Below are 72,089 nucleotides of genomic sequence, written 5' to 3'. Positions count from 1 at the left end.
GCAACCAAAGCTTAAGCCGATGCATTTCAAATTAATGAATCCAATTAGTAAAATCTCTTTCAAGATACGGATATTTCCGCAAGCAAGGTTCCGGACCATTCCCTGCATCTATGCAAATAATATCAAACCTTCTGCCGGGAGGAAATCGAATATATGATCTTGGACATAACGATGACTTTAGAATAAATTGACCACAATAAAAACCAAATAGATCTCTGTAACCTTTATTTACTTTTGCACTGTGGAAATTAATTAATCGTGGCGCCTTAGTCCAATGAGCGCGTAATTCAACATGGCGCCTCATAGATGAATCTCCTCTTAAACCTAAACCTTGAGAACCAATATGCCAAATACGGCCAAGTGTAGGTACAATAAAATAAGGCACCCAACCCAATCGTCTATTAACGATATCGCCTAAAGCTTCTGACCAATCTCTATTGCGATGCTTTAAGAATTTAGAGGACTTGATGATTTTCCAAGTTGACATATTAAACGCATATGCCATAGAAGGAAAATGGAATGAACGGCGCACGATAAATGTATCAGGATGTGCATTAATAACGTTCTCACCCGACCAACCTCCTAATGCAACAGCAATCACGCTATTATGCCGATTTTTCTGATAAATACCATATCTGAAGACTTTTAACGCATCCGGCGATAAGATAATGTCGTCTTCCAAAAAGATGATATCATCTTCATACGATGATGTACTAGTAGCAAACTCTAAAAGTTATAAAAAAATAACATTACTATAATTGTACTTGTGCGTCCTGTAAATAGCACTAGCTAGTGTTGTGACCTACAGTAAAGTTGTTCATAAAGGTATACTTTTTGCTAACGTTACAGGCAACGTCAACATTAAATCATAAAAATCGTAAAAATCATGGGTTAAAGTTACAAATTATGCAAAGATAAAAGCTAGGTGTTACATGTCGAAAAGATGTGCATGAATTACTGCTAAATTTATTATCAATCAATATCACTCATAGTTTACAGATTATACATTGTGGTTACGGGATGATTGGTTGGATACTACATTAAATACATATGCGGTTGTTTGTCTTCATTCACTATTATTAAAGTAAATTTTGAAGCAACATTACCATTATACAGTAATTGCAAATGATCGATTAGGACAGATTGCGAAATTAACTTCACAAAATGAAATGTTCTATCCGTTGTTATCATGTACAGGAATACATAATGGATCCAGTATCCCCTGATCTATAGTTACATCAGTAGTATGCGAACTTGTACTTCACGTAAGACCAACATCGCAAAAACGTTACCACATATCTATTACTAGTATGCATATGCCGGAAATTACATTTCAATGAATATCACGTCGTAATTTCACGCTTGTTCTCTATTTGCTGTAACGGCTCTAGGAATTTAGATTAATATTCATGTACTGCTAAATATGAGAAACTAGATAGATGATTAAATACTAGCAGTTCAACTGTTGCATAACTATGAAACTCATTATAAAATTTATCGATTTTATTCATTCATCTCTGATAAACGTATAGTCTTCGAAATTTGGAGGATCACAGAAAGTTACGAGTGAAAGAGGCTATATTGGTTGTTGTAACTAATTTTACGCATTATAGCAAAGCTATAGCAGTTCTTCATTGTCTGTTAAAATATTTACTGTATATCATGGCGATACTATAGAATTGTAATACATCATAATAAGGATACTATAAAGTAGAAAATTAACCTATTATTTTATCTATCAGGAAATAGTGTTCAATTAATCGCAAATTTTAACAGTGTCTGAATATAGCCGCTATTCCAATCCCGAGCAAATAGCGACATTATTTAACTACTGGAAACGAATCGGTACTAAAACTAGGCAAAAGAACATGAATATCGGTTGTAATATATTCAATCCAATAAAAGCAAATACAGTTGCATCTACCACTCAAATTTAAAATTCATAATTCATAGCAGTTGCTTAATACGTAATCTATGTTGAATACTTTAAAAATTCTTTCCAGCTATCTTGGTACAAAAGACAACATTCTGAATTATCAAGTAATATTTGGCCTAGCATAATATAACGTCTATTATGGGTACTAAGAGTATCAAAATTGTTGGAACAAATTATAATTGAATAAGCTATTAGTATTCTGAGTACTATTGCAATTGGCATCTCGATTGATATGAATTATTATAGTTTAATTAGTATATTCGAACTTGAGGCACTAAAATACCATACTAGTAATAAATTGTATATAGCAGATCAATTGATTGATAAATCACATTCAATTATGGAAAAATGTTGATAAATGAAAATTGACTCGTTCCAGTTAAAAGGCATCATTAGGTTGGATCAATAGCAAGAGGGTACCTTCCATACACAGTATCTTTGTTCTACTAGCAATCATTTATAGTTTATTATAGAGTTAACGCACATAAGGTATACGAGTTGATATAGTTGAGGATACCATTCAAGTCAGCTTCAAATCAGCTGAAGATGACATTACTGACATAGAAAGTCCTATCAGAGTGTAGAAAGTAAAGGTGATCAAAACGGCTGTATTCTACTGTCAGTAACTGAATATGCATGCATAAACGTAAACTAGATCATTCCAGTATCTATTTTGAGTACAATTAGTAGTACGTGAGTAATTAGTAGATTGTGTCCTCTCTAGCATGTCTGCTAATAATAATACTGTACGGTATACTAGAATGGTATTCTGTATTTTATGGTGATTATTAAGTTTGAAGAAATAGTCATTTACGAAATATCTAGAGTCCAAAGAGTACTACGATAGCTATTGATAGATTTCTATCATTTCCATGAAGTCTGCTAATAAGAGTACTGTATAGTAGATTAGTATTCTGCATTATGATGATTGATTGATTAAGTTTTGAAAAAAAAATCATTTACAAACACTTTATGTACACTATCAATAAGAAGACAGCACCGGTATAATAGTATACTATTCTGTATTACGGTGGTGAGTAAATTAGAAGAGTGATTTTCGTATCTTGAGTACCAATAGTAGTCAAGGTAAGCGATTAGTAGATTTTGTCAACTCCATTCAGTCTGTCCATAAGAATGCTGTAGAACAGACTTTATTCTAATGAAAAGTAAGTATAAAGAAATAGTCGAGTTGATGTTCTAGGATTGGCCATAACATACTGTATACAGTCCATTTGATAGGTTGTATACCGCAAACGTGTGTTCCATATCATTAATATTATTATAATAATCATGGACAATAGAACAGAAAATAAGTAACAAAACCAGACTAGTACTCATTTTGGTTAATTATCAAGAAAATATGATGGGCCTTGATCCATTCAATGCTAATTGATATGAATTACAACTTGATCTACTACTACCAGTTATTACGTTGTGAAGAAGAAATACGAGCTACGCGACTTGGTCATAGCGCAGGATTCATACTACAGTATTTTAATTTCGAACTTACTTTGGCTTTCAAAGGCTCTTTTAACAGCATCAAACCAGACAGCTTTAAAGGACGAAGCTGTCCTTTTGCCTTGATTAGGAGCATGCACTCTCCACTGGTACACCTTACAAAATTGAATGGTATTCAACAGTCGTTGCATATCACGGATATGCTGTTGTGAAACATCCTTATTCCGATGTAATACAAATAAGCAAGGGCTTGCGCCATCTAAATTAGCAGTCATAGCAGCCACTTTTAATGATTGTAATAATTGAGTGATATAATGGAGCCGAAATGATGAAAAAATCACCATTGGTATAAAATAAGACTTGACAGGAAAGATATCACGGTTACTACGTCTAGCACTTTCGATGGTGATTAAATTGACTGATTGACGACTATTATTACTTAATTTTCTGATCCTATGGTTCGCCTTTTCAACTTGGACTGACTGCTGTAGGGAATGCAGCTTGAACGCGCCATTACGGCGTTGGTATAAACGATCACTGGCATAATTGACATGATGGATTGTCCACTGTATCAAAATCAATACTAGACATAGTTGGAAAAGAATGTAAAATTGATGACAAGTATACCGAGCCATCTGCGCTGACTGTATCAATTTGGTACCAATGCCTACCACGGAATGATTGGAATTATTCCATGCTCAACAGTCCAATTTTTGCTTTCAAATTGGATTCAAGGTGGCGGCAACCTGGGTGCCCCCAAAATTGGAATCATTTCTTTGCGACACAAGACTGACGACAGTAGCGTTGATTTCAATGGACGCGTTGAAATCAACTTCCTTGACGCTTTAGAAGCGTCATTCACCTATGTTGGACGTCGTGGCGTTGGTTCGTTTCCCTGAGAATTGACACGACTGTCTGAGAAATGCAGACACTCAGCCAATCATCAATGGCAATGCGAAGGCGTCAATGGTAAGCCGCTGTGGTCACTCAAGGTCTAGGTCACTGTACAGTGTACAGTACTGTATAACGGAGAGTACTGTACTGTAACAAGGTATTGCGCAATCATTCAACTTCAGCTGACTACAGTAGGCTGTACGCCAGAAATAGGATTATAGCAGTCTAAATGGATCATCGTTTGTGCAGCATAAACAAATTGTCCAAGTTCTTCTGGAAGTTGCGTTGATTTCAATGGACGCGTTGCAATCAACTTCCTTGACGCTTTGGAAGCGTCATTCACCTATGTTGGACGTCGTGGCGTTGGTTCGTTTCCCTGAGAATTGACACGACTGTCTGAGAAATGCAGACACTCAGCCAATCATCAATGGCAATGCGATGGCTTCAATGGTGAGCCGCTGTGGTCACTGTACTGTACACAGTACCATACAGTACCATACAGTACAGTACTGTGCAGTGTACAGTACACTGTACACTACAGTACCGTATAACGGAAAGTACTGTGACTGTAATAAGGTATTGCGCAATCACTCAACTTCAGTTAGCTACAGTAGGCTGTACGCCAGAAATAGGATTATAGCAGTCTAAATGGATCATCGTTTGCGGCGGACGAGTACACGAGTGTATACAGTATACACTACTGTATACTGTACACTTGTACACTGTACAGCAGAACCAAATTGTCCAGTTCTTCTGGAAGTTGGATGTAAGCCTGACTCAAATCGGACTATACTTCAAGCATAACGAAGGCACAGAGATTGATTCATCTTATTACATTGAGTAATCCATCCACAAAATACTACTGGGCTGCACTGCATTGCAATTAGGATTTGCAACGCTGGCACGTCACTTGGCAGATCAAACGTGCTGTAGCTGACTGACTGCAGTCAAGGGTCAAGAGGCAGAGATGACGCCATTCCAAACGATACTTCGTGCATAACCATTGTCACTCCTGTCCAAAGGGGGGGCGGTACAATTTGGATCGAGTACTGTACACTACAGTATACTGTACTGTACGTACAGTACAGTACACTACAGTACTAGGCGTGTAGAGCGTACAGTACTGTACTGTACGCTGTACTGTACCTGAATTTCGCGACATGTCTATAGCAACTATACCGACTTACAGTAGAAGAGAATTTCTCTTCCAGCTGATCGGGTTGTGTACAAAATTTGCCTTGATATTGAGCACAGGAAATCTGCAGAAGAAGCGAATAACGCTATCGTCTGCAAATCCCTCCATTGCCAATGCTATCCTTAAATCACCGTCGGGGTGATGAAAATCGCTATTCCTATGCAGAATTCCAACTATTCAAGAAATTAACAGGCAAGCAATGGAATCATTTCAGAAAGAGAATAAGGGATAAGAGGAACAAGAAGATGCTTGCTAATGTTGAAAAGAGGGTCAAGGCTTGTCCACTGTATACCGATCCCTTAAAGTCCACACCAGTTCAGGTCAAATTGTCAGACAACAGTAAGCGATCGGAGATGGACAAGTTGCATGCAAATGGTGTAGGTCTATCTAATGTACAAGCAACCAGCAAAGACACCAAGGTTGGCTCAGGTCAATACCAAACACAAGGAAATAATAAGTTTGCTCAGAGACTACAAGCTGGAAGATTTCGCTGGGTCAATGAGAAACTCTATACTATCAAAGGATTGGAAGCGTTTCATATGTTTAAAAGTGATCCCAATCTCTTTGATATTTATCATTCTGGATTCCAAACTCAGGTTGATAAATGGCCTATCAATCCGTTGGATAACATCATCGATTTCATCAGAAATAGGTGAGATAGACATTACCATCCGAGATGATGACTGCCATACCCTTTGAGTAGAGCATGATGAAGACTGCATCTTTGACTGCTATACCCTTTTGACTAGAGCATGATGAAGACTGCATCTTTGACTGCTATACCCTTTTGAGTAGAGAATGATGAAGACTGCATCTTTGACTGCTATACCCTTTTGACTAGAGCATGATGAAGACTGCATCTCATCGAAATATGATACAGCACGGTACTATGCTCACCTTCTGTCCAAACATTTGCTTTTTGTAATTTCCCCTACTAAAAGATATTGATCCTTTAGTACCAGTCCTTGACATAAGATGAGCACACCGCTTTACTGTATCCTAGCATGCTCAGGATTGACATTGCAATAGATTAGCATCGTAGGCAATGCCATGAACTAAAAATAAACGTACCCTAGCTGGAACATCATGGGTAATTTGCTTAGGAGCAGGTGCATTTTATTACTGCATTAGTATAGTGCATGCAAAATCAGTAGCTACTTAACTTTCACTACTTGTACTAGCTTGAAATTACCGACAGTTAGAAAAGAAGATGCACTTTGGGGCCAGACCTCTGTAGACCAAGTCAAAAGTCCAGTCCAAACATTTGCAACACTTTGTAATTTCCCCTACTAAAAGATATTTATCCTTTAGTACCAGTCCTTGACATGAGATAAGCACACCACTATACTGTAGCCTAGCATGCTCAGGATTGACATTGCAATAGATTAGCATCGTAGGTAATGCCATGAACTGAATAAACGTACCCTAGCTGGAACATCATGGGTAATTTGCTTAGGAGTAGGTGCATTTGTTACTGCATTAGTATAGTGCATGCAAAATCAGTAGCTACATAACTTTCACTACTTGTACTAGCTTGAAATTACCGACAGTTAGAAAAGAAGATGCACTTTGGGCCAGACCTCTGCACACCAAGTCAAAAGACCAGCCCAAGTACACTTATAAGCTAATCTGTTGCTCTCGATATAGTGCTTTCGAATCAATGATACAACATTACAATATGAAATGTTTATTAGGTTAAAAAGCTTGAAGTGAATGCATGCCGTTTACTCTATAGTATGTACTTTACTGCATATCTACAATACACCATTTGTATTGGTATAATATTGAGCCATGTTCGATTTATCTTATATCGTCATAAAGTTGCTCTAAAATAAATAGGCCTGAAAAAAAGTGAATGAATAAATAAATCCTTTATAAGAGACGGGTATTTGTAGAGACAATCTAGATAAATCGAATACTTAATGCTTGAGGAAGTGCATTAGTAGCCTAATTTTTCTATAAAATCCAAGTAACTGTTTTCATGCATGGTGGTAGTTCTGCTCAAATTACTTTGTTTGAAGAAAGATCCAGTGAACGATTGTGGTAGCATCATGCATGTATTTAATACCAAAGTGCGTGCAAGTCTTACGTGCACTGAATCATTTCTACAATAATAAATTCTTTCGTTAAAATTCAGTGGTTGAAGTAGAAGCAACCATGACCAACTTGTGTAATCTATTTGCACGTGTGTAACTTTCAAAAGAAAATTCTTAAAATTAACAAAAATACTGTATACTCGTATACGTACTTCGATATTAGGAATTAAAAGTAAGATATTTAAAATGGAAAGTTGATACGATGCATATTGGGTAGCACGGCATATTTTATACGCCCGATTTAATTATTATATGGTATTAAAATGCTCACGTACAATTAACATCCCTAGGAGATTATACTCGTACTGTATATGCTTTAATATTACTTTACTTAGAATCTCTGAATATATTCGCCGGCCGAGAGCTTTTTTGGGTGGCTGGTTATACATAATCTTATATAGTATTTGCTGCTCATACATAAGGAAGTATTTAATTTAACCTGATACTTTTGAACTCCACCTCTTCTATTAGATCCAAAGACTTAATTATTGCCGATTTAGGTTGTGGCGAAGGTCGCTTGGCTCAGTCAGTTCCAAATAAAGTCTATTCTATTGACTTAGCTTCTCGCGCCGACCACATCATTGCTTGCGATATGGCAAACGTATGTAGACTACAGTTAAAATGATGCACACGGTATAGTAAATTAGTACTTCGATCTACAGTAATACGATATGCACAGTATAACTTCTAAAACTGTGCTATCTGGTTGATATTTACCTTTCATTGGCTTTAGAGTTACTAGTAGACGATAAAGCAGTGTAATCAGCAGCTAATATAACAGTATGGTGATACCGTCTTTAGATGCTATAAGAAATGCTAATTTTAAATTTTTGCCAACTTTTAAGACGCCGCTAGAGGATGCTCATGTGGATATGGTCGTCTTTTGTTTGGCTCTTATGGGCACCAATTTACTAGATTATGTTAAAGAAGCAAAGCGCATACTTAAACCAGGGTAGATGGATAATTAATCAAACACCATTTCTGTCAGCATAATTAACTGTTATATGCCTTACCGAAAATTACACTTTCGTATAGAGGAATCCTCCTAATTGCGGAAGTTCTAAGTAGGATTGAGCATGAAGCTAGATTCGTTCGTTCTTTATCGATGTTTGGATTTAAATTAAAGGAGAAGGTATATTCTGTTCGATATATTCTATCTTTATTAGGGTAGAACAGGTTATACGAATCAGTATTGTTTAATCTATGGCATTCAAAGAAGTGTATCAATTTATAAAAATTTATCATATTTTGTTTTATATCTATTCTAGCTTGTATTATCGAAAATGTTTATCCGCTTCCAGTTCGTTGAAGTATCAAAACAGCTAAAGAAAAGTAATACTGAAGTAGCTAATTTATCCTTATTGAAACCATGTGTATATAAGAAACGATAGCAAAGATACATCTTCAAGTAGATGCCAGATTGCCAAACTGTAAACACATCGTTTATTCCTTCGATAATGTCATGTTAGTTGGAAAGTGATAGCCGTAATCTAATTATAATGGAGGTTGGTGATTATATTACTTGAAGGTTTTATTCTTGTATATATTTCAATGTTAGTACAAAAAATTTTTCAAGAACTTCTGAAGCGGGAATAATATCAGTTCAGACTGGCGGTAAAAATTAAATATAAGCACGAAAATGTACATACAGTACATGTATATGCAGGTAATTTTATTTGCTGTCAATACCATCAATTGCCTCTACGAAATTTATGCTTTTATTGGCTTTCAAGATGTAAAATAATCACCATAATTAAATTAGTAATTCTGCTTTATAATCTATCGCCTTATGCTCGGAATACTACATCAACTTTACTTTGAAAATAATAAAGTGAATTTTAAAGCTTGCTGTAAAAATTTTATCGATCTTATTTTGCTGATGCGGTATTCTGTCGCTATGTGGCTTAGTACGACAAATGATAATAAAATGAATCTATGAACTTTGATTCCTAGCAACGATCAAGCCAGAAAATTGATAATAATATAGGCGGGAAACATTTATAAAATATCTCCCTCTGTTGTTTTGAAAATGTAGAATTTTCCTGTCTATGCTTTATGGTATGCGGACGTATTCTTAAATGAAATAAAAATTTATAACTTACTCATGCAACCATGAGGCATGTGGTCATCGTAGGCTTATTACTGTCGTCATCTAGCTTGAACTATCAATAATTTAACATAACCAAAATTACTCTTTGAATTAAATCGTGTTGTTGTAACCTTGATTTTATTACAACAAATTTAATAAATTACGTTTTTATTTAAAAATGCACAATTTTATTATTTATACGAGTAGACATATGGGAATTTTTCGCAAGATTTTTAATTTATGTTCATTCCAATGTACAAGAAACGTATGAAGATGCCATCTATTCGATATAATGCGCTAATTACTGAAACTATCCCGTATGCATGATTTCTGCCAATATAGTGATTCTACGGCCTAATACGAGTTTTCTTTTTTAATAAGGTATAACTGATGTTTTTCCCTATCTTTGTTTTTCATGCTGTGAACATTATCTACAGCAACTCTATTCCTATCCGTATTAAAATAAACGCGCTACTCTTACCAGTTTTTGCGCAATCAAGACCAATTATTAAATCCTTAATCAAATGATAGGAAGTTATCTTTCCTAAAACAGTTGGAGCAAAGTTCAATATCGAGATTTTTGAAATATTATTACGTGACACCTTATGAAAGAATAGATAAAATTTACCAACATTCCATAGCATAGACCGACCTCATGTGGCTAATATATGATTTCATGATTTATTCTCTGGTTTACCCTAAACTACGGTAGCATAATAACTCCTCAATTTTTTAGTCATGATCTTATACAAGTATGATTCATAGACTTAATTTTGATGGTGTAGTCGATATTACTTATAGTAATAACTATTAAGAATTAGTTTTAAATGAACAAGTCTAATTCGTTATTACTTTATAGTGTACGGTAACAACAATGTCCACCAAACACTAATAGAACATGTATACACGTATCTAGATCTTTCTAACCTACAATTGATCAGATAATTGTACTGTATATATATATATATATATATAGACTAGATAAATAAATATAGAAGACTGTCTGATTGCATCAGAAAGGTTTCAGCATGACGTCCACATGATTTGCAGTCACGTTTAAAGCTGTAGACCTATAGCTAAAGCTTAAGCGTATACAGCCATCGTTCGTTAAATTTTTTAAACCGAAAATTTGTTGATGCGAATCTTCATGCATTTAAGGGATCCAATATTATACAATATACCGAAAATAATTATGGTAATGAGTCTCGGAAACTGCGCTGCGAAATCTTGAAATAGAATAAACAAGCAGTCCGAGCATATATTTAAAGCTCTGCTAGTGATTGTCCTCATAGCAGAACAAACCTCGCTAGAGAAGTCTGGAAGCGATAGAATCTTCCTAATTTCTTTACAGTTTCTCTAGCTATTTATAAACTGATAAAAAAAAATAAATTAGTTTACTGAGTAACCTTTGCAAATTTTCTTATTAAGATAGTCTTAGATTGGCTTCACCTTAACGAAATTACATTAATTGGCTTCGGTAAGTGTCGACACACTCCAGTAATTGAATTCTCTAATAATGAGCATCAACCCTCCTTAATAGCATCACTTTCTTTCTATATGCAAACATTATCTTATAACTAAAATATAGTTCGAATTATAAGTAAGTGCTGATGAGTGCGGAGAATTTGTTCTTATAAAAATTAATGTTGCCATCACTCAAACTGTATCTTTATGCGTATAGAACTCTTTTTCAGATATTTTCCACCGCCTATAATGATCGTATATAATAAATTGATCAATATTATGATTAAAACAAAAATCTGCTTTGAACTTTAAATTTTTCAACTCTCATTTGAAATAATTGAATATTATTGCAGATTGGAGATATTTAAATATTTCAAACGACGCCGTAACTTTTGGTCAAGCGTGATTAAAGTAGTGCTATTACCATCCTATAGCTGGTAGCAAATAAAGATGTCAACTAAGACTATCCTATTCTTGCTGGTTGTTGTGGTAAGTAAGCTACATATCGTTATACAATAAAATAAAGCTTTACAAATACATCGAAATATGCTTGATTACTGTAGTTTTGGATATACAGTACAATAGAAAGATCAAACCAATATAATTCAGACCTTCAAAATTGGCTATATTACACATAAACTGCAAATCATTAAAGTTAGTGCCTGAGCTACTGTGTATCAGTAAAAGCACGTCTATCTTTATTAGCCAAGATTTAAGTGGGTATTAATTAATAATAATATAAATTCAAAATCCACTTGGTTATAATATGATATTAGCGCCATACGGCTTATAAACTAATTGGATAATTTCCTGTCAACTCTGTGCGGTAGTTCTCAATTGAATATATAGGGCTTAACTCTTTCTTGTTTATTTCTTCGCACCCCGATTTTAATTTTTAATGATTATACGATATCAAATTAATCTTTCATGGCATATTCCTCATCTTAAATGATCGTCAACTAAGGCGCTACAAAATGAATCGATCCGATGTTTTGCTCTAAGTCAGTGTTATTTGGTAACCTATTCCTTAATAAAAATCCGAGGAAATAGCACAATAGAATCACTAATAACTTTCGAAATAATTGGGTCACATCGTACGTTATTTATACTAGAAAGCATGTAATAAAATGATTTTAACTTCCTGTTAAGGTTAAACCATTTTAGTACGTGACTTGTTTACTGTTTGAATCGATCGTATATTGATCACTGATGGGTTAATATTAGAAATTTGATAAAGGATAAAGTAACTCAATACTGCAGTAAAAATTAAATAAAAAACATTCAATCTTAATTGCACAAGGTTTTAAGGATCTATTTGGGCGCAATTTTAGTCAAATTTACATGAAATCCCTTGAAACTTAATTAAAGAGCTAATTATGGTACTACGAGGTAGTACCGAAATAGCTGTTTATTCTGCTAAGATTTTAGGCTTCTCTAAGGGTTTTCTGTCTATCCTACTTTCTGCAAATCGAGCGTTTATTGCTATTTCTAAAATACTATAAATTTGAGTATTAACCGATGAATTGATAGGTAAATTATTCTAAAGTTTAGTGTTGTCCATTAAAAGTCAATAAATGAATAGAGGATATTGTAGACCTTTCGTCCTAGTGACATTAAAAATTAGCCTACTATAAAGCGAATGTACTTTACCTCGATAGTGTAAAACATTTGTATTTCGACAGAATAGGCGATTAATTTAATTAAATATTACAGTAATTTAAACCTTAAATATTGATCTTGATCAGCGAACATTTGAATTATTTTTGTCAATTCTTACAATTAAACAATCCCAAGGAATGTACAAGTAATTCCATAGGAATAGTAGGTCAATCTTTGGACTGACGGCAACATTTATATCTACGCGCGAGATTTCAATTTTAATCTCACAATAAACATGTTTTTTCTTTCTACGAAATTAATCCTCTTGTGCTGTTCGTTGTAAGACAACGCAAATAGCAATGTCTAGAACAGACACATGGTTACTGCCTTGGAATATCTAGGATTGACCGGACATTCCTTAAGATTGGCCATAATATGATTGTTGAATATTGGAACTAGATACTGTAACGGCTAGTGTAATATAAACGGCCGATACCTTAATTTCACCATTTATATACGGCTCTCAATATTTGAACTTATCTATAATGTTACAAGAATTGAACATTTAAAAAGGACTAATTTAAGACGATCAATTGCTTCAGTTCAAGGACTTTTATGCCAATAATCGTACGGTATCGACTAAAAATGTGATCATTACTTGTATTTTGCAACATGGTATTGATAGCTGAGGCCTTAAAAGTGTCTAGTTGGGTTTTTTAAAAAAATGACTGCCGTCTTAAAATGTCAAAGCACGTGCCATACATTATACTTTACAGTAGCTATTTCAACAATTATCGCAAATGCTGTGCAAAAGCTAGCTAAAGCAATAGCTAAAAGCACGTAGTAAGCATTTGCTCTTTTGAGAAATGAGTTGATCAGGACATAGGTACAACCATAACAGCACGTCAATTTATATATTTTCATCATGCTCGGCCTATGCTAGTGTATTAACAAGATCTTTGCAGTATTACTTTTACTTTGAATATCGGTAATCATAATAGAGTTAGTCTTCTAGTTTTGATTTTCTTTTAGTAATGTAGAGGGGGGCATACAAGATGAATTAACTACCCTTAAAGAACGAATAGTCAAGCTCAAATGATTATTCATTTTGAATAAACATGGTCTATGCCAAATTCTACTTACTATTGAAAGGAGTCTTTACATTGGATAATGGAGTCAATGGCTAAGATAGATATTCTACTTACAGATTGCAGTTTATGCTACTGCGGAAAATAATTCAGAACAAAAACAATGCGATTTCGAGTAAGTAAAGCTCTTTCTATCTTTGAAAATTATCTTTGGCATTTTGAACTCGTCACATGTTTTCTAATGTAATAATATCAAATTTCAATCTTGGTAATATCGATTTGTAGTTTATTGTTGATACTGAATATATTCATAATTTGACAATTTTGAAAGATTTTATACAAAGCAAATTGGACTTAATAATTTCGTCACTATTAAAAATAAATTAGCAGGTACTGTAATGGTGGAAATGATTATAACTGTAGTGCTATCTTAAATTATTACAGCAATGTTGATGCAGATTACCTTGCTGGACCTGAACCAGTATTATATAACGTCGAAAACTCTCCGCCTGGCAAGCATTGGGAAGGCTATGATAAATACCAGTAAGGGTGTAGCATACAACGACTAATGGCGTTAAAATATTGCTTTGCTCCAACTCATTTCTGCGATAAGTTCTAAACTTCTAAAGAACAGTATAAAATGATTAGCGATATCTAAACCATTTATAATTATTATAACAACATGGAAGTATCAAAGCAATCTAAAGAAGCAAAAATATGACAATACCTTAGCTCCAATTAATTATCTTTAAGCAGTTACTACATTTGCACTATAGCCATATCTTTCTCAATAAATAGGTTCACTAAAGAACAATGTAAAGGCTCTACCAAGAAATTCAACACCTTCGTTAAGGAATCCCATACCGAAGATAGTCGATTTCGAGAATGTCTACTAAGAATTGTCAGAAATAAAAGCAATATGAAGAAAGTGACAAGAAAAGTCAGAATCGGAATCGTTGGAGCTGGTATGTCGGGCTTGGTAAGTGTTCAGTCCTAACCTATAGAGCATAAATAAAATAAAAGCCAAATTAGCCTTGGAAATACCTTAGCTGATATTAAAATTCTGTTATCTCCTTAAATCTTGACATTAGATAATTACAACTACTCATATGTATTCAAATATTGCTAATTGTGATAGTATGATCATTGCCTGTCATATTATTCCGTAGGTTGCTGGATATGAATTAAAACGCCTTGGCTACGACATAGCTATTCTAGAAGCCACACAAAGAATCGGAGGCAGAGCCAAAACATTCCGAAGTGAAATTTTCTCGGTAAGTCTATCATTATTTTAACACTTTAAAATAGAAAATATTAAAAATTGTAGCAACTCTTATCGAAAGCTTTGCTATATAATGAATCTCTTGGAACAAATTCAATTCGAAATATGTTTGGCACATTTCATTTCTTTTCTCATGTGTTATTTCGTTTTGTAACCTCATAATCTCTTTCGACTATTATAAAAATCTTACCAAGTCTATTTATTATTAATAGTATGTACGATTAATTACCGAATAAGTAGAGGAAGAATTTATTTTTAAATAAAATTTTTTTAAAACATCCTTTCCATGCACAATCAGGATCATTTACACGGCGAAGCAGGACCAATGCGTTTCCCTCCATCTCATTACCTTACTTTTGCTTATTTGCAAGAAATGGGTTTGAGTTGGAACAGCTTTACAACAGCCGGACCTGAATCTTTATACTACTTTACCAGTAAAGATGGTAGAAGCAGGCCCTATCCAAAAAAGATTTTTAATTGGAAAACCAAAGGTAACTAGAAAAATTAGCATAAGAAATGAAAGCGTATAAAATGTAGACAACAAGTATCCTGTGGCACGTATAATTGGCTCCGTCTATAGTATCAAAATTTTGTATGTCCATCATGAGTTTGTCCTTGCCCTTAATAAACCGTAAAGTACAGCTATTCAAATTCTAGGTTAATTAAATATAATACAACTTCTAAAGAAGTCCCATCCCAATACTTTATTAAGTGATTACTAGTTAAGTATAAGCCGTTTATTCAATTTATACAGTATGAACTACATGCAACATTTGACTAATCCACTATTGGAAAACAGTCAATTGTGCAATAAATCAAATTACTTTGATGAACACACAACTTTAGCAGAAATAACTATATTATGCTATATTTTAACATAATATCATCAAGGATCAGAAGCCTTCTAACAATCCATCGTTATTTAATGGATATTTAGATTACCGGCACGATGTTGTCATGAAGCTATGTGCTGATTTTAACGTCGAATCAAAAGAATGCATATGGCCTGTTAAACGATTTGAAGATGCGATGAAATCGCAAATCAAAGAATTAGAATTATGCGGTAATGTTGTTTGATTCACACTTGATGCTAGATATACGATTTACATTGATGATTACTAACATTAACTCACTGCTATCATAATTAATCGAATTAACACATTTTGACATGTGCAAATAGGATGGGAACATATGATGCAGAAATATGACCAATACTCAACCAGAACATTTTTGGAATCCTTGATGTGGTCAAAAAATTATATTACTTTCCTATCCGTGGTTATTAATCAAGAAAACTTTTTGGATATTGGTTTTATCGAGTATTTTAAGGTGCCTTAACAATAAACCAATGTTCACTTTTTAATATATATGATACGATATAAAAGAAAGTATAAACGTGAGAAATTTACAGAGGGAGAGTTTTCATCTACCTAATTAGACCATTGATTGGTGATCATTGTTGCTACAAAATATCTACAGTGCATTACAGTTTGACCTATTTTGAGATATGAATGCGTTTATATCATTTCAAAATTAATAGAAATAATTTTCTAAATTTTAAGCTTTATTATGCTATTGATATTAGGATTATGTTGGGCAATTTTGGAGCGATAATGCCTATTATTCATATCCAAAGAATGATTCCGACAATCTTTATCGTGGATTACCTAGAAGCCACTTACATCAAGTAATGAACGGTACTGATGCTCTACCATCTGCATTCTATAAACGTAAGTATTTTTTCATTTAACATATTGAAAATCTATTGGTAAAAGAATTAGAAAGATAGGGGTGCTTATTATGCTATAATAGCAAAAGTTTGAACATTATGCATTCATAGCCATATGATAAATTTGATAGCTAACTTAAGCGAGCCTAAATTTTATCTAACTACTACTCGATTGGTAAAGTATATTGCACCACTGTGTTATATGAATGCATGTAATCTAAACAACAAATTATATAATTTAGCTGATATAAATAAGTCTAAATTTTAAATAATTCAAATTAGACAGTTAAAGTTCAGGTTATATGAACTTATGTAATCTAGACAATAAGTTTTTGATTTAGCTGATTCCGATGAATTTGAATTTTAAGTTCTTCAAATTAGGCTGTTAAACTTTAGGTTACAAGAACTTATGAAATCTAAACTATAAATCATATAATTTAGCTGATGCAAATGAGTCTCAATCTTAAGTGATTCAATTTAGGCTGTAAATAAAGTTCAGTTTATCTGAACTTATGAATATAACTAATCAATTACCGTATGTAATTCTGTCATGGGATAAAATGACTTAGTTATCACTCGATCGTCCTTTCTTTGTGCGCGTATAAGGGTATTTTACAATGGCAATTATAATTTAATAATTCTATGTAGGTTGCAAATTTTAACTAAAGGAGCACTCTCTGTGATATCTTAATTAAATTTAGATTTAAAAGACAACTTAATATTTGGCGCACTGGTTCGTAGCATTAAGCAATCAGACAGTCTAGCTACCGTCGAATATACCGTTCAAAACTCCTATAAAAAGAAACTCACCTTCGATTTTGTCTTGATTACATTGCCCTTCACCGTCTTACGAGATGTTCTTACTGATCCTCCATTTTCTCCGGCCAAAAGGCAATCTATCCGAGAGTTTCATTACATCAGTGCAACAAAAATTTTACTACAATTTCGTAAAGCGTTCTGGGTTAAGCCAAATCCTTTGGTTAGTTTCTACAAATCTTTCTCAGTTTCTTATAATACATTTGCAAATTTAGGTCCTAAGCGTTTATAAAGTTGTTCGTAGGAAATATGAAGATTTAGCTCTTTACCTATCATTTTTAATGTTACTATTTAGGTTGCAGCTGAATTCAATCAAACCGGCATCATTAATGGAGGTGGCTCAACAACAGATCTTCCTTTACGAGCGATTTATTATCCGACTGGAAGTGTAAAATATGACCAAAGAGGTTTGTAATAGTAACTTCTATAAATTAATATTTTAATCAAACTTGCAGAAATCCCTTATTTGCATGTTCCCGAGTTAAACCATTTCATCTACATCCATAAAAAGTGAAGTTTATGACATACATAGAGTATGCATCATTTTCTTAATAAACTTCGTTTTAAACGATCATCCTAGTCTGAGACTAATCAGTATGAATTTTATTATGTATATAGCGGTACTTTTAGCAGCATACACCTGGGAAGCAGAAGCAGATCGTTGGGGATCTTTGGATGAAAATTGTAGATTACGTCGCGCACTAGAATATGTAGCTAAAATGCATGGCGATCAAGCCTATGATCTTTTTGAAACTGGAACATCACAAGTATGGAAGAACCAACCTTATACCGGAGCTGCGGTTTCTTACTTTTATCCTCAGCAACGTGAACTGTTATTCAGAAACAGCTATAGTCGTGAGTATATCTACAAAAATTCACCTAATTGGCACGAAGTTTATGAATTGGATACCGTCTACTATTTATCAAATAAGTAGAAACTAAGCAAGCACTGAATCTGCCATTTTAGCTAATGAAATAGTATACTGAATTTTTAGGAGAAAGACGCTGCTTCTTTGCCGGTGAACATACTTCGTTTACCCATTTTTGGATTCAAGGAGCTATACAGTCGGCACTTCGTGCAGTAATCCAAATTTATCAAGCATCAAGCGTCGATTCTAAAGCGGCTGATCCTGTATCAAGGAAGGAATATTATCCAGACAAAAAACGAGATTATATCCAACTAAAACCATCGAAAGGAATTGAACAGAAGATATTATGTAAAGAAGATGTAATGTCTATTCATCAGTCGATGGCTGTTAAAGCAAGAGAATACGGTGAAAATACAAGGTAAGATACGATTTGTTACTCTCGTAATAGTCTTGCTAGAACACTTGTCTTCCTCTTACACAAGTATAATATTGACCTACGTATTATATGATAATATGTTTTGTGCTATACTGGTGAGTTTAGTCAATATGGTATATTACAGAAATTACCGAAAGTTTTATTACTAGTAGTTTCTGCTCACTTAAATTATAGCTATAATCATAAACGTAAAATTTTTCCTTTTAAGATATTTATATTTCTTTTCTGACAATCTAAACTACATATCAGGAGATATTCGTGGGGTATACTTCAAGCTAACAATCTCGTTTATATTTTTATGCAGTATTGCGAAAGTAAAGACTATCAAACGCAGATTTAATGCCAACAGTTATCTAATTATACTTTAGTAGGCAGTCCTTACACGATTTGCTAACATCCCACGTTATCAATAGCACCTCTACCTCATTCCTTTAAACTTAAAAATTTTACATTTTACCAGCCTCATTTGCTTTGTAACACAACTGCTGACTGAATATTTTCTCTAATTACGTACCTACGTTTGCATTAGTTTCAGTACCAGTGCTTCATTCTAGTAAGTTTGGCGAATTTTTATATGACTACAATCAACTTTATCGTACCTGCGATCTGCGATATAGCCCGCAGTATCATGATCAATATTTCTGGGACGTGCAACAGCATTAATAATTTGCTATTCTAAACCAAATCATAATAATTTCTGATTTAATATCAAATCTTAATTACCGTTATTTTAATTGTGCTGTAAATATATAGTTGATTGTATATCGTACTTTCGCTCGTTTACCTACATGATACGACAACATCAGTTACTTATGTCGATTTTTATAGACAAAATGGAGTGAAATTGATATCAATATCATGCAATCTTTGATGTTTGTCTAAAATATTAAAATTGATGATTTTTTTTAATCTATAATTGTTTTTTTTAAGCAAAAGGAGGTAAATAGCGTGCTTTGCTTATCACGTTCGAATGATTACATTTAAGTTGTAACAAATGCTTATAACGTTTTTATAGGTTTTCAGTCATGGTTAACATTCTAAAAGGCAACATTTATGCTGAAATTAATGGCCAAGCAGCGCGATTAGATTCAGGAGCTACTTTATTTATTCCTCAGGGCAGTACCTACATGATTACGGCAAATACTACTACTCAATTACTTAAATATTCTCCATCAAATAATGAAATTTGCCAACAGGTAATCGTCAAATGTTACTACTGCGATCAGAACTCTTATTCGTTGTTTGTAGCTGCTAGCGACAGTTTTTAGCTAACTTACGATATATTCCCGCCTGATTTTTGTAGCCTAATGGACCAATTTAGAATTAATTAACAAAATGGAATCATTAAAATCGTATTTAAGCATCATCCTATTATCTATCACTAGGTTCAACAAAAATCTATCGCGTTTAAAATGCACTCCAAGCATCATCATGCTACTCTCTATTTTACCGACGGCAATGCATCTAACTTGAACAAAACTGGATATTTATTCGGCATCGCATCACTTAATAAATTTTTAAAAGGGTATACGATGTCCATCCAACAAAGAAATGTTGCACATGTCGCCGACGGGATTGTTACAAATGATAAATTGATGCCTTCTATGATTGCATTCCTATCAAGCCAATCTAAAAGGAGTATGCTAAATTATTAGTAGCCTGTAATATATAAATACCATTTATTTTTAATTCCAATTCAACAATATCCCTTGATATAATTATAAATACCGGAATAATGCAATTATATATTATAATTGTTTTAAAGACTTATTATCTAAGATTTCATCGACTTTTAATCAGCTTTTACAGCGCAAATGAAGACATCACAACGTGAAAGTAGCGATACTTTCAAGGAAGTCATGTCAAATATCGAAGAGTTCAATTCCAATTCTCCATTTTGCTTTCGAGGAAGTACTTCGTTCAGTAGTCTAGAGGCTGTGGATATAGATCAGCGACCAATGATAAAACATAACGTTAAAGCTATTGTTAGTGGTTGTTATGTTGATTTTAAAAAATTGCAGTCCAACCAACAACCAGATCTTGGTAAATTATGGCATAGCATCTCCGGTAAAGGAGAATCAAGTTTTATTTTAGCTGCCGAATCAAAAACTGGCGTTTTGACTGAAAAGGTCATAATTGTCTAAAAGTAACTTATATCTGACTAGAGCGACGATTTGCATGTTTAGTATATAGATACTTCAATGCATATGTAAATGTTTACGATATCTCAAGGTTGATTTTCATTTTTAAATAGTTTACATACCATACATATACTTGTTAACTGACATTAAATACTCTCATTCATTAAATGTGTTCATCAATTTAAATTATATTTTATAGCTTGACGACATCAAGGCTATTTACCGGCTGAAATTATCCTCAATACCAACAAATTTTCGCTTCGAAGTAACTACCTTGAAGGATATTTCTCCCTTAAAGTAGTAGATAACTTTCGTTAGCCAATAATAGATTTTAATCTAGCAAATAATTATCACTGTAGCAGTTGCAATATGTTCTTAATTTATATTCATATACTGATTTTACTGGAAGCATATACCCGCCATTTCAGGGGGTAAATAGGCAATATGGTTAGACAGAAATGGTCTCTTTTCTATAATCACTCATTTTAATTAATAAGCCTGATATGGTCAGAGTAATTAAAATTTTATAGTGAAATATTGAAATAGCGATACGTGCTTGATCTCTATCAAAATTGTGCCTTTGCTAATAATCATTAGAACGTTATGATATTAAAATAGGTTTTAAGTCAGTTTCTTGTAGTTAGGCAATCAAGTTATTTTTTTTACCGAATAGCAAGTCATTTTACTGTTTCCAACATTACCTCGTGGTATATACTGTAGAAGCTAGATTATTACATCAATTTGTATTTGCCTTTCTGATAGTTTCTCTCACCGATACGATTGAAATCTGTTGTTCCTAACCTCTATATTTGGCAGCCAATAAAATTAAGCCCATATTAATCTTCACTATATAGTCTAAAATTCAAGAAGATGATTGACAAAAAGATTAAAATCGGCCTAACTAAGCCTGTGGGTTTAAGATAGCTGAAAACGTGTGATCAATCAATGATATAAGGATTTGATAACTTATTTAATAAAGCTAACTGTCTCGGTCTGTTTTTAATTCAATATGGTAAACCTTAGATGCCTGTTTTTTACGCCATAGAAATATTTTCGCAAATGCTGCAATGATATCAACAAATTCCTAGCGCAACCGCTGAGTGCAAGAACAAAATCTAGAATCCTTACTTTCGATAAATGATCCATATTAAGATTGATGTATATATATTTGCTTAGCATCCTAATATGAATAAAAATTGCTTCTATTTTGGTATTAAATCGGGCATACAGTAGTGGCATAGATGAGGTAGAATATGATCATTTTTTGTACTGTCGAACTGCGATAGAAGCTTAAATAAGGTATCGTAAGGCATATATGGAAAGGCCATAATGGGATACGGTTAGGACACATAACTAAGTACGAGTAAAATAATAACCCATGTCAGCGTATTATAATCTTCGGTAGTTACTAACATAATCATTGAAATACTAAATTAGCTAATTCATGATATCCTATCCAAAACTATGATAACTTACTTAATTTGGGAAACCAACGACGTCATACTAACTTGTAAATGTTGACTTACTTACTTTAATGTACCACTGGAATAAAAATGAGCTATTTTTAGAAGCGATTATGTATAATATAAATAGCAACATTGACTTATATAGAGTTAAATACTTCTATCAAATGAAATCGATTTGTCATCAGTTGAAATATGGACGTAAAACCTTTCGGACTGAGGATAATCTTACATATTTATGTGTGAGTGACGACAGTTTGCATAATCTGTTAAACAGGAAATTACCTTACCGCAAGAACAACCTGAACATCGAATTAATACAAGAAGTTGATAAATCAACTCTGATTTTCTATGTTAAGAAAGAACATTAGTAAGTAAAGTTAAAGGAAAAAGCAAAGGATCAACACTGATCACACTTTACATCTAGATCCAATTCAAAACTATTTGACTTAATTATAATAAATTGCAAGGAAAAAAGATTCGAAATATAGTTAACGTGGTATTAATACATTGAATCGAATCAAGAGAATAAATCATCCTATATCTTACAAGTGCAGTAAGCCGCTATATTACTGATTGCACTCTCTTAAAGGACTTCAAAGTAATCCTATGGATCTTAAATTCACCGATTGTACAACTTTCTCATTAGGCTTTAATCCAGTTAAGCAAAAATCTGAAGGCAACGTTGAAATGATTCAATCCAATAAAGAAGGTCAAGATTATCAAGACCCAATTATTAGTAAATTTAGTAGCAGAAGTCGTACGGAAGGAATAGATCATCTAATATCTTGTAACTCAAGTATATCAGCAAGTTATCTACCGCCTAAAATAACTTCAACAATCTGTCAAAATAATTATATTGTTAATAATCCATCGACTACAGATCTTTCTCAACAAGGTTTAAACGAATTGTATCAAACCAGACATAATTCTGAGTTGAAACAATCTATTAGCGACGATTTAAATCAAGATAATGTTAAAGATCATGACATTAACGAATCTCTTCTTCCAAGCGAACACTACAGTATCATCAATCCTTGTTCTATACCAAGCAGCATGAGCATAATATCAAATTTTGGTACATGGAAAAATTATCTGGGCTATACAACGAAAGAAAATACTCTTCAGTTTTTTGTATATACATTGCAAGCGTTAATAACTCAATTTGAAAGTAATACCGATGCTGCATCCTATTTGCAAGATAATCTACATCAATATACCATTAGTTGTAATCGATATCATTATGATGCGATAAATGCTGCGGTTGTAATATTGACTGGGCGGAACAGTATCAATTTCAATCATCATATTGGTAATTCTACGTGTAGGGTTGGAATTATGCCCTTAACGGGCCACTTTAAAATTTTTATTCAATTTTATAACAAATTTCTTAAGCAATTATATCCACTTAAAACAGCTATATATCGTAAAAAGGTAAAAAGTAAAGGTAATACGTATAAATTGCAGTTCTTGAAAAAAAATAGTAAAATGTATATTATGCAGTTTTATGAAATTCAACACATGTGGCAAATAATTTATTTTTTATATTATACTGTCCGTGTAAAGATAATCATGTTAGACGCAGCTATTCCATATTGCTTTAATTCTACCTTTGATTTTCGCTTTGATGAATACTACATTATTAAAATAATTCGAGATACAGTTATTGCATTTGAATTATTTGTAGGTAAAAAATCCTACTTGGTTGAAGTAGTCGCAAATCTCCATTTATGTTGTTTTCGAAAACGATGTAAATTAACTAGTTTAATTGATCATTTGAAATATGATTTACGGAATTTTGTTGATCCTTATTTACCAACTATCCGCGCTCATCTTGTATCTATCAAGATGAATAATCCAGAATTAAGACAAGTAATGATTAATCATGAGCTGTTTACGCGCTCGGAAAGAGAAAATATGCTGTATAATATATTAAATTGAATTGCTTGTTATAATTCGATTCTAAAGTAAGAGCTAGTAATTGTACGTGTATTAACTTTAGATACCTTAGAATTGCTAACATTTTTTAAATCTCGGTGCACAAGCATCGACTGATTTATCAACGGTATCTTACATGTCGTATGGAAGTAATTAAAATTCTAGTGTATAATTATATATAATTGAAATAATCAAATCTATTGGTATACTTGGCAAGTATTGCTTAGAGTATTTATTTACGCGTTCTTCTAAGATATATTCATGTAATTATGCTCAATGCCGACCTGTATTTTATGCTTTCTCGAAATAAAAAAATCGATTTAGAAGATTTAAGAAGAGTACTCCGACATTGCTTGTTATTCCAACGAGTTTATTGTTATAGATACGCACAAATGATATTTTTGAAATATTTACGCCATAAGGGGCATATAATTTCATGAAAAATACATAGTATCTTAGATGAAATGAGTATAGGCAAATATATATTATTAAGTTCCCTTGAATATTTCGATATTACTCCAAGCGTAAGTAGTACATGTTGCATTTCACAGTACTTCAACTCTTTTAAATATTCTGATATTAGCCTATGGTTGTATTAGAGCTTTCTTATACCTAGTCCATAGCCGGGCATCTTCAGGATGATGCGAAATATATGAATATCAACAAAATCTACTCCCTGTTGGCCTATTGCTACTGAGTTTAATGTAAAAAAATACAGTAATATAATGTACAGACTTCAAAGTTAGATTCGAAACTTATTCTATGTGGTGTTTTCTATCATAATTTTACAAAATTTAATTTATTCTTTGGTATCAAATGAAAGATTAATGATTGAAAGTAATGCAATCTATATTGCTAGATCGACTTCCAAATCTATAATTGATTATCGATACCTACATTATATGAAAGTAGAATAACTTTCGAGTCGTGATTCCTCAAAGATTTGAGAGTAAATTAATTCGAGTGATAATTGAATCATTCAATAAATGTATTCCAATATAGGTACTAGTAAATTACTATTTGCTAGGTACCTAACATCGTAATTCAGGAAAACCGTTGCTGTGGACTTATTTCCATAGTTTAAAATCTCCCGTCTAAGTGTTACTTTTGACTGTTTGATGGCAATTACTTTAATACTTGATTTTGTTTACGTATGCACGACGAATAGTTGAACAACGTCCAAAGTAAAATAACTTAATTTTTTTCTCTTTTAATTACTCTAATACTACTTAGACTACGAATATATGAAAGCTATAGAAATATCCGAAAAGCGATACGATCAGTCTATCATAGTTCATATTCTACTACATTTAAGCATGTAATGACCGAGTAATAGTCTCCAGCTATTACCGTTGGTTCACATACGCCCTACACTCTTATACTAGAGACAGTATAAGTGCGCCGTCTTATCCTATTAGCCAGACTACTGTATGACTACAATTAGCTGAAATCATTACAAAGTAGTATATTTATACAATTCAGACAAATTCAACTTATAGCAAGTAAAACTTCAAAGTGTAAAGAGACGTTCGAAAATTGACTGTTGTAAGGTTGTGCTTTCGTATTTCATCATTATTATGACGTATAATGACCACATTCCGTTTAAATTTAAGCCTTTGATACGTGTATAGCCGTTTCGGTATTACTAACGTTGAATCTGCAGCTTACGCAGCTCACTAGTGATAATTTACCTTTACAACATCGTACTTTGGTACATTATGCATTTCTTCTGTATTTCTAATTTAATTGGACTTGAGATAGCATTAGGTTTGTCTATAACATATTAAGGGTCTACACTAGATGGAAATCATTGCAATGAAGGTCTTTTATTTCAATCATTTTGTGCTTATGTGAATTTTATTTAAAACGAAAAACGTTCGAATACATTCCGCTATTATATAATAAATTTCTAGTATCTGTTGCGATTTCGGATGCTATACAAATGCTATCGGTAAACATGATTACAGCCCATGTTCGTCAATGATCGAAAACTGTTTCAGTGAAAAACCTTATGACACTAAAAGAGACTGGAATTATAACTAGATGTGTTCATTATGCAATCTATTTCTGCCATATATTAACACACAAGTATGATGGAAATACAACGTAGTACTTGTAACTTTGACGTTACAAAGTTTTACTATGACAAAAAAACGAGCATAAAATCCCTCAATAAGTACTACTTTTTACGTCCAACGTCGATATAACGATGTTATCCTCATTACCATCACATTGACGATAGTTGTTATCAGTAGAAGATTAAGAAACTGTTAAAGAATTGAATACTTCACATACCGTTATTTTATGACACACGTTAGAGGAATAATAGTGTATTATCACTATTATCTTTACGCTGATGAAACTTAGTATTAACGAAGGAACAGAGCAATTAATTATAAGTACGAAAAGTAGTGATACAAAGTTTAACAGATCCAGATGAATCAAGGTCATATCAGACATCATGTATTGGAGATAATGAGGTTTAATAACGCTTATTTATATCCATAAACTGAAAATCTTTCATTTCTTACGACTAGTTGAATTCAAATTATAGTCATGTTGATACTAAATTTAAAAGGTCAATCAGCGCATATTAAATTATCTCAGCCACTAAATTCTATTATCAAAACGGATCAACATAGAACTATGATTGAGAGATCAGCATTCACATCAACGAATCGTAGATCTATCATCCATTCGATTAATTGCCTTCATATTTTAAAACAAAATTCTTATTATCGGAAATATTAAACAGTATCCAATAATGATTTTTTATCATTAATCCTATAAACGATTATTTAAGTAGTATAATATGCATCAATAACTTTAAACTCTAACAACAATATCGAAGCCTAGAATAAAACTTGACATACAACAAAAAGCGTGAAAAAGAGGCTAAGAGCAATTAACAATTAATAGCACTATTCCAATACAGGCATAAAACGGTGATGGTAAAAACAAGGCTACAGTATATATAGAGAGGATACCCATGTTAGTGTACTGTAGAAGGTAAGCATATGGGTGTATCATATTCCAAATGTTTATTGAATGTACAACAACACACAGAAAATTAAATTGTAGCAACTTTTATAGACGCAAAAAACTTGTAATCCATTTTCTTTCCAATTCATAAATTCTATCCGCTTACGGCTAAATAACCCACAATGTAAAAGGACACCTATTTTACAATATAGTACATTTGCTCTTTTTCTTTTTCTTACCAGGAGCTTTAGCAACGCCTTGATCTTTACGATTTTTAATTTCTCGGAGTAAATCATAAAATACTTTATCAACATTTAGCTTTGTTTTAGCTGATGTTTCCACATACGAAATACGCCATTCATTCGCTTTAGATTGACATTCCTCCGCAGTCACTTGTCTATCTTCCAAATCGCATTTATTTCCAACTAATAATATGGGTATTCTTTCATCAGCTTTAACACGAAGAATTTGCTCACGTAATTCCGCTGTAGCTTGAAATGATTCTCGCTCAGCAACGGAAAAAACACACAGAAATCCTTCACCACTCCGAAAATAATTGTCCCGAATAGCAGCGTAATCTTCCTGCCCTGCTGTATCTAAAATATCAATTTGACATTCGACACCATCCAATACAACTTTTTTCCTATAACTGTCGGCTTTAGTTGGTTCGTAGTCTTCGACGAACTGTAAATAAAAGCGTTCGGAAATGAAAATTAGCATCTACTTCTTACAATTAAGCCGAATGCAAAGTTAATTACAAATTTCGTCTATTATTGGCAGTAATCAAAAATTTTTACTTAAAGAATATATATTATACAGGGCAATAATAATTATATTGACGATATTGACTCTGCTTTTATGAGGCATACAGTGATAGAAAATTGTTCATGATGATAATAAAGTCATTAGCCGATGTTTATATGTACTGTATATAGAAAATAGTCGTAAGAGATACATTTGGTTCGAAAGACTGATTGAAAAATTTTATTACATTATTATACGGAGGACTTTTCATTTCATTATTTCTAAGTACAGTACTGTAGTACATCACAGCATATAATAATAATCTTGCCAGTGATGACAAGGAAATACAAATAAGCACCTCGGCTGCAACTACAAAGTCAAAAAGTGATAATCATCAAGGCCACAGCTACCTCAAGTTTGCATAGTGGGCGACTTTTGATTTCTTGAATTATTACTCTACAATACGACGTTTACATTAATCTACGATCAACAACACTACATCTTCTCTTTATTGTACATTTAAGAGAAATTGTTTTTTATTGGGGGGGGGGGGGGAAGATTAAGTCAGACTTATAACAATAAATTAAGGAAAATTCAAGAATTCTATACGAGTATATATTTTAATGTTTAATGTAAGCCGTCATACCCGTATAGTACTTTAAACCATATTTTCGTATACTAATGATTAATATATATATATTACATCTTCTTTTATTCTGTTGCATAGGCTACATGATCGATTCTATTTATATGTATGTATTATCTACATGCGCAGTTGAACATGTATAAAATCACGTACACCATTTTAATTATTCAGCCAACGATCCATTTTCCTTTTGATGATATATAATATTATTTGTCAATTGTTATAACAACTACTTTTGACGATCATTTCTTCAATAAATAAAAGTATAAGTCAATCATAGATGAGCAATTAAATCCTATATGTGCGCACAGTATAGGCTATTTAGTTTGGGTCGTGAGTAAAGAATTGAACTCATTGAAAACTTTCGTGCATGTTATAATCTGCTGTTCTAATTGAAACACATACAATATGGCTTGAAATCAAGATTGTAGAAATATAGCACAGCTATAATCTATTGGCTACTAGCTAGAACTTTGCAAAGTACAACAAGTAATGTGTCATTCCAAGTTGGTAGGATTAGTGTACAGTAAAATGCGGAAATGTGCTATTGTATTTTTACTGATAACACAGTCAATGGAATCGCTAAACACATACTGCTGAGAATCATTATAATGGTAGTAGTCAAGAATGTAAAATATCACACATTATAATAAGGGAAAGTATACCATAGCATGCATCACAGCTAGAAGAAATCGATATCATGTCGTATTTGAATGCGTAAGCAATCATCATTATGATACAGTAGAGTAATTGTGCGTCTACGGGGTTTACCTTTTATTCCCATTTTTGTACTGTGCAGCTGTGAGATCATAATAAGTATAAGAAATTGCAAAAATTTAGATATTGGGAATGTGCTTAACTAAATGTAAAAGATGCAGTACAGATGAAGATTTTTTCAATCTCTTGCTTTCAAGTAAATACTATTAATTTATTATCTTAATTCTATCTAGAATACAGACATATCTACGGTCGCAGCATCAGCTGCAGTGAACTAGAAATTTATGACACAATCTCATGCAAGTAGTACATACGTGTATTAAGAGAGAGAATATTGCAATGCAAGTATTCATAGCCTGTCTAAATGAATCAATGACAAAGACGAAGAATAACCCTATAACTGATGATCCGATTCCATCACGAGCGTAAGTTCGGCTATTAAAATATTTTTTTTTTCAATTTAGATATACACTACGAGGATTATAGACAACAATAGAGTCGATGTTAAGCGAACCTGTTCTGCTTAGTCATTTTTTGTTCTCCACTTTCTATACTACAATATACTGTAGGGTAAAGAAAAGTATTTTCAAGTTTACTTAGTTTATGGATATCATCATTAGCGGTTGTTCTTATTAAACTGTCTGGTATAGAGTTGGATCATAATATGCCGCATAAAATGGGTAAGGGTGCTCTGGTAGGTTTCCAACTGGAAAATGACGAAATGGTAGAGAATGCAGTATATCATTTGTCATAATAAATAGCAATGTATAACTAAAACTTGCCGTCAAGAAGTATGCTACAGTTTAAGCATGGTACTCATCATAGTATACGAAGATATGGCTAGCTCTTCTATGCTCTGTACTCATTATCATCAAAACGACTCGTCATCATGTCGTTCTTTGCGCTTGATGGTAAGGAAATAATACAAGGTAGCCATTTTATTTTGTATCATTTACTTGACTTGATAAGCGGAGAGAGCAATCATTAATCAGGTTGGAAAATTGTACCGACTGTATGGGCAGTGGATAAGGGGTATATTGTCGGCTGTTTATGCATGCTAGTTTGGCTGTTTTTTTTTCAATTGTGATGGATGAGAACTTTCTCTCTAAAATTATATAAAAGTGAAGGTGTACAATAATAGCCACCAAGTCACGTTCTCATTTTCTATAGGCAATTTTCGTTCCTATTTCATTTCCTTGTTGGATAGAACTACTTGTCTATTTCACTTTTTAGCAACAATTTGCCAGTTACTTATTAGTATCAAGAGTTGAGCGATATTCATTTAATGTTGTAGCCCAAGTCACTTTTTGTTTACTCTTGATACAACGATATTGGGAATCACGACCCAGTCAAATCTCGCAAGCAAGTCAACATGAATATTGAAAATGAGAAAATTCTAGTATTGAATCAAGGATTGCTCCAGTTTCAGGGTATCTTTTGGAAGTGAAACGACTGTCTACTGTGCAAGTTGTTGATGAGTAAAGCTGTCAAAATTATGATGAAAGTATTGAATTATTATGGTTCCATAAGACGACTGTATTGCCATGGTGGGCTACTGTATAGTCTATAGTAAGTCATTATTGGAAGAGAAATGGGTACGATCTAGCATACGCTTTGACCGCAACGAGCAGCTGTACTAGGATAGCCATGGCAATTTGCAACGGTTGGCGGACGGAAAAAAATTACCAAGGCTTTATCAAATTATACATTGCAAACGAATGCAATCGATCACTGTAAAAATAGTTTATAAAGTATCTGTTTCAATAAGGCTGCTAGACTTGATATTGGCAAATTGTCATCCATTGGGATAGAAAGAGAGAGAGAGTCTGTGTTACTTTTAACGACTGGGCGGTCAATTTGCCTCCAGTTTATACTGATACTCTATTGCTAAACTAACAAGGATCAACCACCCTCTACATAGTAAGACATACCTCATCGTACATAAATTGCAAAGTTAGTGCCGACTTGCCAACTCCACCTGTACCGACCATAATGATCTTATGCAGTGGTAATTGCTTCTCTTTCGCCTTCGACATGATGAATTGGTGGCTTTTTCCCCCCACTATTTGCTTCTTCTACAACAAATGGACGTTCAAGCAAGTCTTCACCTTAATTGAAGGATTTGTATGGCCAAGTCGGACAATCGGATTCCATCCTCTGGTTGTCACCAATCACAGGAGGATGTCCAGTGACGCAAGCAAGTTGCCTTTCCTACTATGGTACTGTACTATTCCAAGACTGCTGGGCGGTACTGCACTCAGTATGCACTACACTACTGTATTGTATGGACAGCAGTGTACGTACAGTACAGAGTCACAGTGTACAGTACAGTACAGTAATTGGGTGTGGAAATTCACTTTCTACTGTACACTGTGCACTGTACAGTGAGTGCCTTACTAGTGCAGTGGTCTTCCTTTGGGTTCAGTAGTTTGAGTCAGGACTGGGTCTTTCTTAGTAGTCCCTGACAGTCCAGTATGGTGGACAAGGAAAATGACATCTTTCCCACCAGGTCTTGCTTGATCCAGTACAGTGTACACTCTTTCTACAACCTAGACATTTTCTGCTTAAATTAGTAGTGTACTGTAGATTGATTGCGGTTTCAGTTTCTGTCATTTTCTTTTACGGGAAAGCTGACTCACACCTGGGCGAGGTTTCAGGGAGGGGTGGGCCGGCCGACCGGCTGTCAGGCGTCAGGAGTCAGGACTACAGGACGGCAGGACCACAAGCTACAGTGTACAATACCAAGTTGAAAGAGTGCAGTGCTGTGACAATGTGCTTTACACTGTACAGTACAGTACTGTAGACTGTTCTGTAAGCCAACTCACTGAGTTCAAACTGCGCAACTGCGACAGTGTACAATACCAAGTTGAAAGAGTACAGTGCTGTGACAATGTACTGTACACTGTACAGTAGACTGTTCAGTATGCCAAGTTGCCAACTCACTGAGTTCAAACTGCGCAATACAGTACTATCGTTACTAGGATACCGTTCAGCTTTCTCTACAGTACTATAGAATCGGATATCTTGTTCAATACTGTACAAGTACAGGACCTGACGACCGAGATTTGACTCTGCTCAATAGTGGTGGCAGAAAGAAAGAGAAGCAATGGGAAAGGCAAAAACAGCTCGAGGAGAAGGTAATGCCTGGCTTTACAATTGCATGCATAAAGTAGTGGAAATAACAACAATAAAACGGTGATAGATTATCGACAATCACTGCTATTTACTATTGCAAAATTCAATTACTATGGTCAGGCATGTTACTTTTGCATACCTTGACAGTCATCCAGTCTGCAAAATACTTCATTGCATTTGCATTGTTGGCTCAGCTTTCAGCCAGCACCCATTCAACAGCACATCAGATGTAATCGATACATGTATTGCTAATGGCAGCCTAGTAGTTGTACAGCAGTGAACATCTCCACCATTGATACATCATTCATTGATTTTCATATTTGATCTGTTGTAAGGCATTGTCGTAATTGACAGGATAGAATCATCGATGCCCACATTGCAATCACGCTGCGGTAGGATGATGCCAATATTGTAAAAGATGACAAAATACGATATCGTATCGTTATAGCAGATTATCACTTATGCTAGCTAGTTACAGAGACTGCTTCAACTGCTTGAATAAGAGAATGGATGCCCTGTAGTCCGTGCTAGCCGTCTACTGAGCTTTGTTCAATGGGGGGATATAAGCTTCAATTTTGGGTGTGATAGCGACTACTGTGCTATAGTAGCGGGTACTTGGATGAAATAGCTATAGTCAATCCGATCCGAAAATAATTCAACAGTAGCTTGCGGTAGAATGGAATCAAGCTAGGCAGTGGTAGTGAAACTAGCTTCATCACGCATGAACTTTGTTTTAGCCAAGAACTTTTTCTTGTCGATTATAGCTACATTTTGATTGAATTGCATACTACCTTTAAGTAGAGTTGACGAGTATGAATACGTTGAGTAAAACTACATGCGATTGCTATAGCTTAAATTACAGATTACATTGAGCTTACATGTTTCAAACCTATTGCACAATAAATCAAAATTTCAACTTAATATTATTTCTCTTCAATAGAAAAAGACTTTGATGCCATAAAGTCAGTTTCATCAACCATTTCTAGAAAAGAAAGAAGAAAGCAATCAAGACTAGCTAAAAAACAAAACAGACGTGCATATTATTCTGTATGTAAACTCTAAAAGTAACTTGCAATTTTATTATCACTCTCGATCTAGTTAATTAGCGCTAGTTATTCTCCACTCAGAAATACTTTTCAAATATTGATAATAAATATTATACAATGATAGCAGACGCTTTACCATTTTTCATTATGAACTCTGCCACTCTTCCATCTTCGCCTATGATATACATCAAGCTAGTCTATTCAGTTGAATGGCTATAAAGTACTAGTAATTCACCTCAAGCATTTGCTATTCTCTTAATTTGCGTATCAATCGATTCCATAGCACCTACAAAAATGCTTCATGTCTTTACTTAATAAATAGATACTGTATGGAAGCTTAACTTGCTGTCGTGCTCACTTTTCTCCAATAAATTATTTTAATTTGCAGTATTAATAATAGATCTATAATGCACTTCCATTACTTGTACAGTTATCCTTATATAAGCTGAATAATCCACGCTGTAATAACGCTGATAATACTGGAGAAGTTGCAAAAAATTAAAAATATTCCATTATGCTATAGATTATGTTATAAGCTAGTACTACATCATTCAATGGAAATTATAAAATACTCCCTTTGACAGAAAATGACCACAAATAGCACTGAAGCAAAACATCCTAAGAGTAGCCAAGAACCTACATCCGATAATCGTAAAAAATCCCTTAGCTCAAAGAAAAAAAGGAAAAGGAACCAGGTTCAAGATGAAGTAAGTCATCGATAGACACCTTGTTTTGTGAATGCGCCATGCAAATATAATATTATATAAAATGATCAATTTACTGTACTTATACGATAGTATGGCATAACGAGCACTATAATATTACCTTGTTTACTATCTAAATTTCTTTGATGACTTTAATACTCAATTCATTCAGGATAATCAATCATTCAATAATTCAAAGATAAATCTCTCCATGGCTAATAAAGTGGATGATAAAGTAATTTCAAAATTAGAGTGGAAATTAAAACTTAATAAGAAAAATCCATTGCCATCAGCCTTTCGAAGTGATGGGCTTGACTGTATCTACCTTGCCAAATTAACTCCAATCTTTCGTAATAAAATATTTTAGCAGATGATAAATAACTTTAATTAATTATTCTACAGTAAGTATATTCTACGTGTACAATGATTTCAATATCCAGTGATACTGTCTTCAAATTTTGTAGAGGTAATTAATTGCAAAGTAGGATACTATCAAGTTTAATGGATGATCTATTGTATACGCTTAAATTTACAGTAATAAATCCTTAACTTTGAAATTCAGATTTACTTGAGGCATGCGATAGAATTGATTCAAATACTAACGTTGATAAGGTTATTACTCGGAAAAAGCAAAAGACAAAGAGCATATTAAAACGTCAGTCAGACAATTCTAGCGATGATAATGATTCTTGTGAAAGTGATGATGAAGTACTAAGCGAGGCAGACGAAGATAATTTCGTAAGCCAAGATTTGAGTAGCGAAGGAGAAAATGTGAATTTGGACAGTGATAACAGCGATTGTATAAATGACGAAGAAAGTTTGGAGGAAGACTCTGAAGTTGACCTAGAAAATAAATCTAACAGTACAGCTGATGAATGCGCTAGCAATGATGGTGATAGCCACACGGAATCCGTAAATAATGAAAGTAATGAGTTACGTAAGGATTTACTCACGACTAAGACAGAAAAATATATACCTCCTCAACAAAGAATGCGAAATGAGAATGATTCCAAAGAAATAGATGCTATTCGAAAACAGATGAAGGGCTATATTAATAGGTTATTCTACCAAATTTAATTAATTATTTACAGAAAATATTACATTTCAATGTAGACTTTAAGTATTTTTCCATGCGGTTAATTGTACTAATTATATCAACTTGTTGCTTTTACCAGATTGAGCGAGTCTAACATTGGGATTATCATTAATCAGATTGAAAATTTATATCGGAACTACAGTAGATTCGGTTAATAATTTAATCAACTACAAGCAATCTTAAGCAGCTTTTATGTTACGACTAATCTTTTCTCCAATTCTATTGTAAATAATTACATATATGTTATATATAATTGAACAGGCGTAACAGAAACCTTGACTCAACTGATTTTTGATAGCTGCATCCAAAATACGCTGATTCCTGAAAAGTTAATTATGGAGCATGTTGTTGTTATCACAGTATTACACTCCAACGTTGGCACTGAAATCGGTTAGAATTCACTAATGTGCGTATATTCAAGGCGTAAAGTAGCACTTTTTCAACGAAATTTTCTCACTTTGCATAGGTGCTCACTTTATAGAAAAACTAGCTCTATTTTACAAAAATTTATACAATGAAATTGGTCCTATTGGTACGAATAAGCGGTGCCATAATGCATTATCTTTGTTTTGCCATTTATATAACTTTAAGGTGAAAGAAGAATAGTCAATCATGATTGAATTTGCTAATAAATTGTCTATACGACTTCAGTTACTAAGCGAGTTAGATTGAACGATGTCGCGTTCTTTCTCTTTGCAGGTTATTCATTGCACTTTAATATACGATTTGATTCGAAAATCTATTGAAAGTATGAACCAACTTGACGTGGAATTACTATTGCATATCCTCCGGAGTAAGTTTACTAGTCTTTCGATTTATAGATCAGATTTAAAACTTTCATCGAAATCAAGAATACTTCAATATTATCGATAAAGTCTAAAAGAATACAATGTTAATTAAATGACTTAAGATGTTGGGCTACAAATTCGAAATGATGATCCCACCGCCTTGAAGGTATGGCATGATGTGATAATTCGTTCTTTTGATTTTTTGTTCAAAATTATAAGCATTTATCAATCATTAGGAGATCGCTAGTCAAATTCATTCTAAATCTGGCAGTCTGGTTTGTACAGTAGATGACGCGTAAGTCTATAATTGAGTATACAATTTTATCGTTATGAAACTCGATGATACAATTATACTCTATACCGAGGAATTTCTTTTTATGTGTATAAATAACTTTAGATCGCGAATTAATTTTATGCTTGATACGCTCAAGTATGTCTGCAATAATAATTCGAAGAAATTAGCTTTATTCGATCCAACTCTTTTAGAAAATTTAAAGGTTATATGCAGGCGTTTAAGTAAAGGTAAAATTTCTTTTATGTAGGCATAATTACATTTATAGTTGTATACAGTACTGAATTACATCACTATCTTTTATATGCGTATGTACCTTGCGATATGATTATAGAGCGCCAAGGTGATGCACAAATGCAAATTTCTTTGAAAGATCTGTTAGCTTGCAATAAAACAGGTAATACATGTATTACTACTTAACTAAGGTAATGCAATGTTAACATGCAAAAACTCTTCTGATAACTTCTTGTCTTTGTAAAAAGGTCGCTGGTGGGTTATAGGTTCATCGTGGTCCGATAGAGAGACTTTTGGAAGTAAGCTATTCAGCTTATTGTATTAGCACAATTTTCATTTGTGAACTCTTTCTTAAGTCCATTGCAACATTACAGGGCAAGATAAAGAACTCTCAGGTAGTGGTATTGGCGATAATCGATTAGTAGAACTAGCTAAGAAGCAAAGAATGAATACTGACATCAGACGAAATATCTTTTGCATCATAATGTCAAGTCAGGTATGTAACTATGTTAATTGTTCAATTTTACATTGCATATGTGTACGTATTCCTTTTCACTGACATTGCATTGCCGATTTATAATAGGACTATGTTAACGCATTTGAGAACTTACTGAAATTGAAACTGAAAAATAAACAAGAAAGGGACATAATTCATGTTTTATTGGATTGTTGTTTGCAAGTATGTTAAGATTTGCTCGGGCATGACGTAATTTCTATATTGGTGTATTACAAGTCTAATGGGATGTTCTTACACTGTAGGAGAAATCTTTTAATCCATTTTACGCGTACCTAGGACAGAAATTTTGTGAATATAAACGCAATTACCAGGTTCGTTAACAATGTAAAGAAGTAATCAATTATTTTAACCATATTCTTGAATATCGAACCGTGATAGTGAGACAATTACTCTCGTTGATATAGATCACGTTCCAGTATTCGATATGGGATCGCTTGAAGCGGCTGGAAGATCTTTCAAAAATTCAACGCCTGACCTTTTCTAAATTATTGGCTAATTTATTTTTATCCAACTCGTTATCGCTTTCTGCATTGAAGGTTTGTTAACTATGGAAAAATTTTATATCAATGTTTGAGCTTAATTAAGTTTTAAACTTAACATTGCACTTATACCACATCTAGCATTGGCAACGCTGTAGACGTCGTTAACTTACTGGGTTTAATTTTATATCGTAGATTGTCAATTTTGGCGAATTGAATGAAACTTCTATCAAATTCTATCGCTCTTTATTGCTGCAATTATTACTGGATAAATCGGAAAAGTCTTGCAGGTAAAATTGTGCAACCTGATTAGGCGCTGATTTTTAAAACTACTACGCTTGTATTAAAATCAACTCTTTGACATATAGCTTGTTTAATTTATTTACATTGCTAGGTCAATTTTTGGCAGAGTAGGAAATTTATCACACCTGTCAGACCTTAGAGAAGGCCTGCTGATATTTTTAAAACATTATGTGCTCCGTCATTTAGAAAAATCCAAGGCAACTAAAGTAGATATAGAAATGCTAAGGAGACGGATAGAATTAGTAGAACTGGAACTTAAAATCATAAAATAGCAGTTTATGACAAGCTTGCTTAATGATTTTGTAAATAATGATAGGATGGAATAATAAAGTCAATAGAACTTACTTGATAAATCCATTAAAATATATTTTACTTTCTTATCAATTGTTAATTATTATAGAATGCTAATCCGATGATGATCCCTAAGACTGCAATAGATTACAGCCGCAGCCATTTTGTTATTACCATACTCAGACTATTGCAATACAATACACTGTACTACATCATGCAACCTCCTATCTACATCTAGTCACAGTTTGGTTTAAGTTAGAAATCTTTCACAATTTTCAATACTGAAACCAAACCAAATTAACCGAATATGCCAATATATATTAAATCAGTATTAATTTCGAAACATAGATGTATTTTCAAGTTCGCTATTATCCATTATCTCGGTGACCATCCTCAAATGCAGTAGCATGATTATAATTCAAAACATAGAATAGCTATCATTTACCATGCAAGCATTTGCATAGATTTTCTAAATTTTCTAGCTAAGTTAGCCTGAAATAGAGATATTATCATGTACACGAATTACATCGTCATGGTCGCTTAATTCTTCAACTAATTTCGATGCCTGATCCAATTTTGATTTGGATAGCGTAATCGGTGCTTGCGGTAAATATTCGAGTGTTGCAGATACCGGCTCCAGCTGCATGAGTTGTAGACTTTTACTACAGGAATTAAGTCTACTCACTTCACATACGAACTATAGTCCAATAGAAAATAATCGCAAATTATCGAATTATCTCAACAAAAAAGCATAGTCAATCAAAATACTAAGATTACTATTAAAAGTATTTTAGTAAACAATGCTAGATTCCGTATCTAACACTTAAAAGCAGCCATAAAAAGGGTTCGTAATATTAGCACATTGATAGTCAAATTTGTAGATCATCATGAACCTACTTGAATGCAATCTTGGTCGTTAAATTCTACTTGCTTGACATCTTCTACTCCAATCTCAATTGCCAGTTCGAAGGCCTATAATTATAATTAATTGATCAATAAGATCATAATTTATCACATTAACATAAATACCAAATCACAACCGCATACTACTAAGCTTTTATTTACTATCCTATACAACATCCCACCTTATTTAGTGCATCTTTACTATCAATCTTGGATGATTCTACCGCAATACACCCTAGTTATTATAAGTAGTTATTTTTAGGGCGATAGAACAGAGTAAGCACCTTTTATATATATACATGTCATAACATATGTATTAGTGTGTTACAGGAACATAATGTGCTTTAATGGGTTTCAACTGTTCGAGAGGTGCACATACGCGTATAAGTATTTTGCCATCACATATTTGATCTTGACTGATAGCTAAGAAATTTTAGTTAAGGGAACCAAAGACTACGCAAATTATTCAATACAGTGATAAAAACGCTGTCAATCTTAACCTTCAAACAGGCAATATTTTATGGATATTAGAAAGGGTCCTTAGATAGCATTACATAAGCGCTATGTGCAACTGGAAAAGCATAGCTTCTAGACGTAAGCTTATTACTACTGACATCTATACATGCATATACACCAAGCTATAATGCAAATTACTGTATTATTTCTTAGATACCTTTTCGAGAAAATTGAAATATTACAGAATTAGGATCAGCGAGCGACCCTCTGTAAGGGAATCAACCAAATATTCACCGTTAGTGCTTCAATCGTATCCTAATCGTGTAAAGTCTTTTTCTACTAATAAGATACAAACCCGTATTTGGTAAATATCTGCTTGACTTGTAAACGCGTTCGATTACGATTGGTGGTCAGAACTTCAACAAGGTAGGCAGCATTGCCAGGGCCCCGACCTTCATAAAGTACTTGATCAGTGGCCACATCATTATTTTCCTATTAGAATGTGTAGCGAAATGGAGATGTCATTACTGTACTTGTACTAGTGTATTACGTTGATTGAAAATGCAACTTACGCCTGCAGCATTTTTAATGGCATATTCGAGCGTCGCCTTGGGCATATTGATGGATTTTGCTTGTGAGATACAGCTTGCAAGACGATAATTAGACTCAGGATCAGGTCCTCCTTCTGCAAATGACATCAAGTATAGTATCAACTGCAGTTGTATTCCCATTGATCAAGTGACGTTTGAAGGTATCCTATCATCAATTTCAAAGTATAACTGCACTAATTTACGCCTCATAGTTGTACCTTTAACGGCATGCGTTGCATCTCGGATAATTTTACTGAAAGCATTGCTTCGACTAGCATCATTTGCAGCTTTTTTATGCCTAATTTTAGACCATTTGTTATGTCCAGCCATACCACGTACCCACATCGTGTTAAAATTTCCAAGGTCTGCTGATTGCAACCTACTCCTGGTAAGTTTACTGGCTTCCGCGGTAAAATTCCCTCTTACATACGACAACGATTGCATCGTAAGAACACGAAGACCTGACGAGGTCATCATTTGAGATTGCAATCTGTAAAGTTTGTTTGCCATGCTTGCTGGTGCTCAACTTTCCTGTGCTTAACCCTTTAATTGAGAATGGCGGCGAACAAGACGAGCACGGTAGTGACTATTCGAGAGAATGCTACGGTATAGTACACGAGATGATAGTATCGTAATCTATAGTAAAACATAGAAGATTGCGTACTGACTGCTCGACTGTAGAGAAAAACTGTCGCTTCTATGCGCTGTATACCCTGCATACAGACGTACAGACTTTGCCATCATATAAAATTACATATAGTAAATGGCGCAAGAGTGCAAGACGACTGGAATGATCTAACATGTCATCATTATTATTTCGAGCTCATAATCTCCTATCTCGATCACGGCAACGACACCATACTATTCACCAATAACGATGAGAGACATTGCTAACTTGGAGATATTTTTAAACTAGTTACATCATTAGCCTGGCCTTTTAAGCTAATCAGTAATACTGCATCGACGCTCGCATTGGACATTAGCTTGGGCCTTCATTTTATTACAATCATATCGATTGGGGGATAAGTTAACATAGACGTATTTTATTGGAATCATGTCGATAGAATAAGTTACCATAGAAGTATTTTATTGGAATTATGTCGATGGATAACTTAATATTGGCGTATAGTAATGAAGTAATGAGTATCAATTACCTAAGTAATTTATGTGTTGATATTCAAGACTAGGGTGGATGCTAAGAGTTGAATTGTAGAATCGGTATATATTGACCCATCTGGTAAAATCTTTCTACAGCTGTTCATAGTAATTTTACTATAAGCACCTAGATTGAAAGCATATCATAATACAAGACTCTTGATGAAATTTCAATGAAATTTAAGAAGTTAGCCAATGCAAATAGGCAGAATATTTGCCATTGTCAAAATATGCTATCTCCACATCTATTTTACAGTTTAATTTCAGATTAAAATGCATGATGGAAGAAATGCTAGTTAAGTAAACTTCTACGACGAAAGATGCACACTTTTGCATTGCATAGTACAGTATATTGACTAATAATGGTATGTTTACACATACTGTACAAGGTGATATAGTTATTGTAGCCTATCTCATAATTTATAGTAATTAATAGCAAAGTAGAGAATAAGCAAATAAAAGGTCCTGTAGCTATAATTCAAACGCTGGAAGAGCCGATTTCTTTACGTTTAGCATGTCTAATAAAAAGCAAAGGGTACCTGCCAAGCCTATAAGTATAATGGGTGATACAAAATGTTGTAATTTATCGCCAGTTAAATTATTAAATCATAATTAAACTTTGATATTTTATAATTTCGGAACGAAAAATTGATTAAGTAGACAGGATTCTGTGTAAGCATTCACGATGAAACAAACCTTCCATTAATGAATAAGGAGAATCAGCAACTCTAGCGTGATGATTTGTGCTATCCATACACCATTCAGCAAACTAAAATAAGTTTAGCCATCGTTTAATACGAGCTTAACATTTGGTTATGTAGTGTTAATAAAACAACGATAAGAACTCACTCGTGTTGCCCGATAAAGATGTATCGGATCCTTGGTAAGTCGATACAAACACAGAAACGCGTAAGCATTGCCAGCTACACCATGGCATAATCCATGACCTTTATGAAGTAGTCCTCGTTCCCATATTGTGCTACCACAGACAATTGCAGCATCGAGGAAAGGTGTATGATTGAAAGCCTTCAAAATATATTTGTATCAAATTTAAAATTACGACATCATAAATTAACGATAGTGGCTATGATAGACATCGAATTTCAATAAGTAAAGACTAAGAACTACCTGATATGCCGCAGCGAAGGTATAAATAACTCCAGGTGCCCCATGACACCAATGAACTAAGTAATCTCTCGATTCATCGATAGTTGCGGGATAATTACCTGAAGATAGTCTACACGACAACATATAATCTATTGAAGGCTTGATCAAGTTGACATAATACTGTACAGCAACAGGAGATTCTGACTAAGAAAGAAATCCATCATTATATATTAGTAGCTAAAGCAGGACGGTTCCCAGTCATGATGAGATATCGTTATACCTACTTTTAATAACATATACAAAATTCCAGATAGACCATGGGCTGCCCCAAAGTAAAGGTCATTATACCATGTAAACATTAATGGAGAGCGACTTTTAATTCCACGAGAAAAATTCTTTCCTGACATGATGATGGCATTTACTACCTATAAATTAATTGAAGTACATGTAGAAATGTTACTTACTCTCGGTAAATTTGAATACCGATTTTTCCTGAATACGATTGCTAGAGAAATAAAAAACTTGCTACTTTTATCTCTGGAAATGATAAAAGAAATGTTACTAGAAGAAGCATAACAAGTTTTTCAGACCTTATCAATAATCTCTTGTTTAATAGCATCCTTGCCAAGATGTAATTGAACAAATTTTAAAGAGTGTAGATAACCACTTCTGCCATATAGAAGTTCATCGGGTAAGCTTCTATCATCACAGTGAACATGTAAGGCTTGTAATTGTTCAATTAAATCTTTAGATTGCTGTTCAACACCAAGCTTGTGGCATACAACAGCGGCCAAAGCATATATACCAGCATCGCCACAAAGAAACGTTACATCTTTATGGCGCCTAGTGTTACTAATCATAGTCAAGGAGATACTCAAATAATTCCATGCAGTTTTCAGGTATAGCTCTTTTTTCCCATTATCTAGTGCTTCTGACAAGCGAATATAAAGCATAGCAACTCCTATATTATATTAAAATCAGAATTATTATAATTAGTAGTGATATTTCCGTAAGCAATATTGTGATAGTAGTATACAATCAATGCTCAAATTCGTCGAAGAATACAGATAATTTCAGATGGTGCCGTATCTATAATTTCTAAAAGGTCATGATTGAATAACGCTCTAAGAGGTACCTGCATAACCAACGTAAATACTTGGATCTGCTCGTTGATACCGGCGCTGAGTTCCTGCAGATAATTCATTCAGTTTTATGTCGATATATTGAAGCAATTTAGTCCGCCAAGTTTCGGTACACTAAATATATGCGATCAAAATACGAACAGTATTACTTATTCATTTCAGATATTTTTTTACATTATTTTTCTTTCCTAAGCATGAAATAAAAGCTATAATCTTGGGCTTTTGTTGTACTTTAATGGCATATACTGTAGTAACCCAAAATTTGAATGCCCTTTTGTCTACCAGCACGCTACTTGGTATAGTTTGAGTCGTTACTAATATTGTCTTTAGTGATACAAAAGAGCAGCTTGTATTATCGAAAACACTAGTTTACTCATAATATCAGGGTAAGATTTATATTGAATACTGTATCCATTAATTATTACTACTGTAGGATCATTAATTTACTGATGTTTAATCTTGCAAATGGATTACAATTTTAATTTAGTATTTCAGCAAATTAGACTAATTTTCTTCAGCTACCATTCATTCGACACCTATATTAAATGGTGTATTAGTGCTGCTGAGATTGATCTGCAAGTATTTTATGTACTATCCAAGAAAATTTAGAATATCAGTATAACTACTGATAAATCAAAGTAGATCGGTATAAAGTCGAAAAATTGACATCCAAAAAATCATTCTATTGTTCTCCAAGAAGAAAATTTCAACAGCCCGCAAAAGCGCATAGTAATGTACTTTATCTTTTATACCCTCTCTATCCACGCTTAATGCAATAAAATAGCTGAAGATGGTAAAAAATTAATTACAAGTAATTGGAGCAATTGTACTTTTATTCCTTTGGTTGTACCACTGATCACAGGCGCCTAAAGTATTATTATTAATTATCTGTTATTACTTTCAATAGTTACTGTTATTAATTGAGGCTTAACAACATGGATACAATTAAGATAATGAAAAATTCGATAGTGTAAAAATATCTCATTTAGAAGTTTAGTTGGTCATGGAGTTTCTTTCTCCTATCTCTAATCCATCAATTGTAAGATAGATCGTGTTATTCTTCTCATCCTTCTAACGTATACTTTCAGTAAGTATCAAAAGGAGAAACTTACTCTGCCATTGTCGTCGTAATACTTCTTCAACTCCGGTAATAAAAATGGTGGATAAGGATTGGTAAAATGTCGTTTGTCGTTCATTGAGTTTCACTTGTATTGAATCTTGTACGTTGGGAAGTTCAAAAAAAAAACTTACTTTATCTGAACAAGGCTATTTACCAGCATAGATATAAATAAATAATACTTCAAGTAGCAACATTGTCCAGGTACACTTGTGCAATCAATAATTATAATGATTTCATGAATGAATGGCCATCGCATTTCCCGTATTTAGTCGTACTGTAGAAATGGAATCCACTCTGCTCTGTGAGCAGCATTATCCTCTACGGTGTAATAATAATAATATTGTAGTGCATTGTGGTTTGCCTTTCAAATCTCCATGCAAAAGAATACAGATGTTCTTTTCCCTCTCATAATGCATGTTGAAGTATAATGATACAAGACAATATTGCAACATGAGCAAGATTGATTAACTTAAATCGCTGTTGACGTTACTAATTAGAACGTCATAACTTGTAATTATAATGCGTTGTAAACGTGAATGGCGGACGTATCTAAGCCGCCGCTTTTCAATACAATAAAGTGAGAATAGGAGTTAGTAGTTAAATTTTATAATAACATCAACTGCGTGTACAATTTCTTGTTTTCCATGCTGATTGAGAATAGTACGAGCCTTCAATATGCTTGTTAGTATTAACTGTAGATAGTAATACACAATATCAGTTGTCTATACGAATAGTGAGGTCTTGCTGTTGGTTCTTCTTCTCCGTTCCATTGGACTCTCAATAAATCAACGCTATTTTTCATCCACTGACGTTTACTGGATTGAAATTTTAATTGTATTTTTGAATGTACAATGTCAATTGATGAGATCCTATCTAGCATGATATAATATTAAGTTAATACGCGTTGTGTGTATTGCATTATACTAGCTTAATTAATAGCTCATGCATAATTTATGACTGATTGATGATTTCCATCTTTGAATGAGTCCAGTTACTAAATTACTGTACAAGACTACAGTATATTGAAAAGGGTACAAAGGCAGTCCAGACGGTCAGTCCCACCACTGTAATATCAATAATAATCCATCACTTGAATTGGACAACTAGCACAGACTACGCTCCTAAGACGTTCCCTATATTAATTATTAATAGGGAAATAATAACAAACTTAAAATGGATGATGGAAGACACTTTAAAAACGATTTTGATAGTTATGTACCGGGTATGGAAAAAGAATTTTATGATCAACTGGGAAATGTAAGAAATAGCTATCAATAGAGCCATTTTATCCAACAGCTATTACTCTTTTTCAAATCTCTCTTCTTGATGATCATACGTATCCATTATCGTATTCTAATATTGATCTTTTCAGCTTATACGTTAAAAAGGCATTAGCTTTACTACTATAATTGCATAGTACTGTACTTGAAAGTTATCGTAGTCAGCATAATCACGAATTCTAGATACAATTTCATCAATAATTTTACCTTGACCATTCTCTTGGATGCTAAATTGTTTCGAGATAAAGTAGCAGAGTAGTGATAAACATGCATGTTAGCTCTAGTCATTATTTAAAATGACTGAGGCTAATTAATGTACCCGCATGGGATACTACGACATAAAAATACTTATGACGTCCAAGTTTGAGTAGACAGCATGATATAAACGAATGAGGATACATTCGGTTCTCCTGCTGCTGCAATGAAAACTATCATATATGAAATAAAACACTATAAAATGTATCATAACGTTTTCTACCAATTACTACTATAGTGCACCAATCAGTGGAAGAAGAAGTTAATGGAAAGTATTTACGCATACCTCAGGAAGTTGGAGGATGGTCTCAGCTTGCAACATCATCGCCTGAGCGGATCAGTCTATGGTGGATCCGGAGGTAAAAATTGTGAAACTCCATGCGATGTGTTGTCCATTATATTACTGCATAAACTAAGAATATTTGTACAAATCAGCGTGAATTTTGTGCAATTTCAGCAGTAGCATACATCAGTTTTTGTAAAGAAAATTACATGAATCAACGTACTGATGAAGAGCATCAATACAACTATAAACCTGCTATAAAGATTTTAGAGTCTGTAGATATTTTTAAGCCTAATAACTGGTGATAGTATTGTGCTCTAATTTACTGGTATAGGAGTATGTACAAGCAAATTGTACAATGATATTCGATCTATAGATTATGTACTCATGTGATCTGTAGCCAAATCATCTACTTTATACTTTTGCAAAAGTAATCTGATACATAGTACACGTATTCATTATCGTAGGGATCTGCAAATAAAAACTGAATAAATCGATAATATTCTTTACGCTTTCAAAAAGCCATTAAATATCTGAAATTAATAAATAACGATAACTAATATGATTTCATCTAGGTATTGCATTAACATATTTACAATTATCAAAGATGATGCAAGATGGCTATAGTCAGAATTACTTACGCAAAGCAGAAAACTTGCTGCAAGTTTCCTTTAAACATTTAAAAGATAAAAACCAAGTCAGCTTTATGTCTGGGGTTGCCGGTTTGCTAGCCATCGCTTGCGTAATTTACGATCGTATGGGAGATAAAAATCGCAAGGCAGAATGTCTGAAGCAACTTCGAAGATTATCAAATTTATGTCAAAATGAATCTTTACCAGATGAGTTATTGACGGGAAGAATTGGATATGTGTATGCTATGAAATTTATTGAATACCACCTCAGCTGTGAAGAACAACAGATTATTGACGAGGTTCTCTTGCATCAAATATACTATGTATTAATGAACTCTTCTTGTCAACATTCACGCTATCGATCCATCATTGCTGCTATCATTTTAATTATTTACTGTTGACGACGGCTGCATTATAGGTGATCAAGATTGTAATAAATAGTGGCATGAACTATGCTCAGGTGAATAGCTGTCATTCAACGTTAATGTATAAATGGCATGATAAAGAGTATATTGGTGCAGCTCATGGACTCGCGGGTATACTATACTTATTGTTAAAGGTAGAAAAATAAATGAAGATTCATTGCAAGTGCATTTTCGAATATCACGTAGCAAAACTCTTGATAAAATATGTAATATCAACTTGACCCAAATTTTATAGGACAAAAGTAAATCCGCTGCTGTACAAGAAAATTTATCAGTAATCAAAGGTGGAATCGATTTTATCCTTAGCATACAATTTCGTGAAGGGAATTTTCCGTCATCACTCGGTAATAGCCGTGATCGCCTAGTTCATTGGTGTCATGGTGCGCCTGGTATAGTTTACCTTCTTTGTGAAGCACACAAGGTGCTGCAATCAAGACTGTACCATTTAATGTGGATTCGTTGTTATTAAGTGTTAAACATAGAAGCTTTAACCTAGAAATGTGCTGGTCTATTATCAACAGGTATTTAACGAAATTAAATATCTAGATGCGGCCAAAACTTGTGCTAGGGCTATCTGGCAACGAGGATTACTTTACAAAGGATATGGTTTATGCCACGGAGTGGCTGGTAATGGATACGCATTTTTGTGTATATACAAGACAACGACAGATCCAACTTATTTATACATGGCTTGCAAGGTAAGATCGGAGACGATGCTAAAAATATATAATGAATACTCGCTCAGTACGTACTTTGCCATTGCAGTTTACAAGAAGTTCTATCTATGCTTTAGTTTGCTGAATGGTGCATGGATTCGTCAAGTGGACACGCTAGAACCGCTGATAGGCCAATATCTTTAATGGAAGGTAACTACTCATTCCACTACAAAATTGAAAGATCTGTCAAATATAGCTAATTAATACGATTTTTTATTTACGAAGATATCGTTCGATAATAAAAATTGATTTAAATATACAGGATTGTCAGGAACCATCTACTTTTTAACTGACATGCTCAATATCAGCAATGCAGCATTTCCAGCATTTCAAATACCAAACACAAGTTAAAATTCAGCGCAGGTTTGTTTTTGTTTATATTGTCAGCTGAATATGATATAAAGTCATCACCAAATTTGCAAAAACGTTACAAGACAAATGTATTCTTTAAAGAAGAAAATGATCAACAACAAATTTCGTTGTAAAATTGAATGTACCGTAATTATTTTATCTATAATTTAATAAAAAATCTGCATAATACGCCCATATGCAATTTCAACATGAAATACTCAGCCATAAAATGCTTTACAAGATATTGTGTATAACGTATTTATGATACATCTAGAAATTGCGCCATTGCGCTATATATTTTTATATCATAATCTTGTAGCACTTGTTTTAATTCACCGACTATAGTCGTTAATACCTCATTTAAATTGGACAAATTATTTTCTACACTTTCATCTGCCAAATTATCACACTTCTTCGTAATTGCCTTCTCATCGTTGTTACAAACATAACCACTTTCTTTCCCACAACTATATTGGGTTTTCCGATCATTGTTATCATTATCATCATCTACTGCTGTCGTATTGGATTCACGACAGCAACTTGTTTTATTGCATTTATCAAGTTGGTTGCTGCTGCTACTTTTTGTGTTTTCATTATCTTTACCACTGTCTTTAAGACGGGATTCATTAGGTATATTTTGAATATTTTGAATAGTGGTAGTTTCTAGTTCAGTTATTCGAGTAAGTAATATTTCCATGTTCGAAATGCCGGCAGGTGAACGTCTAATTCCAACGTCATCGTTTTGTTGGTAAGCTTGCAAGGCACTAATAAAAATGATCCAAGAATCCATTTTTAATCTTTTGATTAATGTTTGCTGTGAGTATAGCAAGAAACACTACGGTTTCTTATTATGCCTAGCTATAAATTGTATACAAGACCACTGAGATGCTAAAAAAATTTAATTTTTACTACAAGAACTACATACAGCAATTAATATGAAAGAAACGGTACAGTAGTATTTCAAATGGTATCAAAATTAATCGTTGACAATGGCTCACTAAATTATGTATTGTATGTGTATTTCCTGTGCATATCCTTTTAAGCAGGTAACATCTACCTTATCATGCCTTTTATTCTGGTAATTTTCATCATTTGACGAAATCCCTGGACAAATCCCTGGTTAAATCCATGCTGTAAAGCACTATCTTCACCGGCGACAACACCATCACTGTATCCTACCTGATGAAATCGTGGCAGTATATATAGCACAGTAGTTATAAATCCAAGTATTGAAATATCATTTTTTATTTTTATGAAGACCATGGATGCAATGACTTGAAAGGACAGTATCTTATTGCTGATTATTTAGTATTGCAAAAGAATAATTTATCGGCTGATACGTACTGCATTAGAAATAAGATCGATACTCTAGCACTATCAACATTGGCAGCTATATTGATCCATCTGACAAGTAGACTACGGATTTCTCGAATCCAACTATAATTCTATAGCCAGAAATAATAATGTGCCAATCGGAGACTACGAATAAAGCACACCGTATGCACATTATCATTGAATTCGATTGTGTACTGTCTATACTTACATTTTCATATGCAGTTAGTAGTTTCTCATAATCACGGTTTGCTACTTGCAGCTCATCGTCAGCAGGAGAGCCTTCCAAAGATTCAGCCATCTCATCGACGAAGGTGATTGCTTACACCTGCAGGTATCATTCCTCGATAATGATGATAAAAGGGCCGCAAATAGGGTGGAAAACGAACGAATTCGTGATGATAGCAGTTAACTTTCTCTCCAGCCGAATGAGGATAGTGTTCTCTTTGTAATCGATGGCAATTAGCTGAATTCTTACATCAAATTTTGAAGTTACATCAACAGCTAATTGTAGCAGTTTTGATCGACATTTCTCGATTCCATGTTTGGGCAGTCGAGATCTTTGTGTGTTGCCCTTGCTTACAGTGCACAGTACTGTACACTGTACTGTACAATCCATACCAAGCATACTGTAGAGTACAGTATGGCACTATACTGTATGATGCAGCCGTATCAACTCTAGTGTACAGTAGTGTATGGTGTGGTCTCTAGTGTAGCGGTTGTTTGCTGACTGCCCCCTTGCCAGCGCAACTGGGTCAAAACATCATTTTGCAAAGTTGCTTGCTATTAAACTTGCAATTTTGGTGTATGCCTGGCTTTAAAGTAACATACATGGAATAATAAGCATGATATGTATCCTAAAATAGTAAAGAGCCCATAGAGATACAAGAAATCTCGATGTTCACGAGCCAAAATTGGAAAGATTTGGAGATTGATATTTTAATGTACAGTACTGTATACCTCGTTGTCTGCACGTGTGCAGTACGAGCAAGTCAAAGCTACGTACCGTACCGAACCGTACCGAACCGTACTCGAGGGGGTTTTGCTGTTAAAAGAGTCCTGCAATGATTTTGCATAGTATAGACTATAGAATGTGCCATACAGGACTGTACGCCATAGCATTTTCTACCAAACCTTACTGGCCAGACACAGACACAATAGAGTCCAGGACAGCTCTGGTTGAGCTATGAGGCCTTGCGTGCTGAACTAAACTACGCATGCGCTCTAACAGTGAAAAATTGAACATTTTCAGCATCCTCATTCTCCATTTTATCCTTCAAGAAGGTAGAATGGGCCAACCGTCGGAGGATTCCAGTGAGAAACGAAATGATGAAAGAAAGAGGAAAAAACGCAACGATGAAGCTGATAAAGACATGTTAAATGATCCTTATTACGAAGATATTTCATCAGGTGAATGCACTGATAGCAGTACTTCCGATTCTAATCGAGGCAAGCGAGACTACCGTCGCTCTCATAGTTCAGATTATTATTCTTCGCCACGTCGAAGTAGAAGAGCTTATTCACCAAGGGATCGATCACGATCACCTTATAGGAGTCGACGTCGAGAGCATAGCCACGATCGATCCTATCATTCTTCTAGGTATAGGAATTCTACGTCAAGAAGACGACGCAGTCGTTCACGTTCTCCTTATTATAGTAGCAGTAGTAGAAGTAGTCGGCGCTATTCAAGCTATCGAAATCGTAGAAGCCCTTCACCAAGCTATAGAAGTCCACCCAATTATCGAGCTTCTCCTACTAATTATCGGACATCGTCTTATGATCGACGTGGAGCAGCAACCTCTTCAAGTAGTAAGCGTACCAGTGATCGAGGTGGTCATTATTCATACGATTATGGTAGTGATAGCGATGTTGACCGTAGTCCCCCAAGTGATGCAGATGGTCGCTATATCAAAGGCAGTAATAAGAGCGAATCTTCTTCAAGAAAGCTTCAACATAGGAAAGCATCTCCCATCAGCCATGATAAGCCAAGCCGAAAATTGAAATCACCAGAGCAACCGCTTCCTTCTACCACCAAACTGCCTATACCATCGACCAATAGCATAGCAACGCCTAAAATACCTTCTACAAGTGCATTGACTAGCGTTGCTCCACCACCGCCGCTACCACCACCACCACCACCTCCACCACCCGAAGAGGAACCACCTCCATTACCTGATATCCCGCCACCTTTACCTCCATCTCCAAATGAAGCAAGTAAAACGGTCAAGAAAGATCGATTAAGCATTGTACCACTTCCTGTAGAACCGTTATCTTCTATCAGTGACGATCTCTCACCCCCACCCTACGACTTTGAATTTAAAGGCCGCGGTTGTTATGAATTATTTGATATTCTGAAGCAAATTGGTGAAGGAACTTATGGTCAAGTTTTCAAAGCTAAAATTAAAGATACTGGTAACTTGTTTGACCACGTTGTAGCGTAAGATAGCGTTGCTTATGAAATAGACAACTGATACAAAGATCATAAAATCACTCACTCGATATTGTAGCAGTAATATCAATCCTGTTTTATCCTACAAGTGTCTATCTTGAAAAGAATAATCCTAATACAACCTCATGCTTTCTTTTTTTTACTACCAGATAAGCTAGTTGCCTTGAAAAAAGTCCGCACGGATCATGAAAGAGAAGGATTTCCCATTACTGCAGTCCGTGAAATCAAAATACTTAAACAACTGAATCATCAAAGTATCGTGAACCTGTTAGGGATAGTCTCAAACGTTGACGCTAATAATTTTAAAACTGATCGATGTAAGATTGAATTATACTGAATAATATGCGATAGTCAATAGCTCTAGTTCATTGACGTAGAACCCACCTATTGTACTCTCTATAGGTGCTTTCTATCTAGTATTTGAATATATGGATCATGACCTAATGGGCCTGTTAGAATCTGGTCTGGTCACTTTTGATGAGGAGCATATAAGATCGTTTATGAGGCAAATCATGGAAGGCTTAAATTATTGTCATAAGCGCCAGCTATTGCATCGAGATATCAAATGTTCCAATTTACTAATGAATAATAAGTAAGAACTTTTTTGGGCAGTACTGTTACAGCTTTTCCACCTAAAGTAGGCAATAAAACTAATCAAGGCCGCTTTTATTCCCAAAGGGGTCAAATTAAAATTGCTGATTTTGGTCTGGCAAGATTCTACAATCCGGACGATAAAAGGTAATGATCTTATTGATGCTACATTCCTAAATAAGCTTCGTTGAAGAAGATCTCATTTTATGTATCATTATTTTTTGTCACATCGATAGTCGCCCGTATACAAATAAAGTTATAACGTTATGGTATCGTCCACCAGAATTATTACTTGGAGAAGAACGTTATGGACCTTCCGTTGATGTTTGGAGTTGCGGGTATGTATGCTGTTAGGCAACATTAATAAATACTTACGGTAATTTGGTAAAAAAATACAACTCTTTTGATCAAAAAGGTGCATTTTGGGTGAATTCTTTACGAAAAAGCCAATATTTCAAGCAAATTCGGAAATTAATCAGTTAGATTTAATTAGGTAGGTGATCGTTCAATGACATATTGATCCGTATTGACAACATCTAATTGTGATATTACTTTACCATGATTGTACCAAATAGCCAAATATGTGGTACGCCATGTCCAGAAAACTGGCCCTCTGTAGTTGAACTTCCTTACTATAACAACTTTAAATTACGAAAATATGAAAGACGATTAGAACAAGAATTTCATGAGTATGCTTTGCTTAGATGTTTATTATCACCGGCTATCATATTCTATACTCATGCTCGATTCCTTTCGAATATCTTGCCAATGTATTCTTGCAGCTTGCCCGAGTTAGCTGTCGATTTAATGCAATACATGCTCATACTTGATCCTTCAATGAGATACAACGCTGAACAATCATTACAGCATCCCTTTATTCGTGATGCTCCATCAACCCCTCAAAATTTACCAAAGTAAGTTAATAACGAAAGTCTATATTGAACGTATAGTTGTAATTTTACTTTAATGGTATCGCAATAATTTGTTATCTTCCTCTATTATTAGTTTTCCAAGTCAGGATTGCCACGAATTATGGTATAAAAACTTAAAAAGACAGAAACGAAAGGAAGAAAGATTAGAGGCCCAATCAGGTAACAAATCAGTTGTAGCAACGAATAATTCGTCATTAGAAAGTGGCAGACAATTCACAGTGCACTCAGCAAGAGGTAGCAACCAGTCAATTGCTGGATCGCAAGTGAAGCCAGCTAATCCAGGAGGTATACCTTCTTCAGGTATTACTGTTCCTAAATCTCCTCCACCACATGGTACGGTATGTGTAATATTCATGAAGAGAAAATGGCTTTTGTAGTAGCTTCAGCTCAAAATTGAAATATATTTAATGTCATTTCACTATTTAGGATAAACAAGTACGTCCTACCATTCGCCATAGTTCTTCTTACGGAAGCAACTTGAGCTCAGCTGGCAGTCAATTTTGATTGCTAAATGAATGATATTTTCTTGATGTGGTTTCCTATTCCGTTACATGTTCACTTACATGTCTGTAAGATTTTATCAATTGGGGGATGATAAGGCAATGTCGACATCGTATACTCTGAGATACTAGAAAAATTATAAGAAATACCACCAGACTGATGTAAAATATATATTTCAATGTATTATTGGTTGTATCAAGACTTTTTGTTATCGCCGAAATCTGTTTTGTATGCAGTACCTGTTAATATAAATATATATAGCTAAATAGAATTAATCTCAAAGTGTACAGTATAACACTTCACCAATGATACGAAATATTTGCGCACGTTAGTGCTCTTCATTGTTGCAAATATATGTAACTTTTACTGAGAAACACGACAATTTATGGGCATTCTTTTTATATAAAGTGCCAAGATCAAAGTCTTAATTCCTTCCTCAGTAATGAATTTCGGGGTATAGAAATTGTCTTGCAAACAATTGTTTCCAACGTTGCGCATGGTGAAGGGTTTCTTACGTATAGTTTGATCTTTCATTATGTCATCCTGTCAGAAAAGTATCCAGATTAGAGATATGATGCATAAAAGTACATACAGTACAGTATTCGATTTCTAGCGTAACTGGACTTGCAAATGGTCGAAAATTATGCCCCTGAATATCATGTGGCACATGAGATCTGTAATTTTATATGATTTCCATTCGACATTAATGTTGATGAATGACGTGTGTGTATAATAATGCCTTCTTTGAATGTCTCTGTACACGTTTAAAGTTTCTCGATGTAAAGCGTGAAAGTCCATAGCATATTACTGCATTATAGAAACTGTACTAGAAATTGTTGCAATTCAGGTGAAAGATAGGCAAGAAGATAACTGTATTGAAGATAATTCGTTATGTTGTGTTGATTTTACTTGAGTTATTGTATATAGCATATTATTTACCATAAGGTAAGTTATTAAATGTTCGTTTTATAAATCTTTTCTTGCATTTAATACGGAATACGTAAAACTGAATATGATATCGAATTGCGTAGACCTTGCCACGATTAAGACCTGTAAATAGTGAAAAAGTATTACTTGTGCGGCAGTATTCTCCTATATTTAGTTAACTATAACAAGGAATATGTGTATTCATATAAAATGTATACTGTATTTTCGGAATTATGCATATGCCAGTATAGACGATATAGCGATATGCAAATGGAATACAAATCAAGGGATCCAGTATTTGCATGTTTCGTACATTGCGATTATATTATTTAGGATATTCGCAAATACTGTATAAAATTATGATACCAATTTCTGTAAATACAACGGCTATCATTTCAGATTTGTTCAACTGAACCTCAGTGATTTCAACTTATTCGATCGTTTCCCCATATAAATATTTGGATAATGTTTGCTTTTTGTTCTAAAAACTTTTGTAATCACCTTTACATAGCTGTTTAATCGTCCGTTAACTTTTTGCGTTTAACATTTGTACAAATCAACACAAGATTACATGAATCTCGTTCACTAAATGTAAAACTTACACTATCTTGATATATATACGTATATGTATTGTATGTTTACTAGACCATGCTACATGGCGTGCGTGCATTAGTGTTTAAGTTCCATGTAAATTGACTGCCTGTCATGCAAATTTTAGTTATTCATTTGTCATTTGTAATATATATATATGGGCAGTAATTGTAATAAATTTCGAATGTGGTGACCTTACTATATATTTGTACATTAGTACATGTTATCTTGTAAAAATGTAACCGCACACAGCGATAAGAATTAGCTACATCATACAGTATAACTGTATCAACGAAACAGGTTTATGTAAATGCATAAAGTATGTATCGACAAGACACTCATGTGTTAATAATTAATAATGTAAATGTAAATAACGATGCAGTATTCAAAGATGAAATATTGGAATCCATCATTACCTAGAAAGTGAATAAATTTTAAGATGAACTCAACTCTATTTCTCGAATTATTGAATACTTATAAACATTGTAACAAGTGTTCTTAAATATAGCTTCGCCAACAGAAATTAAATAGGGTATCGTATGTATACGTACGTATTCATTAATGATCCTAAATTGTATGCTCAATAAGATTTGATATTAGTGATTAATTACATAATGTAAGTATTGACTGATAATCCATAACTAGCAAACTACTTTACCTAGATAACTGCTTGATAGACAGGTTGATTAGTAAAATAGTTCATAGCAATAGTAGCTGCAATTATACCAGAGTTATAAAATGAATAATCAACAATGGTTTATTTTGAACAGAAATATGTTGGACTATGTTGTTAATTTCTTCACAACGCAACTTTAACTAATCTTCCTTCCTACGGTACTAATCTTACTATCATTTTCCTTATAATCTTAGAATCTAAGACGCTGCTATGTATTTAAAATGATCTCATCAGATTTAGACTGGATTTGCCTGCACTTAGATTTAAGATAATATTATTCAAAAATTAGATAAATCTTGTTATTAACTCGCATATCGTTTCTTCTAATTGCCGAATGGCGGAGTTATTAGGTCAGATTTTAAAAACGAACTGTAACACATAGTAACTTCTTAATTATCCTTATTCATTGATTTTATTCACCTGCAGATTGGTCACTATTTGACATTTACTCTCTTCATTTTTACTAAATATCATAGCTATTATCGATAGTTCTTAACTGTACGATATTTCTCGTTAAGCTTTTAGGCAAACTAGCTGAATAAGATCACTTTTTCGTACGGTAAGTTCAAAAGTCTTAATAGCCAATTAACTTTAGAAAATCATGCTGAAGAAATAAAAGTAAACGCTGATAATTGTATTTCTTGGATTGAAGCTCTTGCTGTTTAGTTTTTGTACTTGATATGAATATTGCATTTTAGATTCGGCTAAATTTACTATTGAGATTTACTGAAATGAAAATATGAGCTCAAAAACTATGATTACTTTGTTGAGTAGGATGTAACAGTGATCATCGTCTTACCTGTTATCATTATATGCTTAAAGTACACATAAGTTATTAATTATATAGTATAACTGGTTATTAGAGTTATTAGCATATCGTTTATGCAGCGCAGAATATGGAGAATGAGTAACTAATCAAGAATCAATTAGACTATACAGTACATATCATAGTTGGATCAATTTTACAGTAATTGAAAGAACAGTGATAGATTTGCAACATGGTACCTTTTCTTCTAGTTAACTATTACTTAATTGACATAATTAACAATTTCGACACAAACTTCTAGCAGGCAATCGATCTGCATTACTGTAATAGAGTAAATAATTGGTCACCATAGTAACACAATAGGAAACCCAATTTCGATTATTAAAATCAATCGTTATTTGATTATTAACTTTCAGGTATTATAGACTAATAGAAGGTCAATTACGATGTCAAATTGCTAGAATTAGGTACAATAGTATGCTATAGATCGGTAAAGCTATTACTTGAAATAACAAATTAAGCATTAACCAATTTTATAGAATATTACTATTTTGTGTATGAGTTTTGGTAGTTTAAGGTTTGCAGTTCGGCATTATACATTGCCTACCCCGGTATAATACAGTATAGGAAAAATTTCAGAGCGAAATGATAATCTATAATAGTTATACTACTCACGGTGCTTGCTTAGGTTAGTAGAATATTAATGGTTGCATTGTCTACAGCTTAATGAATCAAATCATCAATGGTGAAATTATTGTATTACTGTTTGCATTTAATAACTGTTATAAAACAACCAATAATGATGGTGCTAAGGAATTGATTGATAAATTGTTACCAGTTATATTATCATGTTGATGTTATACCTTCTTAAATAAATATAGTGAATATGTTGCTATGCTTAGTCATTGTGACTCCTAGAATTTACTTTTATTCTCATTTATATTTTTCTAGCCTTAATCTGTATTAATTATGGACTAATGACAACAAAACTGAAAATCATAAATTGCGAGTCGACTAGATTACAATTGATTATATAGTATTTTGCGGAACCATTGATGAAAGTCCTCATAGCTACATACCAAACTAACCTTCCTATAAGTATAGTATTTAACATAACATTGTTATAGAATACTTTCTAAATAAAGTTGTGATTTAATTTTTGAGTTAGAATATAATGAATTGTCGTTACATGCCGATAATAAATATAAGCCTTCTCCAATAGTAATAACTTTTAACGCCTGAGAGAAGAAGCCAGTATGTACTCTCGGCTAATTTAAATCTCTTAATAAAATTAGATGCAACGCTGCCCTGTAATATTTTTCGACAAAAGTATTTCTGTACATCATATAATATCTAAGCGTAAGTAATTTTGAATATGTAGTGAGGCCATACCAGCCAACTTATTTGCAATATAATCTCTCCACTCACAGAATACGCAATGTCCTATTCTCGCTATTATTTGTTATGAAGAACTGATGCGATAAATAATGAGTAGTTAAGAAGGGAATGCAACATGATGAAGGGATTATAATCTTTTCACTTGCTTATATAACGTAAACGGCCTGCCATGACAAGAATGTTTTTACACATGACCAATATCCACATGCATGTGTTTAAAATTGTATCCAGGTTTCTACGAGAAGATTATGGTATTACGAGCAGTCATAAATGTGCTAGATCGATTTATGATAACTTTTTTTAGTAATACTATAACTCGATAGGATATGATCTTTATGTTTTATTATTATTTATCCATTAGAACAGGGCAATGTATTGAAATAGCTACTTGTAGTAACAAATTTAATATAGCTTTAAGCCATTCATCATAATGAATGCAATAGGCTACGATGTACAGTACTTGAAGTCTTGTGAAAAACTTACCGTTGTCGATTGCTTTTTATTTACTACAAGTTTATAATCTGTCGTAAACTTATTTTGGATGACCTTAAAAATTCGTAGTTCAGTATGGCAAAATTACCAAAGCAATCAAGTTGTCTATTATTTACTTTTTAAGGGGGTGCTATAAATTATCCGTTGCTATAGTGATACCTAGTTACGTATTTGGCGGAGATCCCTAGTGATGCATTAGCAGTAGGCTAACTAATAGGTTAGTCATCATATCATTCCCTAAGTGTATACAGTGATTGTGAATTAGCATTAGGATAGTTGTACTTGGAATATTAATAGTTATGGAGTTATTAATCATTAATATAGAAATGAAGGAGCTACATTACGATTAAGGCTGGAAATGTAACCATGAAGCAATAGCCATTCTTATAAGACATTTTATTTGCTACTAGACCCAAATCAGTGTCAGTTTGCATAGAATCGATCAATTATCAACGGTATTAGTATGTATCATTAGAAGCAAATATCAACTAACGTAAAAGCAAGTCGTACGAAATAGCGATACGAGTTCTGTCTATCCGGTGTAGTAGAGTGTCAATTTTTATAATTCCTTTTGGTGTGAAATTGTTCACACAGTTTGCTATAGTGTAAGCTTTGTGGTCTAATCGAACCTAATCGATGTCTTCGACCTTTCCAAGATGAATTCATACGTCACATATATGGATAATAAATCATCATTTTATTGAATGCCCTTATATTGTAGTATCAAGGTTTATTACTTTGAGTAATTAATCAAAAGTAGCGGATGGATTGATAGGAAATTATTGTTGGCTATTTTTTAGTGATGGTAAATAGACCGGTGAATTAACTGACTGAAATATCGTGTTATAATGAAGAAGAAATGACTCATTATTAATTACAGTATGCCCTTTAATCAGTTAATTACAATTTTAATTAATTTGTTTCAGAAAGATACATGGAAACTCTTTTGTCGTTGTTGTTATCCAAATGATTACATGATGGATCATCGTATTTTATCATTCTGCTTCAAAGATAATCGAGATTACTACGTCGACGTAGATTCTCAGGAATATACAATGACCAACAATATATATTATGGATTGTATTGATTATTTCTATCGTGGGATAAAATGGTTTCAACATAACGGCCATTTTAATTGATTGAGCATTCTGTTCCGAAGAGAAATTATACAGTTTAAAAATTAAATGATTGTCAAGGTTGAAAAAGGATTAATTTTTGATGTTCTTTCAAGTTTTGATCAATTTTTATAGAAAGAATCGTTGTCTCATGACAAACGGTATCCACGAATGATGGAAAAAAAAAAGACAACCTTGTTTATGTTGATTGAAAAACAGAACGCTATACTGTATGAGTTATTATACGGCATGATTCTCCCGCAAAAATGTCTGTTGCTATCTGTATGTCAAGATAGGAAATAAGTCGTTGAATGTGATCCATTCTATTGCGCATTTTCTCGCTGATTACGATGAATTTATGAAGTTGTAAATGGATTGTTTGCCTCATCTGTAGAGTCATTTTCTACCTAGTAGTCTACAGAATGCAATCCAATTGAGGAGGTGATTGTCTTGCCTTTTACGTCGATGATATAAAAATAACTCTGTTCGTCATCTATTTGCCGCAGGGGTAGGGCTCATCGAAGAGGTTGTATTTGTATAGGCCAGACCCCAACGAAATCTAAGCCATCGCCATTGACTACTATCCTAGTGTAGAAGACTTACCCCCACTATTGGCTTACAACTGTTGTATCAAGTGGAGAGCAATGGCATCGAAGAAAACGATAACAATAAGTAGTTAAAATAATAATTACGGCTATCATAATAGGCTATAGAAGGAGTCATTACTGTTGATCATATCCATTGACTCACTGATGCGTCAATAATTGATTTAAAATGGATCGAATAGGCCTCCATGCTTAGCGAAAAGCAAGAGATTATTGTATAGTAACAAGGCTTAGACAAAATGCAAATCATCTTTCCTCCCTTTCCAACCACTCTATGCGTTGTTAACGTCGGTCAATCACGTGAAACTTGACCAACCAAGTTAGACAATAGTTTGTTTGTTGCTAGCATAGCAACCGAGTGATAGGAATACAAACACTTGATGAAACCATTGAATTTAGATCAGTGACACAGCTACTTTTCCATATTAAAAAGAAGAAGCATCACTAGCAAGACGTCTAGAAAAAAAAAAAAGTGGAAAAAGACTTTGCTTAAATTGCAATTTGTTCCATCTTGGAAGTTACTAGTGGCCTATTTGAAAATTGATAACAGTAAGTGGAGGATAAAAGGCTAAAAATGCACATTGAAACTAGATTAGATACGATAGTTTGTTTATTGGGCCGATGATAACGATGATGAAAAAGTCAGGCCGTCTTTTTTGAAGGGAATGGATTTTATCGTCAACATCCAGTCGACATTAGCGTGATAACCTGATTTGTAATTTACTCGATGCCTGCATGATAAAAATGCGCTACTAGCATACTTATTGACTAGAGATTGACTTCTACTAACGGTAGATAGTATTTAATGGATTTTTCCCCATTTTTGATCCACTTCATTAGATAGTCTGATAGCGAGTTATACTTGTAGATGAACATGGATCAATATCGATCCATTGGTAGAATAAAATACGTGATCATCTCGAAGTTTTAGATAGCAAGTCGTCAGTGATAATTGATAATGGATATTCAACTATACTTATCTCGTAGTATAGATACTTTTAATAAAATAGCAACGACTTGAAGAAAGAAATACCCCCAAAATCGATCATTACAGTTAAAAAAAAAAAAGAATTGATTATACAGTAACCCTATGTAATCAATGAAGTCTAGAAGTTTAGAATGATTTGTCTGGCATTCATTTGAAGTCATGAAACGTTTTCTTTCTAACCGATATTGTGGAAACTTGAGTTAGACTTGAATCTGTTCATGACACGTACAGTATATCAAATTTCCATCATAAATTCTATCATTTAAAGAAAAATAAATTCGATTTTGATAGTGAATGATTTCAAAGTGATATTGGAGTCCATCAGTCATCGGCTATTTAGTCTAGCTAATTTTGTATACTTTCCCCTGATGAGCCTGTATCACATTGTTGATATTTTCCATACAGTATCAACCGGCCCCTAACTGATGTAGTTTTTGCTTGTCTGATTATACACAGGTAAATATGGGTTGTGGCGATTCCAAAGCGACCAATGTATCGGCTGCTCAACAAGGGCGCCAGCCACAAGCGGCACCGAAAAAAACTGAAGAGCCAGTCAAGCCACAGGCATCCAATTCAGTACCCGTTAAAGAACCACCTAAAGAAGAAGTTAAACCGGTGGAAGAAGTTAAGAAAGCGGAATCACCTCCTCCTCCTCCTGAAGAGAAAAAAGAAGAGGTAGCCGAAACTCAACAGCAATCACCTGAAGAACAGAAAGAAGAGCCGGTAGAAACAACAGCAGAACCGACTATTGCAGAAGAAGTCAAGGAAGAGGTAAAGGAAGAAGAAACCAACGAAGTACCGACAGAACAGGCCAAGGAAGATACTACCGATAATAAGTCAACTACAGACGCTCCTGCCGCAGAAGAATCTGTAGCAACTTCTGAAAAACAAGATTCTGTTAGTGTGAAAGAAGAAGCAACACCAGAGACGACACAAGAGACAACGCAAGAGGCAGCCCAAGAGACGGCCCTAGAGACGGCCCAAGACACAGCGCAAGAGACAGCCCAAGAACAAAGTAATGAGGCTGCGGAAGAAGTAAAATCTGTAGGAAAAGGATCGGTTGCAGCTGCAGAAAGTAACGAGCAAGAAGTATCTAATGAAGCCGATAAAGCTGATAGTCAATCAGAAGCAGGCGTTATCGCAGCCACGCTTAATGTACCAGGTAAGATTTCTTCATCAATAATGACGAAAACAATTGTAGTAATTTCGTAAGCTATTGGGGGAAAAAAAATAAATAATAAATATATTTACAGCGCTGTATAGATAGTAAGTTTAGGCACGTTGAATAATATAAATTGTTAAGATACGCGCTTGCGGCTAATTGACTGTAAACTGAAATTTAGGTAGATATACAGCTGATCAAATTAATGGAGTGAAAAACGCGTTTTCATATTATTTGAATGCTTAGTGAAATTTTTATTAACTGTTTTGCTTGTTATTTATTAGCGTAGTTACAATATCTTTTGTAGACTTACTAGTTGTAATAATAATGCTGGTAGCGAAAATCATCTTTCTACTACGTAGTACACAATCATAATATACTTTTATATCATTTTCACTTTTATAATAATATTAACAAAATCTTATGATCTATTTATTTGGTAACTGAGTATTATACTGATAGTTATACATATATATTATACAATACAAAATTGATCCATTGCAATACTCTTGTTGCTGCTGGTAGCGCTAGTATACGGATTTAATCATCTCTTAAATTAACTCCGGGAATTGCTATCTATTTTGTTTAGATACCGAATTGACAGGATTCAAGAACGATTTCTTGATAGAAATAAATGAGTATCGTACCAAACATAAGTCTGAACCATTAGCTTGGTCGACCGAGTTGGCGGCCAAAGCTCAACAAAAAGCTAACGACCTTATTGATGAAGAAAGCATCAAAACTACTCCCGTAGATGAATACGGTGAAAGCTTAGCCATGTACTTAGTTGAAAGTGATGGCAATGATGATGGCGTTTCAGGAGATATGATAGCGAGAATGTGGTACAATGAAAAAGACCTCTACAACTTTGAATTACCTGGATTTATTAATAGTGCTCAACACTTTAGTCAGCTTGTTTGGGCATCTACAGAAAAGATCGGTATCGCACATCAATGTACCCCTGATGGTCAATCGATCATTGTAGCACTGTATTCACCTCGCGGCAACAAGGAAGGAGAATTTGAAACGAATGTAAAAGTTGTTGATGAGAGCATAACTGACGAAGAAGTAGCCGATCCAGGTAAATGGCGATAATTGTTACTACCTTGACGAGATGTCATTCTTTTTTTCTTTCACCTATGTAGTAATGTGATAGAAATGAGATAGATGGTATGACTTATGTCATTAATCTGTAGTAACTTAATTTAGTTCATTTAAAATCACATCTGTTAATAGTTCAAGCTAGATAGATGCTTACTGTTCTTCATTACAATAGAAATATCATTAAAATGACCATTTTTTACTCTTTTTTATTCGAATCTAAACTTCCCTAATCGCCTTCTCGTATTCATTTTAAATTAGATGGTGAATTGGACAAGTTACAAAAAGATTGTTTCAAAGCACATAACAAATATCGTCGTATGCATGGATCGTCAGCATTATCTTGGTGTAATGACTTAGCAGACAAAGCGAAGACGTGGACTGATAATATTGCCCAGGAAGGCAAGGTTATTCGAAATGATGAAGATAATGATGTTGGAGATAGTATGGGAATATTTTCCTTTAAGAAAACTGTCCCTGAGATTTCAGGCAAGAAAGTAGCTGACGATTTCTATAACCAAAAGGAAGAGTACGACTTTACACTCCCTGGCTACAAAAGCAAAGCTGCCAAATTCACGCAAATGATTTGGTCTGGTAGCAAAGAAATTGGAATTGGAGTGTCGAAAAAGAATAGTAAAACCGTTGTTGTCGCATATTACAGCCCTAAAGGTAACGTTGAAGGCGAATTTCAAAACAACGTCGTTGACGTTGACAATAATTAACTCATTGTCATAAAAATCATGAAGTAAATCATAAGATCAAATTATGCATGCAACTGATTGAATCACTGCAGGGCTTGCTGTTAAATAACAATATGACGATATAGAATTAACTTGAAGCCAACTTTTATTACGTGTAACTTTTTAACTAGACTGTGATTTATTCATATCGATGTGTATAAGTTACTCGTATGAATATAAACAGAAAAATTGTTGATGATTTGACTGCATGAGAGAGAATTTTGTCGCATAATCATAATAATAATACATTAATAGATGTAAAGTTCTAGTCGATTTATAAGTAATCTTTTTTTTTTGCTCTTGACGTTATTAAAGTCTTTCTAGATAACTTAAAAGGTCAGACATTAGCAATTTGTCTTTAAACCCAACTGTACAAGACTCTTTTAATAGTATTGTACCTATTATTCATTGTGCTAGTCTTTATCCTGCTATATAATTTCTATGTGACAAGTGGAAGTAACTGTGTATTATTTCTACTGCTAAGTTATTGCAAAACCAACCTTTATATACAAAAACTAAATAAAGTTCTCTTATTTTGATATTAAAAATAAAATTAATCTTGCAATTGTGGTTGTTTCCATATTTGACTGCCAGTTAGTGTTTACTAAGATATAATTACTGCTACATTTTGTAATTGATAAAGATGCTATTATTCCAGGATGTTTTTTTATTGCTACGTAATAGCAGTCATAATGAAAACAATATGAAATTAAAAAAGATAGAAAATAGGGCAATAAAATAATTTTCAATGGTAGGGTTATTATATTACAACAAAAGTAAAGTATAAAATGTCTTACCACCACGCTCTAATACAACTCTTGAACAATACACATACATAAAGAAGCCAAGTATTGCAAGTATTTTTTCACAAGCATTTTTTGTAAAAAGATGTTATTTGAAAAACATTTTTAGACCAGCAACCGGAGTAATTCTACATATTACTTAGTACAATATTGGATGAACCTACTAATAAAGTTATCATACATGGTCAATATTTAAAATTAGTGGCATTGATATAATCTCGCGAATGAACGGACAATATCGGAATAGTGTTAAAACACTTCTAAACACCGCACAGCAACCATGTGAATAAACATTGTTAGTCATACACTAGATGCAGTAGTATATTACAGATTTTCACTTCCTTATATATGTCAATTTAATAGTTATACTTTATTGAAGTCGTTTTCGTTTCAGTATGCTTGTTAGCTCTCATTTATTTGAAGGCGGTGTTAAAGGAAGACAATAATATCCATTAGCACGGTTAAACTTCTCCAAGATATCCCTTTCTTTAATATGCATCTATTAATTGTAACAAAGCCACATTACAAACGAGTGCAAAATCATGATATTATTGATTGTAGTCAAACATAATACATCATAGTGTATTAATTCATAGTTTGATAACCATTGCCTACATTAAATTCAGGCTTATCATTTATCTTTCCAATTGCCATACAAGTATTCTATTTAAGTGCTAACGACTAGAAAATACAAGATGGAAATTTAATAATTGTACCTCAATTTGTGATTTTTCGTCATCATGTATATAGCCTAGCAAGTGACATATCCCATGAGTAACGTAAACCTATCATATAATTAATCAACGAATTGTTGGTAAAAATCTACTCGAAACTTTAAATTGATAAATATTTTAACAACCATATACTGTACAGTGTATCTATATGTGTATGCTATTTCCTATGCAGGTCTACAAATAAAACTATTAATAAAAAGCATAATATATATACTGTATGATGGTTTAGCCTCTAGTTATCGTCGTGAAACTCATGTACACGTATATATTTATGTCTTGCGTTATTAAGTCGATGGAAAGTATGTTTAGCAACTGTAGTGCTTGTACAATATTGCATTCTTATCTGTTTTTATTGGCGTGATTTACGTGGATAAAGAGAGTAATGAAAATATTAATCCCTGAAATTAAACTATTACAGTAAGGCGTGCTTGACTTATAGATTACCGCTGTAATTCAGCAAGTAAGCAACTTCTTCACTGTTACAAATCTAGATTACTGACTGCTGCAGGAAAGTATATTTTTGCATAATGTCATGAATTTATAGTAAGTTAATGAACATTTCAACATTATTTTATCGAGACTAATACTCCAGCGATTGACAGGAAATTTTCTAATTACAATATGAATGAACGGATCCTGCAAGACTCGTCCCGTTTTGAGTTGTTTATAGTGCTGGCTTAAATTAAAATCGTGATGAAATCATGATGATATCGTTTAATTTCCAACTTACCGGTAACTGTTCCTGCAGTATACTTTTATCAAATCTTTGACAAATCATTTTTGGACAAATGAAAATATCACCTAAATCACACTCCCAAGGTAATATTGACTTCGAAGAAAGACTAGCTCGTAGATTCTATTAAGGATAAAATTATAATTTACGACAATAAACGTCTTGGTACAGTTCTATCATAGCAATGACTTGTATTATGAGGAGGCCATTGCAGATCGTTAATGCGTCAATTTGCATCAACACATTGATGTAATCATTGCACTATAGGTTGTAACATTTTCACGATTATGCTACTTATGGCCTAGCTACATCCGTTTAATGCTAAGCATTACGAAAACCTAATGCAAGTTCAGTACTACTTGTGCAAAGATTGTCTATCATGGCTGTACAATAGAGACAAAGAATCGAGATTGTGATTTACTGAAGGAGACTGTTGACTAGAAATTTTATCCTCCATTACTCTCCACTTAGGCTGTAGAATAAATCATTCCAACAAATAGGCGCTGCATACTGTACGCTAGCAAGGACCAGAAAATGAGCGTATTTTAGGAATGCAAGAGACTGTGTAAACCGAGTAGTAAATGCAATAGCATGTTTACAAAAGTAATGGTTTGATTTTTCAACACAGCACAACCGTCACTGAATTGAATCTCTTCTATCCAAATTGGACGACTTACTTCATGAAATGGGAATGATAAAATATCTGTGGCACCTTTTGCATCAGGATTAAATCGTGTATTTATTTCAGCCATTTTGGCTTGTCCAATTAGAAGAACAGCTACGTCGAATTGTTGTAGCTCAAATAATCTCATTAACTGTTGAACATGTTGATCGAATAGCTTGACATCGAGTCGAACAGCTCTTTGAGTATTTCTTATTAAAACAGTGGCAAGCTTGAAGGTAGAGAAAGTGACCATTTCATTTCTAGCCAGGTATGGAAGCTACCATTGCCAATCATTCCAGGTCCATTGCAAAAGTCTCAGCATGCATCTGTCTATCACCATGGTACTTGGATGGTTGTCTGACGCGCTCTATGATCAGTATAGTATCCCTAACAACTCAGTCTATCAAGTCAAAAGCTAGTTAGAATTATTCGATGCCTTGTTCCGTATTAGAAACGATGAGTAAAATAGTTCAGGCTGCGTTCCCTATGTGGGCTAATCGGAGGGTCCAGGCACTCAGTCGATCCGTGTCATAAGTCCAGTCAATGTCCGTAGTCTCCCTACAATACAAAGCTTTTCATTTACAATACAGTACTTTGGACTGGAGCAGGACTGAGTACACGACTGTTGACTGAGTGTTGAGGCCAGTGAATTGCCTATATTCGGACCTAAAAGATCCTTTAATTACTGTACAGTACAGTACAGTACAGTATACAGGTACTGTACAGTACAGTAGTACTGGAACGGTCTCAAGTCGAGATATACAGTACAGTACAGTACAGTACAGTACTGTATCACCGTAAGGTGAAAAGCTTCAACTCTACAGTACTGTACTGTAGGTGAAAGGCTGTCGCAACTAGTCCCAACTAGTCTCAACTGGTATCCTACGGACGGTAGTCACTGTACCGGACCGGACGCACAGTTTGTCAGTGTAACAGCAGTTTCCCTGGGCTGGCTATCGTGTCACTTTCTTCGTCTCCGACTCAAGTGAAATCTTGGCAATTTTCATTTCTACCACCACCTTCGGAATGAGCTATCATGGGATGCTATCAAACTACTGGGCGACTGCAAGTGAACAACCACCTTGTCAGGGTCAAAAATCGTATAGGAGAAGGGTAATTGCATCAATTTTGTTGTTTCTTATATAAGAAAACTTGAAATAATCCATTGTAATTCAATCATGTCGGATACCAGATGGGCCGTTATCACCCATCTTTCATCGACATACTTGACGGCAGAATATTGCATATCTACGTGTTTATACAAGTAGTACGATGCAAATTCATGACTAGCTAGTGTTCATGTCGAAGTGATAATTAGCAGAAAATAACGCTACAATTTGACATGGCGATGTAGGTTAATTACTATCGTTTCCTGTGTATGATTTTCAAGCTTAGTCTTCGATTTGAAATTGATCGAATGACTCAATATACGTTGCCGCTGCCACTTTATAACATCGGATGCTACTTAGTCACTGCTCAAAGGATAGCTCAATTCAATCGATGACTTCTTATAACTTAGAATGTACTTGATAAACTGAAGTAAATGAGATTATATCGCAGTAAAGTGTATTTATCATAAGGTTTAGGTTGAACTGCAATTGCTATCGATAGGTCTACAACCACTGTCTTGTTTATAATACAAGTTTCCATTCATGGCCGATTAAATTATAATTGTTCTTGAACAGAGGCTACAGTTTTGTCGATTTGGCTGTTGATGTCGAAACTGGTCAAAAATTTGCCCTGAAGAGGATCAAATGCCATGATAAATGCGCAGAACGTGCTGCGTCGAAAGAAATCGATTTCTACAAGATGTTTAATCATCCCAATTTAATTAGCATTATTGATTCATCGGTTATAAGACCAATGTCTGTGGGAAAGCCTGTTGAAATATTAATGCTTCTACCATTATTGACGGTAAGTTGTTCCATAATCATCTAGCATTCATGTGTTATGACATGATAAAGTATTCATTTTGATAGAGTATACGTTGAAGAGTCAATCTTTAAATCCGCATTTTTTTGTACCGATGTATTGCTGGTGTAGGGAGGTAACCTTTATGATATAATTAACAAGGCCTCGACCACCAAAAGTTACTTCAGCGAAGATTATATATTTCGTATATTCTATGATGTCTGCCTTGCTGTTCAACATTTACACAAATCAAGAGCTATACCTTATGCACACAGAGACATTAAACCTGGTAATATATTAATTGATGAAAATGACAATCCTATGCTAATGGACTTTGGCTCTATGGAGGCAGCTCGAATTGAAATTAAGACTCATATGGACGCCATGAAGATGGAGGTATTTTTATCAGACGCAGTGAAAACCATAGGGTCAGAGGTATCCTTCTAATGAAAATGTTAACATTGACTATACCCGTATTGTAGGACACAGCCGCTCAAAAGTGCACCATAGCTTACAGAGCACCCGAGCTATTCAATATATCCAGCGATGTATGTGGAATAGATGAGAAAATAGATGTGTGGGTTAGTAGGCGCTGACGTAATCTTTGCTCATCTTCTGCAGTCTCTTGAACTGTAAAAGATGCACCTCATTTGAATTTTGCTCATCATAGTCTCTAGGTTGTTTACTATACTCTATGGCCTTTTTGCAATCACCGTTTGAATTTCAAGTTAACGAAAGAGGTGGTAGCCTATCGCTTGCCATAGTGTCCGGAAAATATGAAATTCCTCCCAATCCGAGGTATTTGATCAATTTCACAATTTTTCGTGGCTTTTTCGACGTCATATATTCAATGAAATATGCAATGACTCAAGATAAACGTATAAAAAATATCTATCCAATGTTTTACCATAGCTACTCTGATCATCTGTTAAATTTGATCAAATTCTTATTGGTTGTCAATCCTAATGATCGACCTGAAATAAACGAGGTATACATAATTTACTAATATTATTATCCAATAGTGTTCCATCGATAACAAAAAATATATTTTCTTTATTCCTTCTCTCATTTTACAAGGTTGTGGAAAAATTATCAGAGATATCTGCTTTGGCTGCGAATGCAGTGTAAACGTCACCGGGTGAATTATACGAGTATATTTCAAATAAGACGCCGTATTTCAGCATCCTTCACTATGCGAAGCTATGATTATTCAAGAAAATTGTTATAGCATAACGGCAACCATTAATTTATTTTATAAATATTAAGGATTAACGCCGTAACATGACTTGAAGAGCGACCATTGCCAAGTTGTACGCATATTTTCGATAGAATTGCTTGATCTGTCAACTTGGATACTATCAAACCGTATCGACGGGTTAGATGCGGCGGTTTACTGTACGCGTATTCCTAAATGTATTATAATATCATAATCTAGGAATCCTAGTTTGCTTGTTTAGTAGCTTGCTTTCCTTATTTTGTGAAGGATTTCAAAATATGAAATATCATACGGTGTTTCATAAGGCGCCAGTTACTACATGTTAAAAAAGACTTATACACTTTTGCCTTATGCAAGCAAACGTAGGCAAGAAACACAAAATGACGGTAGGTATGCCAGACTTGCGAAATTCAGTAACACGATATATAGATCATTTAAGCACAACGCTTAGGCACACAAAGTCAACAAATACAATTATATATTTTTTTAATTAATATGGCACATCGAAATCAAATATTTAAGTGCAGACAAAGGCTTGACTTGCTTTAAAATAGAGTTAATTTAATGTGGCACATTCTGCCATAGTTGATCTATATAGAATCTTGCTGAAATTTTATTGATCCATATGGAAGGATACTGGATTGTTTTATTTATTACATAGAGCTGTCGCGATAATACAAAATTAAAGTATATTATATGTAAAAACCAAGAGCACTATTTCTCCAGTATTATTAAAAGTAGCTACATAATAGACATTATTGAAAAATTTTATCTTTAAC

The 72,089-nt window shown here is 33.9% G+C and overlaps 13 protein-coding genes across 13 annotated transcripts; 7 read left to right on the top strand and 6 right to left on the bottom strand.

Moving 5' to 3' along the window:
* Positions 1-31: 31 nt before the first annotated feature.
* TRIADDRAFT_54933 (uncharacterized protein) lies at positions 32-4,029 on the bottom strand (the record flags this gene model as incomplete). The annotated part of the gene is made up of 2 exons (XM_002110639.1): positions 32-726; positions 3,447-4,029. The coding sequence occupies 2 exons, from the start codon at positions 4,027-4,029 to the stop codon at positions 32-34; spliced, it is 1,278 nt and encodes a 425-aa protein (XP_002110675.1).
* Positions 4,030-5,836: 1,807 nt separating this feature from the next.
* On the top strand, positions 5,837-8,970 carry TRIADDRAFT_22483 (uncharacterized protein; the record flags this gene model as incomplete). The annotated part of the gene is made up of 5 exons (XM_002111170.1): positions 5,837-6,135; positions 8,051-8,180; positions 8,425-8,531; positions 8,615-8,711; positions 8,848-8,970. 5 exons carry the CDS (start codon positions 5,837-5,839, stop codon positions 8,968-8,970), a joined length of 756 nt encoding a protein of 251 aa, XP_002111206.1.
* Positions 8,971-13,455: 4,485 nt separating this feature from the next.
* Positions 13,456-21,095, top strand: TRIADDRAFT_54930 (uncharacterized protein; the record flags this gene model as incomplete). Its single annotated transcript, XM_002111169.1, has 15 exons — positions 13,456-13,574; positions 14,264-14,362; positions 14,618-14,798; positions 14,989-15,093; positions 15,400-15,592; positions 16,039-16,164; positions 16,282-16,430; positions 16,687-16,831; positions 17,532-17,809; positions 17,942-18,053; positions 18,265-18,501; positions 18,642-18,933; positions 19,967-20,147; positions 20,337-20,589; positions 20,752-21,095. 15 exons carry the CDS (start codon positions 13,456-13,458, stop codon positions 21,093-21,095), a joined length of 2,814 nt encoding a protein of 937 aa, XP_002111205.1.
* Positions 21,096-23,164: 2,069 nt separating this feature from the next.
* TRIADDRAFT_54929 (uncharacterized protein) lies at positions 23,165-24,496 on the top strand (the record flags this gene model as incomplete). The annotated part of the gene is made up of 2 exons (XM_002111168.1): positions 23,165-24,002; positions 24,243-24,496. 2 exons carry the CDS (start codon positions 23,165-23,167, stop codon positions 24,494-24,496), a joined length of 1,092 nt encoding a protein of 363 aa, XP_002111204.1.
* A 3,180-nt stretch (positions 24,497-27,676) lies between these two features.
* TRIADDRAFT_22031 (uncharacterized protein) lies at positions 27,677-31,618 on the bottom strand (the record flags this gene model as incomplete). Its single annotated transcript, XM_002110638.1, has 2 exons — positions 27,677-28,159; positions 31,514-31,618. The coding sequence occupies 2 exons, from the start codon at positions 31,616-31,618 to the stop codon at positions 27,677-27,679; spliced, it is 588 nt and encodes a 195-aa protein (XP_002110674.1).
* Positions 31,619-38,954: 7,336 nt separating this feature from the next.
* TRIADDRAFT_50096 (uncharacterized protein) lies at positions 38,955-40,746 on the bottom strand (the record flags this gene model as incomplete). Its single annotated transcript, XM_002110637.1, has 7 exons — positions 38,955-39,164; positions 39,365-39,439; positions 39,985-39,986; positions 40,044-40,093; positions 40,182-40,318; positions 40,399-40,511; positions 40,635-40,746. The coding sequence occupies 7 exons, from the start codon at positions 40,744-40,746 to the stop codon at positions 38,955-38,957; spliced, it is 699 nt and encodes a 232-aa protein (XP_002110673.1).
* Positions 40,747-42,042: 1,296 nt separating this feature from the next.
* TRIADDRAFT_54925 (uncharacterized protein) lies at positions 42,043-45,016 on the bottom strand (the record flags this gene model as incomplete). The annotated part of the gene is made up of 9 exons (XM_002110636.1): positions 42,043-42,119; positions 42,268-42,340; positions 42,421-42,597; positions 42,700-42,797; positions 42,959-43,103; positions 43,269-43,639; positions 43,814-43,934; positions 44,651-44,686; positions 44,933-45,016. 9 exons carry the CDS (start codon positions 45,014-45,016, stop codon positions 42,043-42,045), a joined length of 1,182 nt encoding a protein of 393 aa, XP_002110672.1.
* A 1,097-nt stretch (positions 45,017-46,113) lies between these two features.
* Positions 46,114-48,882, top strand: TRIADDRAFT_54924 (uncharacterized protein; the record flags this gene model as incomplete). The annotated part of the gene is made up of 8 exons (XM_002111167.1): positions 46,114-46,197; positions 46,714-46,834; positions 47,334-47,689; positions 47,809-47,949; positions 48,051-48,236; positions 48,337-48,513; positions 48,609-48,681; positions 48,794-48,882. The coding sequence occupies 8 exons, from the start codon at positions 46,114-46,116 to the stop codon at positions 48,880-48,882; spliced, it is 1,227 nt and encodes a 408-aa protein (XP_002111203.1).
* Positions 48,883-49,141: 259 nt separating this feature from the next.
* TRIADDRAFT_54923 (uncharacterized protein) lies at positions 49,142-50,515 on the bottom strand (the record flags this gene model as incomplete). Its single annotated transcript, XM_002110635.1, has 3 exons — positions 49,142-49,646; positions 49,940-50,061; positions 50,426-50,515. 3 exons carry the CDS (start codon positions 50,513-50,515, stop codon positions 49,142-49,144), a joined length of 717 nt encoding a protein of 238 aa, XP_002110671.1.
* Positions 50,516-52,562: 2,047 nt separating this feature from the next.
* On the top strand, positions 52,563-54,563 carry TRIADDRAFT_23127 (uncharacterized protein; the record flags this gene model as incomplete). The annotated part of the gene is made up of 9 exons (XM_002111166.1): positions 52,563-52,626; positions 52,813-52,980; positions 53,066-53,255; positions 53,342-53,401; positions 53,491-53,592; positions 53,670-53,747; positions 53,830-53,943; positions 54,037-54,168; positions 54,260-54,563. Coding segments are annotated over 9 exons (1,212 nt in total), but the record flags the coding sequence as incomplete, so codon positions are not given.
* Positions 54,564-62,708: 8,145 nt separating this feature from the next.
* On the top strand, positions 62,709-65,774 carry TRIADDRAFT_63799 (uncharacterized protein; the record flags this gene model as incomplete). The annotated part of the gene is made up of 3 exons (XM_002111165.1): positions 62,709-63,408; positions 63,998-64,489; positions 64,771-65,774. 3 exons carry the CDS (start codon positions 62,709-62,711, stop codon positions 65,229-65,231), a joined length of 1,653 nt encoding a protein of 550 aa, XP_002111201.1. The 3' UTR covers positions 65,232-65,774.
* Positions 65,775-66,461: 687 nt separating this feature from the next.
* TRIADDRAFT_54920 (uncharacterized protein) lies at positions 66,462-68,436 on the bottom strand (the record flags this gene model as incomplete). The annotated part of the gene is made up of 4 exons (XM_002110634.1): positions 66,462-66,551; positions 66,769-66,837; positions 67,517-67,642; positions 68,197-68,436. The coding sequence occupies 4 exons, from the start codon at positions 68,434-68,436 to the stop codon at positions 66,462-66,464; spliced, it is 525 nt and encodes a 174-aa protein (XP_002110670.1).
* A 1,089-nt stretch (positions 68,437-69,525) lies between these two features.
* TRIADDRAFT_54919 (uncharacterized protein) lies at positions 69,526-71,222 on the top strand (the record flags this gene model as incomplete). Its single annotated transcript, XM_002111164.1, has 7 exons — positions 69,526-69,533; positions 69,869-70,097; positions 70,227-70,490; positions 70,577-70,675; positions 70,765-70,892; positions 71,007-71,082; positions 71,172-71,222. 7 exons carry the CDS (start codon positions 69,526-69,528, stop codon positions 71,220-71,222), a joined length of 855 nt encoding a protein of 284 aa, XP_002111200.1.
* Between the last annotated feature and the right edge of the window lie 867 nt (positions 71,223-72,089).

The sequence above is a fragment of the Trichoplax adhaerens genome, genomic scaffold (assembly GCF_000150275.1).
Source record: "Trichoplax adhaerens TRIADscaffold_3 genomic scaffold, whole genome shotgun sequence".
Classification (NCBI taxonomy): Eukaryota; Metazoa; Placozoa; class Uniplacotomia; order Trichoplacea; family Trichoplacidae; genus Trichoplax; species Trichoplax adhaerens.
Note: the sequence above shows the minus strand (reverse complement) of the source record. Positions and strands in the feature narration are given on the sequence as shown.